The sequence below is a fragment of the Nicotiana attenuata genome, unplaced genomic scaffold (assembly GCF_001879085.1).
Source record: "Nicotiana attenuata strain UT unplaced genomic scaffold, NIATTr2, whole genome shotgun sequence".
Lineage (NCBI taxonomy): Eukaryota > Viridiplantae > Streptophyta > Magnoliopsida > Solanales > Solanaceae > Nicotiana > Nicotiana attenuata.
Genome location: NW_017670472.1, coordinates 497,720 through 569,808, shown reverse-complemented (window position 1 = coordinate 569,808; position 72,089 = coordinate 497,720). Strand labels below are relative to the sequence as shown.

The following is a 72,089-nucleotide window of genomic DNA, read 5'->3' as shown; positions in this document are numbered from 1 at the left end:
CTGCTCATCGCTCTGCTCCAACTCGGCCACCCTCCGTTTCAGCTGGGCCTCCGACTGCTCCAAACCCTCACGGAAAACCCGAAATCCCGGGTCCTGTTTGAGTAGGTCCGCCAGCGCCTGATGCTTGACACGACACCGCCGATATTTCTTAACCACCTTGTTAAAGGTAGCTGCCTTCCTTTGCGCTCGCCGCCCCCTCTCTATCTCCAATATGAGAGTCTAAAAAAAAGGAAAAGGAAGAAAGGCAAGTCAGTATGCATCAAAGTTTACTTTACGGCACATGAAGAAAATCGAAAAATACCTGCAAGGCCGCGCCGGCAACCCTCTGAGATAGTTCCCCGTCGCTAACCCCTTGTAACGTTTCACGCTCAGCGGCCGCACATAGCAGGGTCATATCCGTTGCGGCCTGCTCACTGTGTTGCAACAGGTTATACTCTCCTGGGATCAGAATTCGGCGGTTAGATCTACCTGCCGTCATCTCCACACGGGCCGGACCCCGCGTTAACGCATCTGCATCCGCCTGGGTGGCCTTAGGGCCCACCCTCTCGGCATCATCACCTGCTTCTCCAACGGCAGCCGACGAGCCGCTCTCTGGAATGCATGGTGGGATGGCGTCGAGAATCGCCCCCCCTTGGGGAGCCGACCTCCCGGAACGGATGGCATCCGCCATAAAAACTGGCCTTGACTCCCGATGGGGCTCGCTCGCCCCCTCGTCTTCTGAGGCTATCCCCTTGCCGGTTATCAACCGACGTCTTTTCCTTTCTGGCGGCTCCTCGCTCTCAGAATTCTCCTCCACAGCCCGTGGGGATGGCATTGAAGGAGTCGCTCCCCTCATGGACGCCACCACGGGCATCGGTTGAGGAACTCCCGCAGCGCCCTCACTGGGCGAACCACAGGGCATATACCCGTCTTCAGAATCAGTCCCCGCCCCAGGTAAGGTGACGACGTTCTTTTTCTTCTTCTTAGGAGCGCTCCGACCTGCCAACACGAATAAGTCAGGAAACGAGAACATAGGGAATTCCCAAATCGTAGCCAAAGAATTACCTGACGGGCCGTACTGTTGAAGAAATGCAGCCCAGGTACGGCATTCCTCCGCATAAGGTATTATTCTTTCCACCCACGATTTAATGTCATCAATGAGCTGGGGTGGAGAAGCCCTCGCTGCGAATAAAAAAGGGAGAAAAGCAAAGAAATCACAATGGCCGTATGGTCAAAACCGCAAGCAGTCCTGAATTCTACGAGTAGAAATACTTACGTTCTGGAATCCATCTTTCCGGGAACCCTTCGGGATTCGACACCAGGTGCTCCGTCCTGATGTAGAAATATTTATGCCAAAAGCGGCGGTTGGGCTTATCATCGCCTTTAACAACCAAGCCCCTTGTGCCACGACCTTTCAACTGCAGCATGGTACCCCTCAGGTAACCAGGGCTGAATAACTGTAAGAGGTGGTGGACCGAGACGCTGCACTCAGCCCTGGCCGCATAAGTGGTCATAATACGGCACACCTTTAAGGTGTGAGGAGTGAGCTGGGCCGGACACACATTATAAAAACGGCAAAGCTCCTCCATCAGAGGGTAGACTGGAAGATTGTAACCAATCAAGAACGGGTACTCGTAGAATGTGCAATACCCTGGCCGGTGCGCATTGGCATAGTCCGTCCCGGCCGGAACCATTTCCACGTGGTCCGGAATATGGTGCGTCTCTCGCAAATCATCTAAATGGGATTGTAATAAAACGCTGTGCTCCCAGGGAAGGTCCGGGCTTTTAGTTGGAAAATCCCTGCGGACATGCATCTCCTTCGGAAGAACGTTATCTACGCTGAGAGGAACAAGGGCCTTCTCCGCCTTTTCCCCTTCACCGCCGGAAGACGGCGGAACCCTAGACGGGGCATTATCTTTGGCCTTTTTACTACTGTGTCCACGTTTTGTCATGATTGTACTGCGTAAAAAACGAAGCACTGACGATAGGAAGTGTGGTTTCAACAGAAGTGGGAGAGTCCCTCACGAAATAATGGTTACAGGAAAGAAAGGCAAAGGAGTATATAAGAAAATGCTTTCCGAAGGCTTGAAAGTGGAATCAAATCGAACCTCTTTCCTACTTATAGGGATAAGTTGCGCAGGAATCGAAGAGTCATGATTCAAAGCGTACGCCGAAAACCAAAATGTCGCATCATCCTCTGAACCGCCTCGGGGGCAAATATAATAATGATGCATACAGGCGATGACGTCATTCCAAAAAGGAAGCCGCACGTCAGTGGCTCAACAACGTCATATATTTCACTTCATTCATATTTCCGCCCCGGGTCGAGGTTAAATTCTCCTAAGCCGAGGTTCACATTTCCGCCCATCGAAGACGCCCACCGAATGCGTCTCCAACGAGCGGAGGGACTAACTGTATAGGGTCAAATTTGACCTTCAGCATCTCTACGCCAGTGGGTACGCCAGTGATGGTACGCCAACTAACGTAGCGGGTACGACTCGGCCGTGGGGACAAAAGCGACATCGTTTAGGACTCAGTGTCTTCACTAGGGAGACGTTACCTGTCTTTGTAACTTTTTGATTCTTTCGAGGAGGGTCTCTTATTATATAAAGGAGACCCTCGCATTGTAAAAGGGATCATCTGATCTAATACAACTCTCTCATTTTTCTGGCTTTCTCTTTCTATCTCTACTTCAAACGAACGTATCTTCTACTTCAAACGAACGTATCTTATTGAGTTCATACTGTCTCTTTGCAATACTAGATCTACAACAATATTATCATCTTTGCATCTCTAGGATTATTATATTTGATTACGATTTATCCTTTTCCTATTTTTGATTGTTTTTTAGCTTACAAAGTATATTGTTAACTTTTGAGCAAAACATAAACTAAAGAGAATCAGAAACAAAGTCGGGCATTACCTGTTATGGGGCAGTGAACTCGGGGCGTTGATTTCGAATCTACTCTCTCGTCATGAACAGATCCGAACCTCGAGCCGAACGAGCTCGAATACCTCTGTTACGGCCAAAGTTCGCCGAGACAGAAAAGAAAAAGTTCTTTTGATAGAGACTCTTCCGAGTTTGAGAGACTATAATAGTAGTGAGAGTGACAAAGTAGTCGTGTTTTGCTGGTTCATGTGTCTAGTGTAGGCGGCTCCAAAATCTCGTCTAGGTGGCTCTAGCCTCTTCTCTTTGACAGAAAGTAAAAGAGAGTATATATAGAATAAAATTAGGGTTCAGAGAGATGATTTTTAGGCGGGATTTCTTGAGCAGAAATTTGAAATCAAGGGTTTGAATTTCAGTCAAAAGAACCGTTTGAATTCGGACGTTGCAATTCAGACGAGCCTCGTGTGATTCTTCAGATCTTTTATGATTTTGGGAAGAAAACAAATTTGACTTCCATGAGAGAGGTAAAAATGTTTGCCATCAGAGAAAAGAGTAAGCTTTTATCCTAAAAAGGAGGAACAAAGTGTCAGCCATGGTTGTGGCAGTCCAAGCTTTCGTTAAAATTGTAAAGGGGCACGTGATCGTCGCTGAAAAGAGAGGGGATGAAGCCAGGCATCACCCTAGCTGATTAGGGATTTTTGTTATGATGTAATTAGACTGGTTGGGCCATGCCTTGGGCTGAATTTGAAGACTATTTGGGTTAAGAGGGAATAATATTGTTGAGGAAAATTTGGGCCTTGTTTTGGCCGAATTTATGGCCTTTTTCTTTCTTCAAATCAATTTTCGTAGATATTAAAAAATATGTTTAAAATGCAGTAGTAGTAGCAATACTAAGGATGATAATAATAAGTTGATACCAATAGTAGTATTAGTAGTAGTAGTAGTAGTAGTAGTAGTAAAATAATAATAATAATAAGAATAATGACAATATATCGCGAATGAAAATTAGCATTGAAAAATAAAGAATTTGATGTATTAATAATTTAGAAGCTCAAGAATTGAAAGAAAGGAGGGACAAAATTGGATGTCAACACCACCGCCCTTCAAGTTGAAGTCTGCAAGTTCACCAAACTTGAAGTTGAACTATTCAATCCCTCCAAGTCTTCATGTCCGTCGGTCTTCAATTTGAAATTCTCAAATTCGCCGGTCTTCAAGTTGAATTATTTAAGTCCTACAAGTCTTAAAGCTGAAGTCTTCAAGTCTGCTAATTTTTCAAGTTGAAGTTTGAAAGTCTACTGCTCTTCAAGTTGAAGCAACAAAGTCCACCAAATTTTCAAGTCCGTCAAAACTTCAAATTTGTTGGTCTTCAAGTTGAAATCTGTAAAGTCCGCTAAGTCTTCAAGTTGAAGTTTTCTAATTTGCCAATCTTAAGATGGACATGTTAGTCCCTTTGCACCTTAAGTTGGTCTCTTCGCGGGTTTGTCCTTAAAAGGAACTATAATTTTTCAATCTTAAGGTGAAGTCCCTTTGCACCTTAAGTTGACCTCATCATAGGTTTGTCCTTAAAAGGAACTATAATTTTTCAATCTTAAGGTGGACATTGAAGTCCCTTTGCACCTTAAGTTGATATCATTTTCGGTTTGTCCTTAAAAGGAACTAAAATTTTTCAATCTTAAGGTAGACGTTCAAGTCCCTTTGCACCTTAAGTTGGCCCCTTCATGGATTTGATCCTTCTATATATTGTCATGGATTTGATACTTCTATATACTGTTGAGAATTTGTCCTTCTATTTTTTGCCACGAATTTTCCTTCTATGTGCGTCTAACCTTGTTGATGAAGATATCTCCATGGCCTACAACAACAAAAAAGAAGGCAGCAAAAAAAAGGAAGAAGGAAAAGGACGAGCATTACCTTTGAAGAGCCGTGTCAACACTTTGTAATATGGATTCAATAGACACCATGACATGGAATTAGGCATCAATTTGAAAGATAGTTACGTGGAATTGGATGTCTGAATAAGATGAGTTTAACTTCTGTTTCTTAGTCTTCTAGAAATTAAGTTAAAAAATAGCTAAAATCATGAGATATTTTCACGTGGGGCAAAATATGTATTGACTTTAATTGAGGCTTTGAATCTTGAAATAAGACAATTAATCCTTTGATTTTATAATCAATCAAACTCTCTGAGCGCAATTGCAAGAAGACAATTAAAATTCTTTTGTCTTACTTCAAGGCTAATCTTTGAGGATTAACAAGTTTTTTTTATACCCCGATAAGCCTTGAAGTAGGGGGCATTTGTAAGCATTTAAATTTTATCGGATTTAAATTCATAAAATAATTTGGACTACGTTAAATTCAAGACACTAGTCCAAACAAATATTGTGGCTAGTAAAGTGGGTTAATTATTAAATTCAATATATATGTGTTGGGCTAGTCGTCCATTCGATTCGACTACAAATTAAATGATAAGCCCACTTCAGTAGGCCCAATATGTCATCTTCCTAGAGGCCTAGTTGGGTGCTACGTGTCACATGACGTGGCACGCCAAGTCAAATAGAAGAGCTAATGGGATCATGCCACGTGTCAAAATGACAAGGCATGCCAAGTCACATTAAAAGGCAAATGAAATCGCGTCATGTGTGCAAGTGACATGTTCTGTCCAATCAACTACGGCCTTGTCACCCTTCGATTTGATTGGTCGGAAAGAGTTTGTTCTCATCACAATTCTTCCCTCCCACAACTATAAATAGAGGTCTTCATAACCCAGAAAAGGGACCAGAAGTTATAACAAGAAGCAAGAAAGAGCTCGTGGATCAAATGCTGCAAATTCCTCCATAAGTTTCAAGCTTCAAGCAATCAAGTTCAAGCTCAAGAACGAAGAACAAATCAAGTTCAAACTCAATAGCGAAGAACAAATCAAGTTCAAGCTCAAGAACGAAAAACAAATCAAGATTCAAGGAATACGAGTTCAAATCAAAGTTCGTGCTAGTTGAATTCAAGATCATCGTTCGTGACAACAACTACATATTTAAGATCAAGCTCAAAGTCCCTTGAATTTATTTACTATTGGAAAGAAGAATCAGAGGATTCATAGAGATTGTACACTCAAATAGTTGAAATAAAATACTACGATTGTCGCAATATTTTCGGTCTTTATTTTATTTTCAAATTTATTGGCTACACTATCGTGATGGGATGGATAAGATCCATCCACCCTTAATCAGAGGTCTTGGTTACGAGTTCTGAAAATGAAAAAGTTTCGGCATAGACGCTTCTCATTTAATAAGCCTTATGCTGCATAAACTCGGATTAATCGAGACTCCAATGCATGTTTTAGACACCGGGTGACAGGGACCGAACGAACCTTAAAGATACGGGTTCAGAGAAGTTTTATTTTGTGCCTCACACAGCTTACATTAGTCGTGCGAGTCTCCTTTTTCTCTCACAAATTTGTGGACCCCAAATCTTACACTTCTGGGTCTACAAAATCTGGGTCCACTAAATTGTGAGACAAAAAAGATGTTTCATACAACTAGTGTCAGTTGTATGAGACACAAAATAAAATTTTTCGGTTCGGCCGAATGCAGTAATTTTTGTTCAACCTCTGTACAAATTACCATTTAATCATATGCGGGTCCAGAATTTTTAATGGATTCCTAAACAATCTCAAATTAATATACAATAATATCATATTGCACAAGATCTGCCTCGCATTTAATAGGTATAGATTTTTATTTATAACCTAGTAACTTAAAAAGACCAAAATTCCGAACACAAAAACTTTAATCTCCTATTGCACTAGATCTGCCTCTGCATTTAATAGGTGCAAATTTTTATTTATAATTATAACTTAGTAACTTAAAACAAAACCATAGAGATAGGTTGAGGCGAGAGCGACATGACAAGCACGTGAGCGAAATAATACTAGCATGCGATGCTTCTACTTCAAGGCACCGTACTTTTTCCTGAGACAAAAGAAATAATTCTGTAGCAGAAATTAAAGAAGAAGAGTTTGAAACTTTGAATGAAAATGGAATAAAGAGTCTTTCAGTTCTCGTTCTTTATATCTGAAATTGTGCTGATTTGCGTTGTGGAGATTTTTGGATTATTTTTGACTTAGATGTGACTTCACTACCCATGCATCCACTTTAATTTGATCTACTCTCATTCCAAATGACATTTTCCACTACTCTTTGGTCCCTTGGCCTTTTTCATCTTAGGAGTTGGCAGAATTCAATAATTTTGATTCAGATTTTTATATTTGTCTTAAAAATATACTTAATATGTATAGATAATTTATCTAATACTTAATTAAAAAATTTAACTAAAATTTAGAGTCCATAAACTCAAAATGCCTCTTCTCTTTCACGTTCATTTTAATTTATCTAATACTTATCACACCTAATGTTCAGACGTATGGCATAAAGTAGTTTTTTAATGCCCAATAATTTGCGATTATACTAAAATCTTACATTAGCTCAAGGTGTAATGCAAAATAATTTTTCGGCATAGGATTCAATTAAACCCCTTGCCACAACCTAAGTCTGCTCCGAAAAATACCAACTTAGAAAAGGTTTTCTATTGAAAAAGAAAAACTTAAAATGTTTTTAATAAGAATAGATGATCACCAAAGCTTATAGTCTAGTGATACTAATTTATGTTGAAGTCTTCACACACTAAGTATTGGCTCGATTTTGAGCTCATATCATTTTGCCTATTTCCCTTCCCTATCCTTTATGTAATGTGAAAAAAAGAATTAGCAATGAATGCATTTATAGATCTAATTAATGTGATTTTTTAATACATTTAATCCCAATATTGGTCTGGACTTCTGAAATTGTACGAGTTTAGTTGACATTAACTATGTTTTTAGTTCATACAGGGCTGAGTAGAAACATATATAAAGCAAATCTTGTATTGTCTTCATTCATGTTGACCATCCAATTGAAGTATGAAATCATATTTGATCTATCCAACTCTCAAAATATAATAATATAACCTCGCTAATTAAAGTTAAAAACTTAGAAATCACGATAGTTCATTCGCAATAAAAAAAATGCAAAACAAGAATAGACGGATCCAAAGTTTAAATTTGACGGATTCAAATTTTAAAAGTTTTAGAACTTGTTTACTTATTCAGATAATGGGTGTAGAAGTTTTTAGTTATCTTTTATACAAATATTAAAATATTGAGTTCGGATGAATTTGCTATGAATAAGCGATCGAAGCCAGCATATGAATTTGGGTGACATCCCATCGCCTAAAAAAAACGAATAAATGATTTAAAAATCAAATACTATAAGAATATGATGTATCCATTGATGATTTACTGACAGAGAAAGGGGAAAGGGGAATGTAAATAATATAAGGAAATACATCTGGGCGTAATAAAAGAAAAAAAGAATAAGGTAAATTAATCAAGGAGAAGTGGCCAGCAGGGTAGAGAAGAAGAATGGCCCGTGAGAAGCGATGTAACGTTTTGTCTGATGATGATTCTTCAAATATGTTTGTTTTCTATTCTAGGTTCATTACGCGTTTTAACATTCGATTAATTTGAATTTGCATCATATAAAACTTAAAAATACTTTCTATTAAAATATAAATTAAGTATTTTCTCAAGAGAAAAGAACTTTCAATTATAAAATACAGTTTATATATTGAATTTGACTGCACCATCAATGAGTAATAACTTACCCGTACTCTATATTTATACCAAATCAATAAATATATACCGGACAAGCTATTTTAATAGAGACACGTTTCTCACTTAACCATAATTATGCTATACGCATTCTCGCTTTAATACTTAACAATTACGGTTAAACTGTTTGATTTAGTATAATCATCTCGTGCAGATACATATTTACCCATACATATTTTGGGGTTTGATTAATTTGAATTCCCATCACATAAAACTCATTAAATGGAAACCACTCTCTATTAGAACATAAATATTCAAGTGTTCTTTCAAGAGAAAAGAACTTTCAAATATAAAATATGGTTTAAGTTGAATATATATAATGAATTTGTTTGCACCATCAATAAGTAAAAACTTAGTCGCATTTGGTGTTTATACCAAATTAACGAATATATACAAGACAAGTGACTTTCATAGAGCACATTTCTCACTTAAACCATAATGATATGATATGCATTCTCGCTTTAATATCTAACGGTTAAGGTTAAACTGCTTGATTTAGTGTAATCATTTGGTGCGAATACATATTTACCCATAAAAAATATAGTCCGTCCTTAGAGTGGGATGAGAAGAATTGTGTTGTGGGGAAGGGGGGATCAGGGATGCGGAGCCAAAATTTAAAGTTTATGATTTCAGGATTCTAATTATTTTACTGGATTCTATATTAATAAACTACTTAAAATAAATATAATTACTAAGTTCTGCCGAACCCGTAAGCTATAGCTAAGGCGGGGGAGGAGTTTACATCACGGCTTCATGTGTATATGCATATTGTGTTGTGTCTGTTTCTCACGGGAATCCAGCCAGCTTCTTCCTTTCACGAGATCTCTCTTTCTTAGCTCTCTCTATCTGTCACTTAGCTCTTGTTTTACGGCGTCTACACGTTTATTTTCCAGCACATACTACAACTTATTTTGTATGCCACTCTGTTTCTTTTTATTTTGTGGCATACAATTATATGTCCATCTCTTCTCATGTTTAGTGTACTTCTTTTGGGCGGTAGTAGTGCCAAATCATATTTGTCACGCTTTACTTCAACTCCCCACCTCATCATTTCTTGCTTTCTTTAGTATATTGTAGCAATAAAACTATGGAAAAGTTTGGTGGTTGGGATCAAACTAGGACATTCCAAGATTGAAGGGTAAAAAGTTAATATCGATTTTAATTTGTTTTGTTAAGGTACGTATATAAAAATTATATGTTGTCATGAGTTGGAATATAAGTGATCTCTTTATGAGTTTGGAGGTCAAATTAGACTAATGCTACTAATATTGGAAAGAAAATATAGTAGTAATCGCGCTTGCTCAGATGGTCTGTTCAAGGCCGATTAACAAGGAGAATTATAGTAAATTGACAGCCAGTGTAAATCTAATCAATTTATGATGAATCTTGGTAATATTCATTACGTTAAAACATGCTCGATTGCCTCTTTGTATAATATATACATCCCAACTTAAAAATCATGCTCGATTACCTTTTTATATAATATATACATCCCAACTTGCTTTGAATGACCATCAAAGGATGTGGTGCAGTGAATGAGACTGCTCTTTCCTTACCATAGGTCTCGAGTTTGAGCCCTAGGTATGGAAAAATCGTTTGTAGGGAGCGCTCGGCGCGAATCGATCCACATATAGTCGGGCTCCAATATGAGTACCGATCACAAAACATGCCAATTAGAAGGCAACATATAAACATAAATGCCGGGGGAAAATAATGCGAAAAGGTACAAATACAAATAGTAAGTAGAGACAGTTGATAAAGGTAGAAGCTTGGTCGTATATTAACTTCTGTAGTCAATGAATCACAATCAGAAATTGCTAGCTACAGTTATCATTCGTTTTTCAAATGCATTAATTCAGTGACCGTACGTACATCTTGCCCATAACAAAAGAAAGGTACCATCAACTGTTCCTCTCTTTGTCCTTCTCTTGCCAAATAGTTGTTTTAGTAATAACAATAACAATATAAAGATCAACCATCGCGAGTCGATGAATAGTTAGGATCACACTATCCTTAATCAAAAGTCTCGGCCTCTTGAGTTCAACATCCCTTTAATAGGCCTTGTGTGCCGCATAAATTTAAAGGCTTATGAGGAGATTGAGGACTTTTGATTTTTCTTTTGTTAGAACTAATTAACCTTGAAAATTTTTGGCTTTTTTTTCAAATGTTGACTGTCGAGTAAATTATACTACGAATTCAAGCAGCGTAGCTAGTGATTTTAAAAGGAAATGAATAATAATTAAATTAGTTCCAATAAGTTGGTAATTCCATGGAATTTTTTATATTAAAAAGGTTACTTTTAAATAGTGATATCAAAAGCTATGTAAAGCTAGTTAGCGAACAAGTCTAGTCTTTCTAAATAATAGTACTATTTTCTATTTAAAAAAGAAAGTCACTCAATGCTATTTTTGTGGCATCACCTCAATATTATAGTTTCCTCCTAGTTAATATATCCTTCATTCTGTACTATCCTAAAATTAAGAATATTAAAGGAACTTCTTTTATTTTTATTTTTTTACATTATCTCTTATAAATTGGCAACTCCGAGACATATTCTTTCAAACTTTTCTTTTAATTCATAATTAACCAAAACAAATAAACGTTTTTAACTTGAGATTGGACATAAGCAAGCTCTCATAATTTTCTTAAACTTGTTTATGTAACTATAACATCTCCGACTTAAGAGTCAAATTTGATTAAAGAAACTTTGAGTTCATGTTTTCTTCGAAGGGGATAAACTATTGTACCTAATAAAAAGCTGTTAAACAGTATATATATACAGAGGCGGAGTTAGAAATTAAAATTTATGGGCTCCGAGTTCTAGCACTTTTAATTTTCTGAGTTCTAAATTAATAATTTGTACATATTAAATCAATTTTTGAAGACAAATACAGAGTTTGCACCAAAGCTACTGCTTTCGGCCGAAACATCACCTCGGTCTCTAGCTCTGCCCCTGCATATATATGCCTAGAATGTAGTACACTAAAAAAAGTTTCCTGGTTTTTCACCAGGTGTCCGATATTTACCTTGAGGTCCGACAAAATTCAAATTCGCACGAATCGCAATATCCCACATTAAAATTAAAACGGTTCATAACAAAGACGATTTCATACTCAGGTTCGAAACACGAGCTACTCATAATACATTACATTAATGAAATAGAGAATTAAATAGTGGTAGAGGGGGCCAGGGATGGGGTTGTAAAAGGTGTAAGCTTCTTAATATGTAGAAGCCTGCAAAAAAGGTGGGGTTAAATGAGAGTAAAAGGGACATTACATAAGAAGGAAGAGACAAGTCTGTTGTCCCTGCCACTCCTACACAGCAACTGTTTCCTCTTTTCTCACACTCATCACTCAAACCCCACCACTACTAGCACTGACCCTATACTCTCAGATCCTTCTCCTACTCTTTTTCTACTTTCTTCATGCTATATACTTTATCCGTCCATTCTAATTTATGTGACGGTATTTGATTGAACACAAAGTTAATTAATTAAGTAATTTTTTAAAAAAAGAAATTGTGGTATAAAATACTTTTTCCGTTCACTTTTACTTGTCAGGTTTCGCTTTTCGAAAGTCAAACTACAAAAACTTTGACCATCATTTTAACATGTATTTTTTTACCGTATTGATATGAGAAAAATTACAAATTATAATACTTTTCATATAGTTTTTGAATATTTAAATTATAATTTTAAAATATTAAGAAAATCTAATGCATTTAACTTCAAAAGTTAGTCAAAATGACTCTCGAAAAACGAAACGTGATAAGTAAAAGTGAACGGAGGGAGCGTGTCTTAAAATTATGTTATTAATAGAGTCTAGGAAAATATTATTTTTTAACCGACTAAAAAAGAAAATATATCAGGGACAATTGGAGTACTATTGTACTTAATTTCCACTTTGATACCTACATTCTCTCCTATCACATCCATTCAGTAATTCAATGCATTAGCATGAAAAAAAAATCCATTATTTATTGGAGACATCTTTCCACAATTCGATATAATGGTGTTGTTTGCATGCATGCATGCATTCAATTGGTGCTTGAATTAAAGCTATTATCTAAGTTTACTGCAGTCGAGCTTGTGCTGCAGTTGTCCTACTCATGAACTTTTGATAAGTACAAGTAAATTAGTTGTTCCTACATAGGAACAAATAACCATTTTATAAATGTCTTAGGAATGGATTTAATAAAACTTAGTCAGAGACTGTTACTCGCGATAACAAAAATAATTATGCTTCAATTTCAAGTAAGTTGAGGTAGTGTATATAAATTATCACTAACTATGCCGTTAAGTTTAAGCTCATCTCAGACAAATCTCAGACGATATATTATCGTATATATTACCAACCAGAGGCGGAGCTATACTATACTGGTAGGGGTCACCGCCACCCGTAAAGTTCGGCAAAAACTCCATGTATAATGTATTGTATTTTTAGAAAATAATGATATATTAGTAGTGGGCACCCTATATACAAAGCAGATTTTAATTGAATCCAAAAGTACACCTGCGATCTTCAAATTCCGGATCCGCCTCTGACTACCAACAATATAAAACCTATACATGATAAATAAATAAAACTTAATTTTCAAATTCTTTACTTAATTATCATTGGAAAGCTTTTTATTACAGTATAGTTAATTTAATCAACTACATCCAATATTTCATGTGAGTATTTGTTTTCAAATGAAGAATACATAGCCTAAGTCCTTTCTTTCTTTTCCAATTATTTATTGTTTTTAACCTCAGTTATTACTTTTTTAACTTTATTTGTTTTCACTTACATGTGGATCTCACCATTCTGCCTCATCTGTATCAGATCATCTACTCTCTTTTGTCTTTTTATATCCTTCTCTTTCTTAAACATCAGAATATATATACCTAGCCCTTTTTCTAGTGAGATCTCTAATTCTCTCTCCTATGTAACCTACTTTATTTATTCCATCACATCTCTATAATAATCAAACAACTCTATATTTTTTTCCTTTCTTTTCTCTTCACAACCCAAAACTAGAAAGAAAGAAAAAACCTTCTTGATGAAGTTCACAAGGAGCCATCAACATCCTCTATTAAATCCATGCATGAAACCATTGAAAGAAATCTTTGCCTCTTCCAAAGGAAACTAAAACACAACTAATTTCATCTATTCCTCCACCTCTCCTTTGTTTGCCATTTCCTATATATAATTTTTATATTCAATTTGTACACTATTCATTATTAGGGTTTCTTCCCTAGCTCTTCACACTTGACCCCAAAAAAAAAAAAAAACAGCTAGCTAGAAGCTAGCTATTTGGCCTACTGTAATCCTCCTCCTATGACGAGTCCAGATAACAAAGAGGAAAGCCAAAGCTCCGGTGGCGGTGGCCGGAAAACGTCGGCGGCAAGGCCACAAGAACCATCTTTGAATTGTCCAAGATGTGATTCTCCCAACACCAAGTTTTGTTATTACAACAACTATAGTCTTTCACAGCCAAGACATTTCTGCAAGACCTGCAGAAGGTACGTACTGTTGAATTGTGTGACCATCTTATTTGATAATATTTTTTTTTTTTTGTGTCGGTGAGATTTGAACTCATGAAATACAACAGTTTAAACTATTCTAGAGAGCATTTTTTTTTAATTACTTAATTATATTATGTGTCAACACAGATACTGGACTAAAGGGGGAGCGCTACGCAACGTTCCGATAGGCGGTGGTTGCCGGAAAAACAAGAAGATAAAGACTTCTTCTTCTTCAAGGCTTTCTGGTGATTCAAAAGATACTAGTGTTTCTTCAGATATTGGTGGGCTTAAGTTTTTTCATGGTCTTTCACCAGCTATGGATTTTCAGCTAGGAGGATTAAACTTTCCTAGACTAAGTAGCAATACTTCAACATCTGGAAGTATTTTCAATCAGTTTTCTTCATTTGGGGACATTTCAACTACTTCTGCTGCTGCAATTGGATCAAGTTCTTGTTTTAATCTTGATCCTTCAGGAAGCTGTTCTGGCTCTTTGTTGGGATTCAATAATTTCCCTTTCTCAAGTTCTATGCTAAAACAAGGTGAGAATAATAGTGGTGTACCAGATTTTGGTACTATTTAAGCGTATGACCATCTCATCAAAAAGTTTAGACGGCCAGAAAAAATACTTTTGATTATTTAATTATGTTACTATATCTCAATACTATCCTAACGTGCAGGTATGATTCTTTTTTATGGGCTAAAAAGTGAAATATTTAAATTTAAATTGGCTTTTTGGTGGCAATGAGATTTATGTTGAAGTGTATGGCCGTCTAATATAAGATTTTAAACGGTTCGAAAATGTACGTTTCTAATTACTTAATTATATTATGTCTCAACAGGTAATGCAGGAGTTCAAGAAATGGGGTCGATGGGCGTTCATCACGGCACTATGGCATCTTCAATAGAATCCTTGAGTTCAATAAACCAAGATTTACACTGGAAATTACAACAACAAAGATTGGCCATGCTTTTTGGTGGGGATCAAAATCAAAAAGAGAACATTGTTTCATCTCATGTTCCTCGTCTTGATCAAAACCAAATTCAAAAGCCACAGCCTATTTTGTTTCAAAACTTGGACATTTCATCAAAACAACAAGAAGAAGAAGCTGCAGTTTATGGAAATAATATTAATTCAAGAAAAGATCATGGTAGTGGAAGTGATCATGGGAATAATAATTTAGCTACTGAATGGTTCTTTGATAACTCATTTGGAACAGTAAATCCAACTTCAACAAATAGTAGCAGTGGAAATGCAAATGATCAGAACAACAACAACAATTGGAATAGTATTCAAGCTTGGAGCAATTTGAATCAGTATAGTACACTGCCTTAGTTCAATTTGATGAAACAAATGGTGAAAGAAATCATATTTTATACTAATCTATTTAGGCCTCTTTTAATTTCTTTGAGTTTGTTTATTTTGGTTAATGTGGAGATCAATATGGAAAAATAGCTAAGACAATTAGGAATTAGTTTTTTGTTTTCTCTTTTACTTTTTCTTGTTATTTAAATTCAGTAAGACACTAATCAAAAGTTTTTAGTATTCAACTTATTGTATAATTGTTTATGATTATGATGATGGTTTTTTATTGTTTATTTTGATCATGTCCTATGTTACTTAATAATTTTAGTTTTGAGGATTTAAGTCATATATACCGATATTACAATGAGTTATCGCATATTGCCAGTGTAATTTAATATGTTATAGCATGTTATTTACTATTTATTGTAGGTTACTAATCAACACTATTAAATTGTTTCCTCTAATATCTTTCAAGTGACCAACTGTATAAATATTCTGGTTGCATAAAAATGTGATTTTTTACACCATCTGTCCATAAAACATAAAACACTAATTTTTTTTTCCATTTTTTGTTTATACATATTGGTTTCTTGTTCTTACATATTCTAATTAACAAATTAATCTTTTTCTTTGCTCTATTGATAACACAAGACTTAATGCTAATCCCACTGTCTAATTGGTATTTTTCTTACTTCAATATAATCTTGGGATTGGTGATAGTCTGATAGATTTTTTGGTGGAGTCAGTCAATAAATTGGAAACTTAACGGCATATCTTTTGCTTTGTTATTATGTTATTGAGTCAGACTTCAATGTGTCAATATGTCTCCCTTTATCAGGTAAACCAATTGAATAACCAATTCTCAGATTTCTCAGACAAAATGTGTATATGTATTAATCATATGTCACGAGAAGAACCTTGGCGTAACTGATAAAATTGTTGTTATATGACTATGAGATTACGGCTTCAAATCGTGGAAACAGCCTCTTGCAGAAATATAGGATAAGGTTGCGTAAGATAGGTCCGGCACTTCTCCGAACCCCATGCATAGCGGAAGCTTAGTGCACCGGGCTACCCTTTTATTACTCATGTGTTAGAAATTATACAACAGTGACTGAGTTCTTTTTTGCAGTGCTATACCTGCAACTGTTTCATAGCTATATAATATATACACTGCTCTGCACATATATATATATACAGTCTTTGCTGCAGCATAATTCTCTCTCACATACACACACATTGCCTGGGGCTTTTCATAATAATTAGAGTTGCAGTGTAGTGTGATTTTGGTGGTGTCTGATAAAGTGGTGGCTTGAAACTGTAATGAATGCCAAGACTGTGTCAACATTTTGAGTGAAAGAATCTAAGTGAGCTTGGGGTTCTTATAAGTTTGTTTTTTTTATGTAGCTTTTTGATGTTCTTGGATAGAGTGCCTACCTCTATTCAAATTGCAAGTTTTGCGCATCTTTATATTTAGTGGGTGTTTGGACATAAAAATTGTACTCCGTTCGTCTAAATTTAGATAATGTAGTTTGATTCGGTATGAAATTTTTTTTTAAAAAAAAAAGAGAAGATTTTTAAAACTTATGGTCTTAAAAGTTTAAGGGGTAAAAACTTTGTGGTGCCATGATATTTGCGTGGTTATATAAGCTTTTTATTAAGGGTAAAAATAGGTAAAATAAAGAGTTTAAAGTTGAATTATTTCCAATTATAGAAATGTGTCATTCTTTTTGGAACGAACAAATAAGGAAAGTGTGTCATCTAAATTGAAACAGACGGAGTAATTTTTTTTTGAAAAATACTCCCTCCGGTCCACAATAAGTGACCATTTTACCTCTGGCACCCCCATTAAGGAAATATGAACTCCTAGAGAAAAAAAGATGTATTCACTAAATTAACCTTAATTCGTTGTTACCTTGACATTTTGGAATATGTAAATAAGGGTAAATTCTGGAAAAATAAAATTAATTCCTTCTTGATTATGTAAATGGATACTTATTTTGAACCAAAATAAAGGTAAAATGATCACTTATTGTGGACCGGAGGAAGTAGTATTTAAAGTTAAGTTGAAAAATGATATATGGAATTTGAAATTATATTTGGACATACATTTCATTTGTAAAAATATTGCAGTTCTGCGAGTGGGAATTTTTTTTTTTTTTTGAAAATTTTGAAAAAGTGATCAAAACCACCTTTTGGATTTTGAAAAACTCATTTACGAAAATTTTCAAAAACTTACAGAATATCATAGACAAACACATTTTTTAAAATAAGAAAATCAAAAAAAATTCATTTTTTTTATGGACAAACGGGTCCTTATTTATTGAATTTCTGCTTTCTTCTTTAAAAATAGATGTTAGATAATTTTGAGCATCAAAACTTAAACAAATAAAAAAAAATTACTATTTATTATTTTTTTTTCCGTTGTCATTTAATTCTTGACAATTTCTTATACACACATTTTATTAAAATTTAAGTCATAATATATTGAGTGAACTCCACTAGTTTGGATTTTGGAAAGTGCTTATGTGTAAAGAAAAGATTTGCTTTTTCTAACTACTTTTACCATGTTCATTCCTCACTTTAACCATTTAATTTTTTATTTTTTTTTATAATCGTGGTTTCCGGCCATCGCTTTGCGAACCCGACTAGCTGTACCCACTGGGTTCCGCTGTTTCAAGGCATGCACCACGGTTAGTTCCACGGGGCCCTGGAAACGCGGCCGGTTTGTAATGCCTCAAGTGGCTCGAACTGGCGACCTGAAGGACTTTTGTCCTCAGGCCTTTACCAACCGAGCTACCCCTCAGGGTTCTTTAACCATTTAATTCAAAAGGTATATTGCTCCCCTACCTAAGGTTTTCATTCAATTTAAAGTGTGTTATGATCATATATATATATATATATATATATATATATATTTTTTTATGTTCCATTAAGTAGCTATACTAATAACGGATGCATAGGGGAGAGCTTTTTTCAATTAATGCATAGGAAATACTTATTCTCACTATATACAACTTTCTTGAAAGTAAGACCTGCATTGCATCATTTCATTATATATCCCTTTGAATTTATAAGAATTAAGCTCATTGCAACTTTTTATAAATAATCTTTTTATGACACTTTTTTCCCTCGTTGAATTTGATATAAATTTGAGCAACTGTTGTCCGGAGAAGAAACTATACATAGAATTTGTTAAAATATCATGGTATAGCCAGTTTTTACACTGGTCAATGAAAAATAGCCAGCGTTTATCAAGTCAATGAAAAATAGCTACTATTTTGCTGCAACAGGGACCGGTCCAGTATAATATACGGGAGTTCTGGTGCATTTGTGTACGAACTCCAGCATATTATGCTGGACCGGTATACTTTGCTAACTCCTGTAAAATTTGCGGGAGACTGGAGCACCAGTGCTCCAAACTCCAGTATATTATACTGGACAATTATACTTGCTGGAACTCCCGTAAAATTTGCGGGAGTTCCAGCATAATTATGCTTGAACTCCCGTAAAATTTGCGGGAGTTCCAGCATAGTTATCCTGGAACTCCGGAAAAATTTACGGGAGTTCAAGCATACTTATGCTGGAACTCCCGTAAAATTTGCGGGCGTATTTTTCCGGATTTTGAACAGTGTTTTCGCTCAGATTTAAAGTGGCTAAATTTCGATGACTTTTGAAACTTGGCTATTTTTCAACGACCAGTGGTACATCTGGCTATTTTTGAATTTCTCCCATAGAATTTTGTAAAACAATTTAGCAACATGATTTATATTTCTTGATTATATTACCTCTTCGTGGCTCATAATGGGTCATATATTCAATGGCGGATCCACATGAGCACATGTGGGTGCTTAAGCACCCATTAACTTTGACCATATTTGGTAATTTGCATAAACTATTAAAAAAATATTAGATAACTGTTGAGCGAGCATCCACGATTAAACTTATTTTTTTTTTTTAATCTTTTTGGGAATTCTTTTTGCACCCATGACTTTAAATGCTTAATCGGCGACTACATATATTGAGGTATAATATGGTTAAAAAAACAATACTATCAATTTTCGATTTCTCTTGTCTTCTCAATCATCAAAATAGAATAGATATGAGTTAATATTGGTCCTTTTGTGAGTTTTCTGTTATGCTATAGTTTACTCAAGAAAACTAGAATATAAAGAAAAGTTTTATTATATTGTAAAGCATTAAAGGTGGCATAAATCAATTTTTGAGCTTCATGGGACAAGTTGAGACAAAATCTTAACCTCCTCAAAAAGCTTGACAAACTTACGTAAATCTAGTTTATATAACTGTATTTATGAACTTTAGTCTTTCAATTCTCCTTTTGTTGGTACGAATCTTTTCTTTTTCCCCATTGACTTGAAAAAGGCAAAGATCCCCATTTGCCTTTTCCTTAAAACCGAATAAAAATAAAGCAGTATACTTTCTAGCATTTTAATTTTTCCTATAAAATAATCACACAATTCATTAATGTGATATTAGAGCACGCAAAGGTCTTGAATTTAAGTTTCACCATCACTTATTATTAAAATAATTACATATTTGGCTCACAAAATTTTGGGTTTGCACGTGAGAATGGGTTGGAAATATAATTATGTAAATAAAACTACTTTTTTAATCCCTTAAACTTTTAAATAAATTGGTCACATAATTCAACAATGACAACATTTTTAAAGAAAGAAAAAGAGAATTTTTTTAGTGTCTCGGTTGAGAAAAAAAGAAAGCAAAATACAAAACCGACGGATATCGGCCGAAACTTATTGCATTTACTAGCTGAAAAGTATATAAAATATATATATTTTTTCTGTATAAAATACACATACATACAAAAAATATATACTTTGTCAGCTACTATTATTTTTGGAAGCGGCTAACAACAACAACAACAACAACAACAATAACAACATACCCAATAATATCCCACACTGTGGGGTTTGGGGAGGGTAGTGTGTACGCAGACCTTACGCCTACCTTGTGAGGATAGAGAGGCTGTTTCCAATAGACCCTCGGCTCAAGACGTCTAATAACATACATTTTTAAAAAATACAAAGGTAAAAATTTACCCGCACTCGATATATTGGATTTGGGGGGGGGGGGGGGGGGGGGTCATGAATAACGTGAAAGACACTCTGGAAGAGAACTTGGGATAGACAGCAACGGCAAAATATGTGTCTGAATAGTGAAGTACTTCAACTGTCATTTTAGAAAACCTGCGAGAAATTCATGAGTATTATGTAATGACTCATTGGACATGATAGGGAAACTCATACCTGTTTTTTAACCTCACGATAAATGGTTGGTCTTTTCTTCTTTTTCCTTTTTTTCCCATATATAAGCTGAAATAAATACAGAAAATGATTTTTCATACTTCATATCCACCGTGATGATTAAATTCTTGAATATTGAAATATTACTTTAGAATTTTTAAAGGGCATCCATAAAATAGGGAAAGAAAAAGTGTTTTTATCGCTATTATTCATGCGTGCTTTAGCAATTTTTTAAGAAGAGAAACTTTGATATCTTAATTTTTTTTTAAAGAGGGAATGAAGCCTTCGTTTCAGAATAAAAGAAGGTTGCAGATATAAATGGGGACATTCTACTTTACTATACACAATTAATTTGATTTTCTCTTTTACATTTTAATTATTAATGTGAGTTACGGTTGTCAAATGAGCTGGTATATATACAAGATATAATTTGGACATGTTAAAATTAAATGTCATTAGTCAATATATATATACTAGTCATATATAATTTAACTTCCCTACTAAAGTATCTAACTTGAGCCAAAATGGCTTAAGCAATGAGCCATAACTCAATATTCAAGATGGTAGGTTGCTTGAGTTAAACATAAGAGTTAGTAAATAAAAAGGATTGTCGTAGGGTGAATTGGCTCAAGATTTTAATGGGAAAAGTAAGTTTTGTGGATAAACGAGTCATGACCCTATCCATCCGAAGGGACGTAGTTATAGGGGCGGAAGGGGTTTATCCGAAGTTCCGAACCAAGGGAGGGGCTAGGTAGGCGGTAGTGGTTCGGTCGAACTCCCTTCGTCCGTAAATTACACTATATATATAAGGTTAAATATTTTTAATGTACATATATTAAATGTTGAATCTCCTTAAATTCGTTAGGTGTTTACTTTTTTTATTTTTTGAATCACTTTAGTAAAAATTTTGCTTTCGTCACTTATCCGAACCCCTTTCACCATAAATCAGTGTATATATAAAGTCCAAAAAGTGTTTATGTAATACAGTCAAATCTCTTTATAACGGTATCTTTTGTTCTGAGTTTTTGACCGCTAAAGTGAAGTGCTATTATAAAGAATATATATTATAAGAAAAATCAGTTTAAAAAAAAAATACTTAACCATTATAATGAAGTAATGTTATAAAGGATAACTGTTATAGAGAAGTCTGACGATCGTAGATGCCGAACTTCCTTGGTGAAGATCCTGTTTTTGTTACTAAATTCCATCCAAAACATTTTCTTCACATATATATAACGTACCAAACTGAAATCCATAACAACACTAACTTAGACGAGAAGAACTGGCAGTTAGTTATTTGTACAGAAGAATCTTTTCTGGTCTATTTGTCCATTTGTTGATCAAATTTCTTGTCATATTCATTTATAATCATCATATACATAAACTTCTGCTCAATCAAACGTTTTCTACGATATGGGTTTGGTACTATTGCTACTCATCATTTTATTTTGTTTTTTTCCATCTGTTTAATTGCTGAGAGGAGGTGACGAAGTAGGGCTAAGTGAAGAAAATGGTTAGTTTCTAAAACGAGAAAAATGCATTCAATATCGTCATTTACTTTGGACATTTGTGGTATTTTTGGTTAGTTTTGAAAAAAACACAATCAAGAGTCTTTGATTTTTCGAAACCCCACACTATCCATCCCCAAATGCATTAACTATCATCATTACAGTTTTGGCCTTTCTAACATGGAAACAAACTGAAAAAATGTTGTTTGGATTTGGGTTACTTCATAAAGATCTATATCAACACTCAAACGTACATGTGACTTAGCGATTAATGAAGTTTAATAAAAATATTATAGGAGACCATAGTTCAAGTTTAATGTAATAGAGATAATAAGACAAGCTATTTTTTTTTTACCTGCCTAAATTTTAGTGTAAAGTTACCTAATACTCGTGCATTGGCGTAGCTCACACGAAAATCTGGGAATCATGCGGAGTTTCAGTTTTTATGGTCCTAAAACGCCAAAAACGAGTAATGGTCATGGCGAGGCGGTGACAATTGTTCCTTAGGTTGTTTTTGATGGTCCGGCAAAATTTTAGGCGATCGGGGTCCGGTGGACCAAACACCAAAAAACGAGTAATGGTCATGGCGAGGCGGTGACTATTGTTCCTTAGATCGTTTTTTATGGTCCAGCAAAATTTTAGGAAGAGGGCTCCCCTCGCCAAAAAATTACATGTGTACAGAAGCGGATACATCCTTATATAGCATTGGGTTCATTTGAACCCAACACTTTTGAAGCGGAGTATAATTTTATGTACAATTTTACTAAAATTATAACAAATAATAGGTCTGCACCCATAATTTTAAAATTATAATAGGCTCAATGCCAAAAATCTTAAAGGTTGAACCCATAGAGTTCAAATTTTGGATCCGCCTCTAATATAAGGTAAAATTTTATTTTATGAGTATATATTAGATGTTGAATCACCTTAGGCTTCTTCACGTCTTTAACTTTTTAATTTTTTGAATATTCCTTTTGATGAAATCCTGCTTTCACTCACTATATTCATGTTGAGGAAATAGCAGATATCCGGTAAAATAATTATTATGCGTGAAAATTAGTTCGGATACCGCCGTTTCGAAAAAAAAAAAATTATTCCATTTTTTTGTTATGTATGATAATGAGAACAAAAAAACCTACTTGTGTTCGAGCATGCCTTAGGTGTGTGTTTTTTAGAACCATCTAATGCGTGGATTTTTGTCAAACTATATTTGGATCTTTTCTTCTTGTTAGCAACAAAATTTCATGATTTGTATCATTTTGTTCTTTGCTGATCTTTGACCACAGCACTATGAAGAAAGTTGTTGTAAATCTTTGGGATTTTACTTCGAGTAAATTCAAGTTAATCAACTTAGTTAAAATAACACGTTTTTATGTTACCTCAATAATCTAGTTAGAGTCATTACCGTCATTATTATGTCTTGTAATTCACAATTTAAAAACATGCTTAGGAGGGTCTATAGGCTACGAGTTTGAAAAAATAAAAATCACTTCCTTCGGTCCATAATAAGTGACCATTTTACCTTTTTATTTTGTTCCAAAATAAGTTTCCATTTACATAATCAAGAAGGAAATTTATTTTATTTTTCAAAATTTGCCTTTATTTACATATTCCAATGTCTCAAGGTATCAATTAATTAAGGTTAATTTTGGTGAATATATTTTTTTTCTAGGAGTTCGTATTTTCTTAATGATTGTGCCAAAGATAAAATAGTCACTTATTGCGAATCGGAGGAAGTAATTGCCTTATCACTATGTAGGATGGAAATTGGAAGGGCATTAGAATTTGAAGAAAGTATTCAAAAGGTGAGTAAGCAAAAATAAGGATATCACATGAAATTGTACTACTATCATTGGAAAAGCATAACGAGTTCGAAATAAGACTCTCAAATTGTCTAATTTTCAGTTTTAATTCGAATACTTGCCCAAAAAATGGACTAATGGGGACAGAACTTAAATAGTGACCTAAAATAGGTCATTTGTGCAAATGTCCCTTAAATCAGCGGGGCATTTGCATCTATACCCGCTTTTTGTGCCACATTTTAACTTGTGCCCGTTTTGTAAAAAAAATTACAAGCGTACCCCCTTTTTAACATAACTTCAGCACACGGGGCTGAAATAGCAAAGGCAATCACACAAAACTTCAGTATTTTAGTAGTCGGGCCTGAAGTTCAACTCTAGAGCTGAAGTTTTATTTTATAAGTTTTTATTTAGTAACCGGAAAACTTCAGCTCTAGAGCTGAAGTTTGCCAGTTATAAAATAAAAACTTCAGCTCTAGAGCTTATTTTATAAGTTTTTGTTTAGTAACCGGGAAACTTCAGCTCTAGAGCTGAAGTTTGCCATTTATAAAATATAAACTTCAGCTCTAGAGCTGAAATTATTTGCACATAGGGATTTGCCTTCCTTTTTTTGGTTTTTCTTTTTCCCTCACCTTTACGTATGCCCTGCAATATCTAGTCTAGTACGCAAACACTGTAAAGTTCCTCCCCAGTTCACATTTCGAAAAAATAAGCTACATACTCTTTATATTAATGTATGAAAATGTACTGTATTTCCGTGCTTAAGATAATCCATTGATAATTTAAATAAATGTGCAGTTGAAACAACACGTAAATTCAAGTGGTCATAAAATAACAGAGGCTTTGATGAGTTTAAGAAGTAAAAACCGTTACAGGTATGGATTCGATGGAATCAGATTNTAGCTTCCCCTATCTCGCATGATAAAGCAAAGAGAAAAGAAAGATAAAGAAGAAAAAAGAAAATGAAGGAGGAGAAGGGGAGGAGAAAGGCAGCTGAAGTTTTTTAACAGGTGGGTACAAGTTAAAAGTTTTAAAAACAATGGGTATAGGTTAAATGGGGGCGACCAAATAGGGCGCCCCGTGCAATTTTTACTAAATCAGCTCGATACACAGATTGTCCAAATCGCGCTATCGTCTCTGAATTTGTGGTACACCGGTCTGAACCTTTTAAATGCAGTTTTGGGCTTTTTCTGGTCTATCTTCGACTTTGAAGCCCAAATTCATGTTGAGCCATGTGATCGATTGGGAAAATAATATTGTATAGCTGCTCGCAAAATAATAGTCGAAAAAATATATTTTTTGTATATATATACATTCTGTATGTTATAAAAAAAAAGTTATACAATTTTCAGAAAATCACTATGTTTTAGTGATTATTAGCTTGCTATAGCTACCATTTACTAAATTACTTCCTATAGCTATATTTTCAGTTGTTATAGACTGTATTCGATGTATTTTTGCTACTGTATTCATGAATACAGTAGCAAAACTCGACGGAAACAGGGGAATCTCAGCTAAGCAGAGAATGTATTCGACTGTATTCGCGAGCTGTATTCGTGAATACAGTAACGGTATTTGCGGGGAAAAAAAGGTCTTTAGTAGTTTAAAAACGGTAAGTGAATCAATTAACGCGATAGACTCCTAATATAATTCAACAAACTCAATTATAACACACAAAATTTGTATTTCCAGTTATAGAAAAAATTCTCAACCGAAAAACACCCCAAAAATAGAGCAATCTTCAGAGATTCAATCCATCATTTCGTTTTTTAGTGGTATCTTTACTAAAATATTTTTTAGTGTTATCTTTACAAATAGATTGTATATTGAAATTATATAAAGGAAAAAGGCCAGATTTGTACCTCTACTTTAGTAAAATATCCACGTTTATACCTAGTTCTACTATCGGTCCAAATATGTCCCTACCGTTAAGAAAGTAGATAAAAATATCCCCAACCCTAACGGCTGTCCACTGTGGCAAGGGACCACCTCAATAAAAAAATGTCACATAATTAAATAATCCACATAATTAACTCTAACTCTATTCTTTTTATTTTACTACTTTTTCTCTTTTTCTTTTCCCTACCATCTGATTCCCTTTCCCTCCCTTAATTATATTATTGAAGACAGAATTAGCAAATCATACTCAAAACTCAGAATAGTCATGCTTGGATCCATATTTTAAGAAGATACACGTAAAACAGAAAATGAAGAAACAAAGCCCTCTTACAAGCACATTAATTTTAATAACTTTATTACATTAGTTGAAAAAGAAGAAAAAATTTCTAGTCTAAGATCACTCTGCAATATTCTGCACAATCTCCATCAGGAACCAACACAATCTGCTTAGCAACGCTTTTTGTCCTGTATGCAACAATAGCTTATTACAATTTATAATAGGCTAAAAAAACAAAGAAATGATAAGGGAAAACATAAGTTTCATTATAATTATTGATCTGATTTTCTCACAAGAACTTCAAGTAAACCACAACAGTTCATCCATGAAGTCTTAGTCTGAGGGGTCACTCCAACAAGTGGCTGCAAAAGTGACAGTAAAAGGAAAAATTGTAAATTCGTTAGTATGCCGTATTATATCAGGAAACAATTAACGAGATTACAGTAGCATAGTAAAGAAGTGCCCCATATAGTTTCCTCCAACAGAGATATAACAAGGAAGAGATTAGTGCTGATTTTTGCCGTGGTTAGTCGACCAGTTGATCTCGTCGGCGCCGGCTACTGCTAATGGAGAGAAAGACCCCTTTTTTGGCGAAATTTTATTACCCACTTAATGGTTGCTTGGTTAATTAATTGTGTAATTTCCGGTAGATTGCAGGCGGATATAGTAGGAGGGAGAGAGAGATAGGTAAGGGGAGAGCAATGGAGAAGAGGGGTTCTGATGGTAGGGAAAAAGAGAGAGAAAAAAGAATAAAAATTTAGAATGAATACAAAATATTAAGAAAGAAAGGTAAGGGGTGGGTTATTTAATTATGTGGCATTTTTTTTATTGAGGTGGTCCCTTGTCACAGTGGACAACCGTTAGGGTTGGGGATATTTTTATCTACTTTCTTAACGGTAGGGACGTATTTGGACCGATAGTAGAACTAGGTATAAACGTGGATATTTTACTAAAGTAGAGGGACAAATCTGGCCTTTTTTCCATTATTTATTTACATTGAATACAGTTAAATACATAAAAATACATCGAATACATGAAGTATAAGAGGTCATCTATAGTGCAAAAATATATGAATACATACTGTAAATACATTTGAATACATATATACATCTGAATACAAAAATTATATTAATTTAAAAAACATTTGAATACATTCATGGAATACATCGAGACAGTGAATACAATGAAATACATGGAATACAACGAGATACATTGAAATACAATGGAAAAAAAGATAGTGAATATAATGAAATACATGGAACACAGCGATATACATTGAAATACAAAGAAAAAAAAGGTAACAGACTCTTCAAGTTCCTCAGCCTCAAACTCCGCCCTCAATCCACCGATATCCATGCCGCCGCCGATTAAATGAAGACAGTTGTTGAAGAAGCACCAATTTAAAGGATCAAACGGAAACTAGAGACTAAACTTCTTCAAATCTCACAAGGCAAACGTGAACAATCAATGCAAAGTCTAAGAAAAATTTAGAATGTGCAACACAACTGTGTGAAAGAAATCGTAGGCCGGCGACACAACATGGAAGGGGGGAAGTGGTCCCCGGCCGGATCTGTCGTTGGCGGAACACAGCCCCTGCTAGGGTTTCTAAAAGCAGGGGAGGTAAAAACCGGGGAAAAAAGAGAAGAAAGAGGAAAGAGAAAGGAGGAGAGAGGGAACAGACAAGGAGAGAGAAAAATATAATACACAACGTATTTAGTGGCTTAAAGATAGGAAGTGACCATATATAGATATTTTGCTATAAAAATTAAAAGGTAGCTATAGGAGATATTTTTTTAAAAGGACATTTATTTACAATAAATAAGGTATCAACCTTGGCTATAGGAGGTAAAATTTCCAATATTATATAATTTTGGGCTATCGAATGTAAATAGTTCTTGACACGTGCTAAAAGTGAAAAAAGCCCAATTCGATTCGTCTTTTTGTATCATCATTTCAGGCCCAGCTTTTGAGCTTTCTGGATTGTGGCCTACATATTATTGTATGGGCTTTTCCAAAACGTTCAGATTCTTGGCCTAAAAGCGCAATCTGCTTAAATTTTGGGCAAAATACGAAATTGACCGGCCGGTCAAAACTAATTGTATTCGCTAACAAAAAAGATATATATATATATATATATATATATATATATATATATATATATATATATATATATATATATATATATATATATATATATATATATATAGTTCTTAATGGGCATTGTAGCCGTAGGCGGGAACTCTTCTTTTTATCTTAGTCTTTGGCCTATAAAATGCAATATAGCCAAACGTAGATTAATCCACTTTTCTCCACATCTAACCTTTATTCAAAATCACCACACAATTACCATATTGCAGCTTTGCAGAGAATTCCTTAAAACCAAAGCAAAAACTTCCCCTGATAACTCATTTGCGTGTTAATTGTGTGTGAAAATAAAATGCACGGAAGACCACGTAAAGCTCCAACAACAGAAGAGCAACAAGCTTCTGCTATCAAAGCTTCCAAATTACGTTCTCTCCAATCCCAATTTCTCCAATTCCATCAGAGATTCGCCGCTGATGGTGGTGGCGGCGGAGAAGCTTTCTAGGAAGAAGAACGATCGACGGAGGAACTGATGAGAGAGAATCCATGAGTTTGTATTCATGGAAAAAACTAGCGTTTGGAAAGAGGGTGGAGAAAAATATGAAAGAATGAGAGAGAAAAATAATACAAAGCTTATTTTATGGCTTAAGGGTAGGAGGTAACCATAAATAGATATTTGGCTATAAAAAATCAAAAGGTAGCTATGGAATATAATTTTTTAAAAGGGTATTTATTTAAAATAAATAAGGTATCAACCTTTGCCATAGGAGGTAACTAATCCATCTTTTTAAATGAAGTTTTGGGCTTTTCTTGTCTATCTTCGACTTTGAAGCCCAAATTCATGTTGAGCCATGTAATATATTGGGAAAATCATATTGTATAGCCGCTCTCAAAATAATAGCGGAAAAAATATATTTTTTGTATATATACATTCTTTATATTATGTAAAAAAATTATACAAATTTTATACAATTTTGGGCTATTGAATGTAAATAGTTCTTGGCACGGGCTAAAAATGAAAAAAGCCCTACTCGATTCTTCTTTTTGTGCATCATCATTTCAGGCCCAAGTTTTGAGCTTTCTGGATTGTCGCCCACATATTATTGTATGGGCTTTTCCAAAACGTTCAGATTCTTGGCCTTAAATCACAATATTCTTCAAATTTCGGGTGAAATACGAAATTGATCGGTCGGTCAAAACTAATTGCTCGCTAGCAAAAAAGGATATATATATATATATATATATATATATATATATATATATATATATATATATATATATACACTTATTTTATCGACTATTATTTATAGAAGGATATAAAATTATAAATATCTCAAAATTTTCACCTCAAGATGCAGTTAGCTCGACTCCAGGTATAGTTCTTAATGGGCATTGTAGCCGCAGGCGAGAACTATTCTTTTTATCTTAGCTTCGGCCTATAAAATGCAATATAGCAAAACGCAGATTAATCCACTTTTCTCCACTTTTCTGCTGGCAAATACATAGAGCCTGTTTGGATTAGCTTAAAAAAAGTAGCTTTCAAGTAAAGTGCTTAAAAATACTTTTTAAGTGCTGGAGCTGGTTTTATAAATAAGCAGTTACGTGTTTGGATAAAAGTGCTGGAGCTGAAAAAAAGCTATTGAAGTGTTTGGTAAACAAGTGTTAGTAAGCATTTTTTCTATTAAAATTACTGAAATATCCTTAAAGTTGTTAAACTTATAAAGAAGCTTATTACTATAATATTTTATTTTAAATAATATAAATACATAATAATTAATATTTTAATTCACTTTTAATTTAAAAAACTAAAAGTAGTATGAAGAAAGCAAACGAAAACTAACCCAATTTCGGTATGAAGAAATCAAACGAAAACAATAATTAATATTTCAAAGAAAATTAGTAAAAAACAAAAAATAGAAAGCAAACAAACGTTACCATCTGAAGAAATATGAAAAGAAAAAGAGTAAAATGAGAAAATAGATGCTACAATTTTGGGAGGAAGAAGACAGCAGCAATTTCAAGTTTGGTACTGAGGGTAATTTTGAGTTTAAGAAAAATTATAAGGGATAAGAATGTAATATCCTTGGTCAAAGCAATATGGCTTTTAAGCCAATCTAAAAAAAGTTGGGTTTACCCTACTTGTTGGTTTTGGCTTTTTTAAAGCAAATTTTAGCTTTTCTTAAGCCATTTTTCTAGTTTCCAAACACTTCAAAAGTTAAAAAGGGCTTAAAAGCTGGTCAAACCAGCTTTTAAGCCCATCCAAACAGGCTCATAGTAATATATACTATTAAGTATGGTCAAACCTTTCTATAATAGCATTACTTTTTCCGAATTTTTTTGGCTGTTATAGCGAAATGCTGTTATAGAGAACATATATTATAACATAGCATAAAAATTAGTTCCATAAAAACTTGATTTTTAGAATAAATAATTACTATACAATGATGTTGTTATAGAGAGATCTGACTATATTAATATTAATATTGACAACATCAATTTAACTGATCACAGCAGGGTTCTTTATAATACAAAGTTTAGTCACAGTGCCAAAATTACAGAGTGGGAGCAAATAATTACACCCTATATATTAAGGTAATTTACAAGCCAAATACTGCCTCTACAATATCTTCATTGTTAATAAACAAAATTAGGCAATCTCTAATGTGGCACTTCATCTGTCACTCTTTAGTATTCAGTAAGCCTCATGCTCTCCCTGTTCCAGAGAATATAGATTTTTATCATTAATTAACCTTATAAACTTGAGTAAGGTAACAAGGTAATGCAAAAAATAAGAATTGGTTAGCTTTTTACTCTAGCATTTTTAAATGTCTCGAAAATACATATTTTTCTTGAGCCGAGAGTCTATCTCATACAACATAGGAGTAAGATTTACATACACCCCACCCTTTGCTGACCCTATTTGTGGGATCATATTGGATATGATATTGCTGTTATTTTGTTTTGATTTCTATATAAAGTAAAATATTTTTGTTGTAGATCAATATGAATACCTTCAAAATCAAACTTCTCCGAGATCAGTTGTATAATGGTCAATACAGTGGATACAAACTTTGAGACCAATGTTTAAATCTTAGCTTAAACAAAAACATTAAATAATTTCGTCCCGTTTGAGCATTAATAGATATAATTATCAAAGCAGGTGGAATATCGAGACCAATGTTTACATCTTAGTTGAAATAAAAACACTAAATAATTTCGTGCCGTTTGAGCATTGATAGATAGAGTTACCAAATACTTGTGCAGGTGGAATATTGAGACCAATGTTTAAATCTTAGCTGAAACAAAAACGCTAAATAATTTTGTCCCGTTTAAGCATTGATAGATAGAATTACCAAATACTTGTGCATGTGAAATATTCCGTGTGTTGGCTCGAACATAACCGTTAAAGAAAAGGAGAAAAAGAAACTTTCTTTGAATAAACTTTAAAGGGATGATTAATCTTCTTGAAAATAATAGGTTCCTACTTTTAAACCCCCACCCCCAAAGAGGCGGAACCAAAATTTCTAACTTATGAATTTTGAATTTCAGAACGACAATCAAGTGCTAATAATTGGGTTCTAAAATTAATTTTTTTATACATATTTAATGAATTTCTTAATACATATACACCATTTATACAAAAGCTACTAGATTCAGGTGAACCCGTATTTGCACTTCTAGCTCCGCTCCACCCCCACCCCCACCCCCACCCCCACCCCACCCCACCCCACCAAGGCAGTAAGATAGTATGAGGTAATTTTAATTTTCTTCAATAAACAACACTGTAATGTAGGACTTGTGAATTGAAGCGTGTGTATATTGATTTGTATATGAAATATTAATTACCACTTACTCCATACCATTAATCAAATCAATCAAGGAGAATTAACCCAAATAATCGCTCACCCAACCGTTTAAACTAAAAATAGCCGATGGAAGTATAATATATGTATAATTTATGTATTAAATGTATATAGTTATGTATAATCATTGGATATGGTTAGAAAAAGTAAACAATAAATATGACCGGCTATTTGTGTAAAGATCCAAACTGACCTTTTTGGAAGCGATGAAATCCACAAATTTCGTCTTGGACTTGCCTTTAGGAGACTTGTTATGGTGCTGTGATTCTCTATATCTCTTGATTATCCTTTCCCTAACAAACTTATCATATATAAAAGCTGCTCCTCTGAACTGTGGTAGAACTAACCATCCCACAAATATCAATTTCACATCATACCATATTGGTATCCTATTATTCCAAATAAATAATAAATCAGTTTTCTCCCCAATAAAAAAAAAAAAATCTCCATATTAACTAGTCTTTCAATTTTTAATTACTTTCTCAATAATTTTAAAAGGGAAGCCTCATAGCAACGGATAAAGTCTCCGTATGATCTAAATGTCACGTGTTCAAATCATGGAATCAGCCACTGATACTTGCATTAGGAAAGACTGGCTACATCACACCCACTTAGGGTGCAGTCTTTTCCCGAATACTGCGTGAACGCGAGATATTTCGCACACAGGCTGCCTTTTTTTTTCCTCAATAATTTTGGAAAAGCTAACTTACCATTCAAGAACTGGTTGAAGGACCATTTCCATGAGTGTAAGAAAAGAATAAAAAATCCAATAAGCAAGCCATTGTTCATCATCTAACTTATCAGTAGTCTCAATTGCTACTACTGATGCATACCTATATAATAAATCACCCAAGAAAGTTAAAAAAAAAATTATCCTGAAAAATGATTCTATAAGAAAAAAGAGGATTTTTTTAACATAAATAATACAATTTAAAATACTTACAAAGGATAGAGCAACATCGTCACTGGCCTGCAATATATAGTTCAAAAACAAAATTTATTAGAAGCAATTTAACTTTATAATTTTCTTTTTGATATACTTTTAATGACATACTTATATAAATACAGAATTATATCATAACTTAGTTTAGGATCATAAATTTCAAAAATCATGCTCAGCCTAACACTACCATATAAAATAAAAGATGAAAGTAATAAAATAGCAAATTAAAGAATCCTATAAATAAATAAACTGTAAAATTTACCCGGCAAGAGTATGAAGATGACACATCAAAGTCCAGAAATAACCCATAATTCCTCTTGAAATTGAGAAGCTTCTGATGAAATGAAAACTTAAAAAAGAAAAGAAAGAAGATTGGAAAGCTTCTTATTTATCAAACCTTAATAAGAAGAAGAAAGACAAAATTAGAATTAGAGTATGATAATTAAAAGAGGACAATATATGTGTACAGCAAGTTAATATAGGAAAATGACAGAAAGACACGTGTCAGTATCTAAGATGGTAGGTCGGTAATAGGTTATTAATTTAACGTAGTGTTCTAGGTTGAGCACCGGCCATAAGACCAAGGTTTAAAAAATAAACAATATTTAATTGATTAATTAAATGTTTAATTGTGTTAAAAGTAGAAACGTTTATATTATCTAGAACTAGTAAATTTGTTCGCGCTTCGCGCGATCATAAAAAATCCTATCAAATATATGAAATAAGTCTTTCTATAATATTCAAATATAAGAATAAAATATTTTCCTTTCAGTTTCAAAGATTAAATTTCAAGTTTTATCCATTTTGCTATTCTAATTTAGTTAAAATAAGTTTCTAATTATTTCACTAAAGAGTTTTTACTCTTCTAGGGAAACTTGATTTTTCTTTATCTATGTGAATGATACTATTTTTTTTTTTCCTTAAAAGACTGATAAACAAAAGAGAAAAAATTCAAGAAATTTGATCTCTTTATGTGTATGTGTAATAAACTTAAAAACATGATTTCTTGTTTTGGATGTTTATGTAGATGTATATAAATATGGAATATCTAATGAATAACGAAAGAAAAATAAAGATAAAACCAGAACCATATCACCATATTAGTGGAATCTGAACCATATGGTCTTTTTTCTCCCTCTTCCTTCTTAATTTCTCCTCCTTTTTCCTCTTCTTTTCTCCCCTATTCTTCCTTTTCACCTTTTCTTGAGCCGAGGGTCTATCGAAAATAGCCTCTTTACCTCTCCAGGTAGGGGTAAGGTCTGCGTACACACTACCCTTCCCAGACCCCACTCATGAGATTATATTGCGTATGTTGTTGTTGTTGTTGAATTCGTTTATCAAATATCAGGATCTCTTCTCTAATTTTTGCCATTGTGTATTCATTTCCTTCACCTTTTAATTCTTGTATTTCATTCATTTTTTCTTTCTTACTCTTTAGTCCTTACGTGTTCGTTTTCAAAATAATAATAGTAACAATGATAATAATCAAATTGTTACAAAATATTTAGTAAATGTGGATGTCCACTACTTCCACTATTTTCACCCATGATGTAAATTACCTCCCACTACTCATCACCATTATGATTGTAACTCCCACACCTCCATAACCCCTCCCCATGATCTTCCCCCATGATCTCAATTGTTAATGCCATGTTTAAGACAATGATTTTATTTTGTAACCTTCATATGTAATAGTATAAATAGAGGCATGAAATGTGAGATGGAATACACTTGAACACTTGATGAAATAAGAAATTTATCTCTTCTTCTCTTATTCTACTTATCTTCTTGTTTTATATTGTTACTTTGAGCTACATTTTTTAACACGTTATCAGCACGAAGTTGAGCTCTTTTCGTTGTTCAGGTATATTTGTTCATTTTTTTTTTCGTTGTATATTTTGATTTCATGATTAGTGTCTTTAATATGCCGTTTTATAATTTCTCACATCTCTAGATATATGTAAAAATTAAAGAATTTTATGTTTCTTTATTTTAAGTTATTTGCATGATTGTCATGTGAAAGTTGCTAATTTTTATGTTAATAGAATTAATTGAGAGAAGATATTTTGTTCTAGTTAACATCAAAGATATACTAATAATTTGAAGAAGAAAAAATAGTATTCTTTTCTATGGAATTATCACTTTAGTGTATATATAGATCACAAATTTGATATTATGTCAATTTTTAAGATTCTTTATGCTATTATCTTAATGATTTATAATTAGTTATCTTCTTTGATAGTTTTTACTATGTCGAATTTGTCAAAGCTTGAGTTTGTGGCACTTGACATTTCTGGAAAGAATTACCTATCATGGGTTCTCGATGCTGAGATTCACTTAGCCGCTAAAGGCCTTGGTAACACCATTACTCAGGGTAATGAGGCATCAAGCCAGGACTAAGCGAAGGCCATGATTTTCCTTCGTCATCATTTGGATGAAGGTTTGAAGGTTGAATATTTAACAGTGAAAGATCCACTTGAATTGTGGACTGGCCTGAAGAAAAGGTATAATCACCTTAAGGCTACGGTATTGCCAAGGGCTCGATATGAGTGGATGCACTTACGGTTGCAAGATTTTAAGACCGTAAGTGAGTATAACTCTGCTGTATTTCGAATAACTTCCCAATTGAAATTATGTGGGGAAGTTATGAATGATCGGGATTTGCTGGAAAAGACTCTTACGACTTTTCATGCCTCAAATATGGTATTACAGCAGCAATACCGTGAAAGGGGTTTTAAAAAGTATTCTGAATTGATCTCATGCCTTCTGGTGGCTGAGCAACATAATACCCTTTTGCTGAAAAATCATGAAGCCCGTCCCACAGGGTCAGCTCCGCTTCCTGAAGTGAATATGGCAGCTAAACGTGATAAGTCTGGAAAAAGACAGAATAATAATCATGGCCATATGAATGTACGTGGGCATGGCAATGGTAAGAGACGATATAATAGTCGTCATCATGGTGGTCATGGCAAACGAGAGAACAATATGGGTTCTCAAAATAATCCTTCAAGAGGCAAAAGCAGTAACTGCCACCGCTGTGGCATGAAAGGTCATTGGAAAACTGAATGCCGTGCACCTAAGCATTTTGTCAGGCTTTATCAAAACTCCATCAAAAGTAAGGCAAATAATGTTGGAGCATCTTCTGCTAATGCCCCAGTGGAGTCACACTTGACCTTTAAAAATAATTTTGAGCCAGGGCCTTCAAACAAAAATGATGACCATGCCGAGGCAAATCTTGCTTTGAATGATGATGATTTTCAAGGCCTCGATGATCTTACTCATTTGGAAGTTGAAGACTTCTTTGGAGATCAAAACTAAAGTTTGATCATTTTACTGGGGAATGCAATTATGTTATTTTTATTTTCAGTGGTTCTTTTTTTGTCTCGTTCTAAAGTTATTTTTTATTTTCAAGTAGTACTTAAGTTGTCTTATGTTGTCGTTAGTGATGTTAGTTTTTTCCGTATTTCTCATTATGTACTTTTTTTTTTTATGAAGAATATAAAATTCCCCAGTCTTCAATTGGATGCAAGATGAGTAATGAAGATTTATGCCTTTTGGATAGTGCTACAACTCACACAATATTAAGAGAAAAGAAATTTTTCTCTTATTTGGTTATGAAAAAGGCTTATGTTAATACAGTATCTGGCAGTACAAAGTTAATTGAGGGCTCTGGAAGAGCGGCCTTATTACTACCTGGAGGAATGATATTAACTATTAATAATGCATTGTATTGTAGTAAGTCTCAAAGAAACTTGTTGAGTTTCAAAGCTATTCGCCAAAATGGCTACCATGTTGAGACCTCTAACGAAGGAAAGGTTGAATACCTTTATATTACTACAATAAAAGCGTGAAAAAAATGTGTGCACGAAAAATTACCCGCATTTTCTTCTGGGTTGTACCACACAAATATTGGTGTGGTTGAATCACATGCCATAATAAACAAAAGGTTTACTACTTCTAACGATTTTATCATTTGGCATGATCGGTTGTGCCATCCCGGTTCTAACATGATGCACAGAATAATAGAGAATTAAAATGGGCACACATTGAAGAATAAGAAGATTCTTCAATTTAAGGAATTTTCTTGTGTTGCTTGTTCTCAAAGAAAATTGGTTATTAAACCATCAGCAGCTAAAGTTGGGATTGAATCCCCTGCATTTCTGGAACGTATACAGGGTGATATATGTGGGCCTATACACCCTCCATGTGGACCATTGAAGTATTTTATGATCTTGATAGACACATATACAAGATGGTCACATGTGTGCTTATTGTCAACTCGTAATATGGCATTTGTGAGATTGTTGGCCCAAATAATAAGGTTAAGAGCACAATTTTCAGATTATGCAATTAAGACAATTCGTCTTGATAATGCTGGTGAATTTACATCTCAAGCCTTTATAGATTATTGTACGGCCACTGGAATAAAAGTTGAGCATCCGGTTGCTCATGTTCATACTCAAAATGGTCTAGCAGAATCATTGATTAAACGACTTCAACTAATAGCTAGACCATTGCTAATGAGGACAAAACTCCCCCTTTCAGTGTGGGGACATGCTATTTTGCATGCAACAACACTTGTGCGCATAAGGCCAACCAGTTATCATAAAGTCTCCCCATTACAGTTGGCTTTTGGTCAGGAGCCAAATATTTTCCATCTATGAATTTTTGGATGTGCAGTATATGTTCCAATTGCTCCACCACAACGCACAAAGATGGGTCCCCAAAGAAGGTTGGGAGTATATGTTGGTTATGAATCTCCTTCTATTATTAAATATTTGGAGCCTATGACAGGAGATTTGTTTACAGCCAGATTTGCTGATTGTCATTTTGATGAATCAGTTTTTCCAACATTAGGGGGAGAAAATAAACAGCTAGAAAATGAGATAGATTGGAACATATTATCTCTATCTCATTTGGATCCTCGTACAAATCAATGTGAACAAGAATTTCAAAAGATTATTTATATGCAAAATGTTGCAAATCAATTGCCAGATGCATTTACTAACCTTCCACGGGTTACTAAATCGCATATTCCAGCTGTAAATGCTCCAATTCGAGTTGATGTACCAGCTGGACAGTATGATGATGCAAATGAGTCTAGGCCACGCCTTAAACGTGGTAGACTAATTGGTTCCAAGAATAAGAATCCCCGAAAAAGGAAAGGAGCAAATGATCAAGTTGATCATAACATAGAGGCAATTGCTCAAGAGGAACATAAGGACATAGCAACTGATAAGACCTCACAGGAGGTTCTAGTACCTGGAAATGATGAAAATGAAGAGATCTCAATAAGTTATGTCTCTACAGGAAAAAGGTGGAACCGAAATAACGTTGTGGTTAATAACAATTTTGCATATAATGTTGCAATTGAAATAATGCAACAAGATGAGGATCTTGAGCCAAAATCTGTCGATGAATGTAGACAGAGAAATGATTGGCCAAAATGGAAAAATGCAATTCAAGCGGAATTGGCTTCACTCGAAAAAGTGAAGTTCGGACCAATAGTCCGAACGCCTGAAGGTGTCAAGCCAGTGGGGTACAAATGGATTTTTGTGCGAAAACGAAATGAGAAAGGTGAAGTCGTAAGATATAAAGCACGACTTGTGGCACAAGGGTTTTCGCAAAGGCCTGGCATTGATTATATGGAGACATATTCTCTTGTGGTAGATGCAATTACCTTCAGGTATCTAATAAATCTAGCAGTCCATGAAAAGCTTGATATGCGATTGATGGACGTTGTCACAGCCTACTTATATGGCTCACTGGATAATGAAATTTTTATGAAAATCCCCGAAGGATTTAAAGTTCCTGAAGCACATAAAAGTTCAAGAGAAACTTGTTCAATAAAGCTTCAGAAATCCTTATACGGATTGAAGCAATCAGGGAGGATGTGGTACAATCGCCTTAGCGAGTATTTGCTAAAGGAAGGGTACAAAAATGATCCTATTTGCCCTTGTGTCTTTATTAAGAGGTCTGGATCTGAATTTGTCATCATAGCTGTGTATGTTGATGACTTGAATATCATTGGCACTTCTAAAGAGCTTCCAAAGGCTATAGAGTGTTTGAAGGAAGAGTTTGAAATGAAAGATCTCGGTAAGACAAAATTTTGTCTTGGCCTACAAATTGAGCATGTACCAAATGGAATTTTTGTCCATCAATCAACATATACTGAAAAGGTTTTAAAGCGATTTTACATGGATAATGCACATCCATTGAGTACCCCAAAGGTTGTGAGATCGCTTGATATAAATAAAGATCCATTTCGGCCTCAAGAAAATGATGAAGAGCTCGTTGGTGATGAAACTCCATATCTTAGTGCAATTGGGGCACTGATGTATCTTGCCAACAATACTCGACCAGATATTGCTTTTGTAGTGAGCTTATTAGCAAGATTCAGCTCCTCCCCAACAAGAAGACATTGGAATGGTGTTAAGCATATATTTAGATATCTTCGGGGAACCATAGATATGGGATTGTTTTATTCTAATGAATTCAAGTCAGAAATGATTGGCTATGCCGATGCAGGTTATTTGTCTGATCCACATAAAGCCCGATCTCAAACAGGCTATTTGTTTACATATGGAGGTACTCATGGCGTTCAATGAAACAAACAATAGCTGCCACATCTTCAAATCATGCTGAGATAATAGCCATTCATGAAGCTAGTCGGGAATGTGTTTGGTTAAGATCAATGACTCAGCATATTCAGGAAATGTGTGGTTTTCTTATGAAAAAGGATAATCCAACAATACTATATGAAGATAATGCTGCTTGTATTGCTCAACTGAAAGGAGGATACATCAAAGGAGACAGAACAAAGCATATTTCACCAAAGTTCTTTTTCACGCATGATCTTCAACAAAATGGTGAAATTAATGTTCAACAGATTCGTTCATGTGAAAATTTGGCTGATCTGTTCACTAAGGCTTTACCAAGCTCAACATTTGAGAAGTTGAGACAGAAGATTGGAATGCGACGTCTTCGAGAAATAAAGTGATATTTTCATGAGGGGGAGTAAGATACGTGCTGTACTTTTTTTTCCTTAGCCTAGGTTTTGTCCCACTGGGTTTTACTGGTAAGGTTTTTAATGAGGCAGCAAATAAAGCGTATTAGAGATATGTGTACTCTTTTTCCTTCACTAAGATTTTTTCCCACAGGGTTTTTTCTTAGTAAGGTTTTAACGAGGCATATTATCTATTTTTTTGGACATCCAAGGGGGAGTGTTACAAAATATTTAGTAAATGTGGATGTCCACTACTCCCATTACTTTCACCCATGATGTAAATTACCTCCCACTACTCATCACCATTATGATTGTAACTCCCACACCTCCATAACCCCTCCCCATGATCTTCCCCCATGATCTCAATTGTTAATGCCATGTTTAAGACAATGATTTTATTTTGTAACCTTCATATGTAATAGTATAAATAGAGGCATGAAATGTGAGATGGAATACACTTGAACACTTGATGAAATAAGAAAGTTATCTCTTCTTCTCTTATTCTACTTATTTTCTTGTTTTATATTGTTACTTTGAGCTACATTTTTTAACACAAATCGACTTTTTACTTTTTGCTTCTCTGGCTAACAAAAATAAAGGGAGGCAATCGAAGAGACGCGAGACATTATAAAGTTAGATAACCTAAGAGATGACACAATAAAGATATGTAACAAAAGAGCCTCAAATTAATGAATTGATTTTTTAAATAAAACTAAAAATAAGAATAAAAGAGCAAGAAAAATAAGAATCTTGGTGAAAGCATTTGTACTTTTGCCAACCCATAATAAACTGGACTTCCTTCCACATTCAAGAAAGTTTTCGGCTCTTTGCATCTGCAGATTTGGATAGCATAACCCAGAAAATTCATTCAAATAGAGGGATATGGAATAACTCAACCAAAATATGTAAAAATTATGGTTAAATTTTTTTACATTATTATAGATTTTTAAACCTTTTGTACTTACATAAGATTATTGAAACGATAATCAGCACATAATTAAAAAAAATTAATTTTTGCTGTTTATTTTTAAAAAAATAGTGAGATACTCGCCCACGACTTAAAACTATTTAACTATGTGGGATTAATAAATCTTTCACAAAATATATAGAAAATCATTTCTTACTATAGTTTCTCAAACCACGCTTCTGTTCCCTTGAACACACAAATGACATCAAGCTCTGACAACTCAAATTTTAAAATAACAAATAAACATGGAAAATGCCAAAAGAATTAGAATTAGTTAACGAACTATAATTGATATGTTATCTAATATCTTCTTAAGTTTCACTTTTATCACGTTAGGGAAAATAAACAATGGAGATCAATTTAATAATCTATGAAGAAAGGCTGAAAAGACTTGAGGAAGAATCCTACTTGCTCATCATGCAATCACAGAAGTTAACATGATTTTTATATTAAAAATTAAAAAGTGCAATTACAGAAGCGAATGAAATATAAATGGAGTCATCATAGCACTTTAAATTTCATACAAGTGTTATAGATGAAAGTCTGAATATCCAATTTCAATGCTACTTTGTCTAAGAAAGGCTTCTACATGAAGTCGTATAAATTGAAATGCTTAACTGCCCAAATTTTCGTTTCTAATTTTTATTCCACTTCAACATCCGTAACTAATCTAGGCTCTCCCTTTCAACTATGCAAAAGAAACAGAAAAGCACAAAGAATTGAATGTATCAACACAAAAGAGTTACAATATTGCTAGAGCGTTGAAGTAGACTCACCGGAATCATTAGAAGTTTAAGAAGTTGAAACTAACCTCTCACCGGAATCATATACAACCCATTCCACTTGGCTCTATTTTTCATTTTGGCACTTTATCTCAACCTTGTTCCATTTTGGCCCTCCAACTCTATTTTATATATTTCATTTTGGCCCTCCAACTCTATTTCTTATGTTCCACTTTAACACAAAAATTGAAACCAGTATAGCGCGTGTGTATACACAAATCTGAGGTGTAATAAATATCCAATTAAATGTTGCCACATGATTTTTTCATCCATGTCAAACGGGTCAATACAAAAATACCTAAACCCGACCGTATTTGGGTAAAATTAAGTCCCTTCTTATTTACACAAGAAAATGACAACACTGAAAATGAAATCCGAAAATGGTTCACTTACTTTGTTAAATTTACACCCATAAAAGCGTCGATCTGGATTTCTTGGTATCCATGATACTTTCAGTTCAACTTGAAATCCACAAGAACAAATATTCATTCCATTATGAAAAAATAATTTTCTTTGAGACATGGATTCACTTCAACTTCAAGCTTAGAAGAAATAAACCCACAAAAAAGATCAGAATAAATAAACGAACAATAAAATTGTAAAAGTTCGAAATTTTCTGGATGGCCAGGTATGAAATCGGTAGATGAAAACTTTGAAACTTTGAGAATGAAGATGGGGCAACAGTGGATGAAAAAATACAGTCGGATTCAGATATTTTAGTATTGACCCGTTTGACATGGATGAAAAAATCAGGTGGCAACATTTAATTGGATATTTATTACACGTCAAATTGTGTATACACACGCGCTATTTTTTTTGCACTGGTTTCAACTTTTGTGTTAAAGTGAAACATAAAAAATAGAGTTGGAGGGCCAAAATGGAACAAGGTTGAGATAGAGTGCCAAAATGAAAAATGGGGCCAAGTTGAATGGGTTGTATATGTATTTGGTCTAAATTATATATGTTTCAGTCTCATATTGATTTAATGACACATAATTTGGATTAGTCAGACCAGTGAATTTTGGATACCGGATGATTAAACTATAGACTTAAAAAATACGTCAACAAAATAACCTCACAGATTCTTGGCTTCATAAAACTCCATTTATGGCATCAAAAACAAAATCACACAGCCCTTCCCACCTGTAGAAAAATACTATATAGAGTCCTTTTTTCTTTGTTTTAAAAAAATAAAATGTGTGGTACAACTTAAAAAATTAAGAATAAAAACTTACCGGACATCGTCTACGATGATTTTCAATTTCTTTCTAGAACACCACTGAGAAGACCTACCTCTATATACCTACGTGACAAATTTCATTTATGATTCTTCAATGTGTTCATTATTTTAATTTATTACCATTCTTTATTGCCATTACAACTCTTCATTATGCTATGCAGTTACTATAATTCTTTAATACATATTAACGTAGCCTCTTAATTGAAATGGTTGAATTGTATTTAGTGGTTTTTACAGACTATGAAATAAAAAATATGAGAAATTAGAAAATAAGAAGGAAAAGGCAAAAAAAGGAGAAAATAGATAAATGTGATTCTTGGCCTAAGAAAGGTGTCAAGCCATCTCTTCCATTCCCTCTTTTATATATATACTAGTAAATATGTTCGCGCTTCGCGCGGTTAAATTAACAACATTATATTTATTCATTATGAATTAATTCATAATTACAAAAATAGCAAATCATAATTCAAAATTCATTATTGGTACTTCGCGCGGTTTTCTGGAAGAACACAAATGACATTGCAAAAATAATTTTTTTGTGTGAATTTTGTTGAGAAAAATGAAGAATCGTGATAAATGGTGAATTACATTCTTATTTATATAAATCAGGCTATTAATACCATACCAATAATAATTTAGCCAAGTAAAACAATGAAAGCAAAGGCACAAATATATTTACTTCTAAATCTTTTTGAATGAGAATTTACAATATAATTCGAATAAAAACTATTTCATGTCATACTATATCACCATTCAGTATTTCAAAATTACCATCAAATGCGCTTGAAAGTGACGCTCTTCGGAAGTCTTAATTTCACATTAAGTTCTTGAATATAACAACAACGAAAAAAGTAAAAATCTATTGATTGAAAAGAAAATAAAGAAAAAGGGTTAGTTACCCCAAAAAGGGTTATCACGTATAAGGGAAAAATCAAAAGTTTAAGTGAGCGGAAAGAAAAGTAAAGNTCATTTAATAGTGAATTTATTTTGAATATTTTCCTCATAATTTGTTCTGAAAATATTTCTCAAGTAAAAGGGATTAGGTTTCGATTAATATTTTACTTTAGTTCTTCTAGGACAATAGAAGGCAAAGTTAATTTTTTTCTACTAATTTTAGAAATGCATTAACCGTTTCTAGTAACTTTATAAATAGTTTAGTAATATTTTTATTATATTACACTATAGCAGATATATTTGGTTAAATTTTCTCAAATAGTAATTCCGATGTATAAATTAATTTATATGCTTTTGAGTAAATGATTTTTTAATAGACATCTTGTTATTTGATTTTCTTCTTTTTATTTGAAGTCCAATTTTTACGCATACAATATAAGATGTATAAAAGAAAAACGAAACTAATCGAAGTGCAAAAACGAATTAATCAAAGGAGGAAAAAAATATAAGAACAAACCATACCAACTTTTCGTGTTTAAAGACAAAATTGAACTAAAAAATTCATGTTGTACTTTTGAATTTCTTCCTTTTATTTGAAATCTAATTTTTATACACGTGATATAAGATGTGATTTCGTTATTTCAAGTTTTCAATTTTTGTAAGGAAAACAGAATTCAAAGTAAAAAGAATAAAAGAACAAACAATGCCAAGTTTCCATGTTAAGACTGGATCAAATTAAAAAAAAAATTCATGTTGTTGTTTTTAGTTTCACTCTTGTGCTGTTTTTTATTTCCATTTTTTCACCTCCCCACCCCCATAGTTGTTATTACACTCCAAAAATTTAAAATTCTACCACAATATTGTGATAACAATTAAACTTTTTCTGCCTTAGTGTATGATAAATATATTTTAAATTCTTCACATCCCATTCATTATAATATTACTGCATGAACCTGCAAAGGTTTTACTATAAATTATGCATTACTCGAATTTATTTTGTAGAGACAAAAACTTCATTTACTAACAGAAAAATCAAGCAAGAAAAGAGATGGGGAAGGGAGGAAAATAATAAACTATTTAATATTCTTTTCTATTTCTTGTGAATTTAAACTTGTATGCGAAGCGTGTTTTTATCTTCTCACAAGCAACTTCAGCATAGCCAAAACTCTGCTCAAAATCCCAATTTCAAAACAGTTCTAACAACATCTTCAAAATCAAAATAATCCAAATGCAACAAAATTAACCTTCAAAGTCAACCAAACCTAAAATATCAAACAATGAATTTACAATAAATATAACACCAGAGACTAACATGCTAACCACAATAGATATTTTAATTTTCAACAATTCAAGGAGAAAAAGTCTTCAAACATAAAGCGCAATACTTCCAACTAACCTAAATAACTCAAAAAGGGGTTTACAGTATATGTGTGGTTATAAAAGCTTCTCACTAAGGATAGAATTGGGAATTTAAGCTAAATTATTTCTAAATTTAGAAAGGGGTCTTTTTGAAACGGACCAAAAAGGAAATAGGTTCACATAAATTGAAACGGAGGGAGTAATGTCAAAAGCCAAATAAAAAAAAAAGAAGTAAAATAAGGGGAGAAGGCAAAAAGCTGATGGCAACACCAAAAAATAATCTTTGAGATGCATCTTCACAGCCTTCGGCTTCTTCTCCGCCATAGTTTTATCATCGAAGGATTTCTCCAACACTGGCTTCTTCTCAGTCTTATGCCTGCCCTTAGGGCTTTGGATTTTATAGAGAGAAATAAAAAAATATTCTAAGAAAACGAATACAGAGGGATTTGAGGAAAAAAAAAAAATAGAGTAATAATGAGGGAGAAATAACGGAAGAGATGTAAAGAAGAAAGATGAATTTGAAGAAAAGGAGCAAATAGAGTAATAATGAGCATAAAGAAAAAGGAAGAAAGAGAGATGAAATGGATTTGATGAATAGCAATAAAAGGAGTAATAATGACAAAGAGATTTTATTTTTTTGACAGAAAATAAGAAAAAAGTTCAAAAATCCGAAAAAAAAAGATAAACTATCATACTGATTAAAGAAGCAGTGGTGCCTCTCTCAGCCTAACATTGACATTTTTCTTTATTGTCATTTTTTTGATATTTTTCCTTTTAACACCGATGAAAAAAAGTCTTCCAATAAAGAAAATTGAAAAGCTGAACCGTCGTTTATTTTCCCTGCAAAAGAAATGGTCGCTTCTTTTACTGCTCTTCTCTTCATCCTTTTTGCAAATCTTCTCTTCCTTTATAGTCAGTGGCGGAGCCAGGATCTTCACGAAGGGGGTTCAAAAAAATTTTTTGTAGCTAGTGGGAATTGAACCCATGATCTTATGTAAATTTTAAACACCCTTGACCACTAAACTGCACTTTTGGATTGTGTTAAGGGTGTTCAAAACTTAATATATAGAGGTAAAAAATAGATTTTGCCTTATATATACAGTGTAATTTTTCGGCAAAGGGTGTTCGGGTGAACACCCTTGCGCCCCCCTAAATCCGCCCCTGTTTATAGTGTCTACTTCTTTTCCTCTTCTTCCTCCCCTCGCCAATTCTCGTTTGTTGCTCAATATTTTAATTTTTGGAATCTAGCAACCCAAAGAAAAAATAGAAATTTTAATAAGGTATTCTCTTATAAAATTATGGCATTGTTATTCAATCGTAGTTTAAAATATTTTTTTCCACCAAGGAAATGGAATTTTACAATATAGATACACAAAAAGTAGAATTAACTTGTTAATAAGCATAAACAATTTTTTTTTTCAAAGTTGTGTTTGGCCAAGTTTTTAGAGTAAAAAAACTATTTTTGTATAGAAGCAGAAGCAATTCTAGAGAAGCTAGAAAAAAATAATTTCTCTCCAAAAGTACTCTTTTGGAAAGCACTTTAAAGAAAAATACACTTAGAATCACTTTTTAAAAACTTGTTCAAACACTAATTACTGATCAGAAGTGTTTTTTAAATTAATTAGCCAAGCACAAACCATTTCTTACAAAAAAATATTTTTGAGAAAAAGCATTTCTCAATATAAACTGATTTTAAAAGCTTGGCCAAACAGACTATTAGACTTGCTAAAAAGCAAAAAAAAAAAAATATGGAGAAAAATTGGAAAAAGAACATAACACATAGTATTTGCTAACCTCGAGTCCATCTCTGAGAGCATCTAGTTGACAAAAAAAAAAAAGAAACAAAGAAAATCAAAATTCAAAAGAATAACACAAAAGCACAAAATAAAGAAATTTAAGAAAAATAATCAAAATTACCTGCCAATTAACAAAACAAAAGGAAAATATAAACGCACACTATAAAATCGTCATACTCTCACTAATGACCAAAACAATAATTTTAAAGCCTGTCAAAAATTATTACTCCTCTTTTCCACTGAACATCTTTAATATCAACATATGGAAACAAAAAAAATCACAAAAAGGTAATAAGCACAACGTAATAATGAATGAAAATTACCTTCTGATTAACAACAAAAAAAAAAGAAAAATAGGCAGAGTGTAAGTTTACCAATGCAAGCAAATCTTTTATTGGTAGTTCAGCATTAGAGTGTAAGAAGGATAAAGAAACTTCTGCTTTGAAATCTTTTATTAGTCGCTAGAATTACCACCTAAAAAACGTGATTCTGCTTTGCAATTTTTTTTAATCTCACCCTAAGAAAAAATCGAAAAAGCACAAACCCTCTCTTTCATATTACTGCCTTCTGCAGTAACATAGTGGTAGAGATTTGGCGTTGCTTTACTCTCTCATTAAATAGGTGGAAAGAAGAGGAAAAGACGTTACTATTTTTCAATGGAAAAGACGTAATTCATGAAAGAACAAAAGAAGAGGAAGAGGCGTAGGTATAATTAAAGAGTATTTATAAGACGTCACTTTTGGTTTTTTTAAATAAGCACATAAAAATTAAAAGAATATATGAGAAAAAAAGGCAAAAAAAGGAGAAAAAAGATAAATAGAATCCTTGGCCAAAGAGAGGTGCCAACTCATCTTCTATTGTCCCAACTTTATATATATATATATATATATAGATATATATAGATTCTACTTTATCTTTCTTCAAGGAAGATGTATAATCATACATGAAAAACAGTTGAAGGAGTTGATAGAATATGGTATGGCCTGATTTGGGATTATTTAAACAAATCTTTTTTTTTAAAAAATTCATATCACTTATTGAATTTAATTGATAAGCATCAAGAGGTGAAGATCACTTTTAAATGCTGAATTTGATTTTATAAACAAATACTTACGTTTTGAAGCGAATTGTGTCACCTAAAAAAAAATTATTCGTAAGAATTTTTTATTTATTTAATGTTTATATTAGGCTAGGCTCTGTAAACCTAACACAAGCATTTTTAATAATCAATTTTCCTTTGGGGTGCCGCTCTTTTACAGATCATGCATGAACGCGGAATGCCTTGTGCATCAGGCTGCCTTTTTTTTATCGTATTTTTTGCTAGGAGAAGAATGAACGGCTAAAATGAATAGAGAGAGAGAGAGACAAGGATTTTGTTTAGGGAAGGATATTAGGAAATAATTATCAAAAATATTGATAAATCATGTAGGGGCCAAGCAAATATTTTATTTTAGAACAAGTTGATAGGAGTTGGCTGATTTTGTATGATTGTCAATTTAATATTATCAAAACAGACGACTCAACTCATGCAAACTTAGTCAAATCGAATTATTGAGTTATAGCTTAATACTTTTGGATCTAAGTAAATCTTAAACAAATTCAATTATAGTTTGTCTAAACTCAACTTATTTAATTCGTTTAAACCTAATCAATCTCACTTATTTGACACGTTAGGGTGCCTATTTGGACGCATAAAAAGTATAATATGCTAACCATCAAAATTTTTGGTTAGAATCTTTGAGATTTAAATCATTTCTCAACTCATTCTAACCTAAGTAAAATTTGAATGAGTTGACTTTACTTACTCAACTTTAAAGTTGGGATCTTTACACATAGCTGGTCATATTTGTTGTTTACATTTTCTAGCCATATACATAGATCATACATTATTTACACAATTATACACATGTAATACATAAATTATGCATATATTATACCTCCACCAGCTTTTTTTAAATTTACACGGTTGGGTGGGCTGCTATTTGGGGTAATTATTCTTTAAAGTTCAACTCAAAATTTAGAACATAAGAATCTGATTATTTTGAAGCCCTTTAGACTCATCATCATCATAAAATGATACAGTAGATTAATAGAACATACAGTAATCTACCAAGTTGCATTTGTTGTATAGACAACAGAATCCAGTTTCTAAAATGAATATACAAAATGCAGCACAATTAAAAAAAATGCACCACAAACCAATCAAACATACACTAAAATATCGAAAGAGGAATTAATTGTGAAGACAACAGAATCAAGTTGGCTTCTTTGCTATCTCTAGACTATCTATCTTGACCACATCCTTTTTTTGGCGTCCCTCTCTTTAGCTCCCTGAACAACGGGCTCTCTGCTTGTTTTATTACGAATCAGTGGCCTCTGAGCATTGGTGGTAGTTGTAGTTGTTGGCTTCATTCCTCTTGGAACACCACTAGCAAATGGTTTAGGTGGATCAGATTGCCTGCCCCTTCTATCACTTGCTGATACGGCAGCAGCATTGTTCTCTGCTTCGCCATTTCTAGACAACCGCTTCCTTCTGGACTCTTGGAGGAAATCCTGTTCTGTCCTGTTATGTACTGAGGAAGTTGGCAAAATACCATTGTTCTCTGTTTCACTATTTGTTGACAACCGCTTTCGTCTAACTTGTTGGACAGAGTCCTTTCCCTTCAGGAAGTTAGGCTGCTGGCTTGCCTGGCGATTCAGAGAATTTGAGCTCCTCAAAATACGTTGCTCAATTTCACTTGTTAAATTTTCTTCTTTGCTTTCAAGTGGGATTGATCTTAAAGAGTTGGCCTCAGAATCTATAACAGGCACGCATGCCAATTGTTGTTCTATAACAGGCACGCATGCCAACTGTTGTTCTTTCTCCTTGATCTTGTCTTCAAGTTCCTTAATCTGGAAGTGTAAGACATTGTCATATCATGACGGTTTGGCCAAATCAAGTCCATAATAACATTGTTATGTTTCACTCTTGTCAATATCATAGAATAAAAGCAACATACCTTCTGACGGAGTAGAATGCATTCCTCTGCATTTTGTTCTTTTGCTTTCAGTTTTTCCTCGAGCTCCTCAACCTGAAAAACCAGGAAATACTGCGTCACTTTTAGGTTCTTGCTAAATTTTATGGGAAACTTCAATCTGGTAATATGCTTGAGAATGAGAACTTTATGTTGAAGGATTGTTATGTTTCACTCTTGTCATGTTTCACTCTTGTCAATATCATAGAATAACAGCAATATACCTTCTGACGGAGTAGAATGCATTCCTCTGCATTTTGTTCTTTTGCTTTCAGTTTTTCCTCGAGCTCCTCAACCTGAAAAACCAGGAAATACTGCGTTACTTTTAGGTTCTTGCTAAATTTTATGGGAAACTTCAATCTGGTAATATGCTTGAGAATGAGAACCTTATGTTGAAGGATATTAGACTGAGACGCGAACTCTTGCTCCCGCTCTTTCAGCTTGATCTCGAGATCCTTGACCTGCTTTTATTAGCATTAAACAAATGGACTTATGAATATCAAATGTGTGTCCTATATAATAAGACTTCTGCAAATAAAATTGCTATTAGCCAATTGAAAGAACCTTATTGTTGAGGCTTTCAGACTCAAATTGATGTTGCTGCCTCATCTTGTTCTCTAGCTCTGAAACCTGTATCAGAAGATACAAAAAGTAAAATCAGAATGATATGCAAAGCATTACCATATTAATCCATATTGAAATCACAATGATATGCAAAGCATTTCCTTCGATAGTGTTGGTTAGTTTTCTTTAAAGTTTAAGAGAAGCCAAACAAAGATTTTGAGCGCTTATTGATGAGAATCATAGCAATACATCTTCAGTTTTTGTGACTATATTTTTCCTATGGTGTCTATTAAGAAATGATCTCTTTAATGATTTTGAAAAGAAATAAATAGCTAAGGGGCTTGGCAAACCGTAAAAGTTAAAAGGACATGGTGCAGAAGAAAAAGACATACACCAAGTATGTAATAGCAGCAAGTTCCTCCAAATTCACAAAAAAAATATGAAGGAAATGCATTCCCTAGCATAACTGGTAAAAGACTTCGCCACTTTATTAGCAAGCTTATCTGTGATAAAGGAAGATGTATCAGTTTGATCCCCTTGAATATTACAGTCCTTTTATTATTTTGAAGAGAGAAAGACAATTTGTCTCGACCTTCTGTTCACTAAATTGTACAAGTCTCCTCCTATTTGGATTTTTATCAGAGAGACGAATTAGATCTTACTTAGGAAGACAATTAATCATCTTACACCAAGTCAGCTTCAAGATCACAAAAGAAAGATAAATTAGCTCAAGGAACTCATTTATAAAAACTACCAAAGGGATGCTCATAAGGTTTTGCCAAATATGCAAATCACCCAAAATCTGAATCATATGCTATCCTGCCTCTTATCCCTTGAGGTCTTGCCAAATTGGACATGATTCAATTTTCTTTAAGTCAAATTCAGATATAGGACACTATACCTAAATATGAAGGCACTAACTTAGCCAGAGGGCACATATTATTTTTCACTCTTTTCCCAAATCACTCTTTGGTCCTTTAAAAGAAGTTGGCCGAAGTGGCTTTAAACCTTTCCCAACTACTGCTAGTAATTAACTGTTTGCTAGTATTTGAGAGCTTTAAGACTGGATGCTGCTGTTAAAAATTTGACTTATTATGAATGTATATCTCCTAGTTAAACACTGACACACTGTTTATTGTAAAGGCTAGTTGTTCTAGAATGCTGCTATGTATGTTAACTCTGAAATTATACTATTCTGATGAGACTAATGTCATCTTTTGAGGGACAGAGAATGCAACGATCACTCTAATTAGATATACGGACAACAAAAGACAGGAAACCTAATTAGATATAGAACAAAGCTTAATCATCATTTGTAAGTAAGCAGAATATGATTCGATTAAAGGATACCTTCTGTTGCAGAGCAGCACAAGTTTCTTCCCGTCCCTTTAATCTCTCTGAAAGCTGTGAAAGTTGTTTCTCTGATTGACCATGTAATGATGTCTTTAAATTGAGCTGGCTTTCCAGTTCCTTAATCTTATCCTGTTGATTTTTGTTAACGTGTTCTTTCCCTTTAGCCTTACTCTCTAAGTTCTGTAGGCTTTCCTCAAGTTTCTTCAGGGACTCATCTTTGGATTTAGCTTCCTGCCTTGCTTTGTCAAGCTGCCAACAAAAAAGAACAACAACGAAAAAGAAGAGAGGATTACAATAAGTGGTTGAGTAGCATTTTGTACCTAAGAATTCTTATAGGCAGATGAACGGAAAACTACACTTGGAAAACATTCTACAAACCATCATTTTCAACTTTTGGAGCTCGCTGGTATCAACTTGTTTCCTTACAGGACCCAACTCAATTCCTCTAACTCTTGTCGCAAAGTTCAATGAACTTATAGTTTCACTTAAATCCTTATCAGAAGGGCTGATTTGCACAAACATCAAGGCTTTTGAATCTCCGCCTATAGGAAAGAGCCAAGTAAGTACAAACTTAGAAGAAAAGGTGAACTTTGAAGATCGGAATCTTACAGCTTTGAACACTATGGATATTTGGAAACCAAATTTCACTATGCCCTAGAGGTTAAAGAACTATTTAATTACCTAATGAATCTTGCAGAAGATGTGTCAGCTTGGAGTTCCTATTGACAAAGGTAGAACGTCAGCATGAATATTCAATGACCCAACTGTAACCTTCAGGCAATAAAGATCGCATATTACCTGTATGGAATATGGTTGCTTCTATTTGCTAAAGCAGATATTACGTCTCCTAGAGCTGAAAGTGACCTATTGATATTTTGAGCTTCCTTCAGCCTATCGCCTTGGGCATCAGTCTTTGCAAGCCTCTCACTACCAGCTAAATCCACAAGCCAAAGCTTGCTCTTTGTGCACTCACCATTAATCAAATTATTGGCTGTTACCATAATACAAAGCATGCTGGAAAAAAGTGGAAAAGATTGGCCAAAAAATAGTTAGTTAGTGAAACTAGATCAGTGAAATGAGCTACAAGAAGACAGTTAGAAACTCAATCTATTTTACCAGTGAGAACGGCTACTGTGCTCATTCACGTTGTTAGATCCAACAGCCCGTGCACTACTTCCAGTCTGTAGCACATTCCAGACTTCTTCTATGTTCTCTACTTTGGCTTCCACAACTCCTGGAATGTGATGAAGCCCTTCCGTAGCTTGTTTTATTTCCAACCTAAAACAATTTCATCAAGTTAACAGTCAATCAGAAACCTTATTGCGCCAAAGTAACAAGATTTCACTTGTGGCACATGACAAAATAGAGAATATAAGAGAAGAAGAACTATACTTTTTTGATGTTGTAGGTGGAGACAATAGGTCCCTGATCTGTTCATTGTAAACTTCAAGCACGCTAACTGATATGTCATAGGTGAAAGTTTCACTCCTCTCCTTCGCAATTTTGAACAACTCTTCGAGAGTCCGATAGTTGACTCCCCTGTTCCCTTTAGTACCTTCCATGGTGAATGTTTTGCCTGTTCCCGTTTGTCCATAGGCAAAGATACATACGTTGTAACCGTCTAAAACTGAAATAACCATAGGTGAAGCATCGGCATAGACAACACCTGTTAAAAGACAAGATAAAACTATTAGTGGGAGAAAACCTTTTCTATTATTTGTTTTTCTCAAGCTTGTATTCACTAAGTTGTGCTGAGGGAACACCTTGGTCATCCCTGGGTGTATATACACGGTCAAATTTGAATGTTTTTTTCATGGAGCTGCTATTTAAGATTCCAAGTTCTCCATCGTTGGCTGCATCAAAGTCCACAACCGTTGAGCACCCATTTGAGACTTCAATTTTGCTTAATGGACGGCAACGGCAAAATACTCTAATATTCCCTGGAAAAGATGGCTTGTCGTGAATAAGTAAAAAGAAAAAAAGAAGAAGAAAGGAAATCATAATTTTATTAACTTCCATCAACGATTTAATGATTATTCGAAGGAAAAGCATTGCAACCTTTCGCCTCCTGAACTTCATTGAAGAGCTTTCTCCTCTTTGCTTGCTCTTCGTTATACTTCATCTTAAGATCTTCATATTGTTCAACTGCAGATTATACAGAGAGACTATTCAGTCCATGATTCAATGCTAGGTTATGGTGATTTGAGAATAATACAAACTAACCCAATGACTGAACTGCGAACACCATTTTATTCAGATCCGGGATTGAATCTGCACACTCATGTGCCTCACGAGAGAGCTGGGAGTGCTCCTGTTTCATTTTCTGCATTGTTTTTTTCCAGAATGTCACACATGCAATAACTTTCAGACTACATTGATAACCTCTAAGAAATTACAAGGCTGTCATTGTCTAGGAATTTCCGAAGTACCTTTACTTTCATGTCTAAATCATTGATTGCCATGTGCCAATAGTACTTGTCACGCTCGTACTTGGTTGACATCTCTGTCAAATTCTTAGCTTGTTTCTCCAATTTCTGATCTGTTAAAGGTTGACGTTGCTTCAAATTATTGTATAAAAACTAAAGATAATGTCATAGACTCATCAATAAACTAAAGAGATAGCCCAATCTAACCACCTATAACTGGACTCTGTGCACTAAAAGCAGACAGAAAACTCTGTCAGTAGTCATCCAATATTCAGTCTATGGAAATTGGCATGCAAATAGCCTTTCCTTTTTTTAGAAGAGAAAAATTTCTATCATCATTAATTCACCTTGAAGGTAGGAATGATTCTTCCAGATAGTATAACAAACCAAATAGGAAATCTAATTAAGAGAAGTATCAATACAAGATTTATGTAAAAAGGAAAAACGATCTTAATGTGAGAAGCTGAAGTGGTTTGACAAACCACCCTTTCTGGAAGTCTATATAGGCTTTCAAGAAATGAACACCTATTAGCAAAAGTGACATTTAAAGCAAATGTTTTTATTCAACCACTTCAAATGCCAGCATACATATTTCTGATAATACTATCAAGATCTACAAGAGAAAGCCCTGAATTGATTTTCGGAGTCATATATGATCCTAGTTCCCACTAATGAAACCTGAACAAAATAAAAATTAGTATAGGTTTTATATTCATATCCCTTACCAAGTGAATACGTATCAAATGTCTTATTGTCCAGCTCCATCCGAACCTTCTCTAGTTGCTGGTTAGCTGCAGTATAAGACATCCAAGATTGATAACATTCATCCGTCTTGCGCTCCAATAATTCACCAAGCTCTTGTATTTTCTTCTCGTACTTGGCTGTTGCCTGCAATCTTGCCACTTTTTTCTGCATTCATCCAAGTGGTCAAGCCTAAGCCATGGAAATTTCAACAGTCTTACAGGTAACATTTTCTGGATCTGTTATGACATACCTGCGCGGATGGAATATCTATCTCCGCTGCGCAGTTTCTGCATGTAAGGCGGTCATGTTCTGCTTGAGAAGCTGCAGTTCAGTCAAAGATAGCTCCAGAAATTAGCTCCCCCTCAACTCTTTTAACTCCATTCAACAAATTAATCAAATAGTTAGAGGCGACTGGAGAAATACCTGACACTTCTGGTGCTTTCCTTATGCAAATCCCACTAACCACAGGACTGCCAATAATGCCTTCAAATTTTATCAAAAGTACCCCATTGTCTTTGATGGAAACTCTTGAGTCAACTAATTGCAGAGGTTTATTGGCTCCAACAACAGAGAAGATGTCAAAATCAGACACAACCTGCATATTGTTACAACTTCTTAATTCTAAATCAAAACAAAAGGCACCAACAAGTAACGTTCCATGCCAAATTAAACTTGCCTTTTCATCTTGTAGAAAGACGTTGAACACTCTCATCCCTTTAGGCCCATTAACATTTATAATCTCGACAAAATGAAGATCAACAAAGTAATTTCCTGGTGTAAGATTGTCAATCCGATAACAGAAGTTTCCTAATCGTGCTGACTGGTAAATAAAAGCATGTTCACCACCCTCCGTTATGAACTCCTCCGTTTGAAATGTATCTCCACCTTGGTAAAAGTTATCAGCCAGAAAGCTCAGACTGGAATCCAACTCTACTGAAGTCTCCGATCCAGCATTAAGAAAAAGCACAAGGTCCTCTAATTTCAACAAACCATGTAAAAATGTCAGTCTATAGTTTACTAAACATAGTAGCCTCAAAAGGTAAAGCACGAAGAGAAGAGAAAGACTAAGAAAAAGAAAATGTGTGTAACACATAGAACTGTTTCATAACAACTTATAATCAGAGGCGGATTCAGGATTTAAACTTTACGGGTTCAGATTCGCAATTCTATCGCATCTCATCAAATTTAATGGCTTCAAATTTATTATTTGTACATATTTATTGATTTTTTGGGCAAAAATATAGGGTATGAGCGAAAGCTATGGGTTCAGTTGAACCCATAGCTTCTACACTAAATACGCCTCTGCTTATAATATTCCCTTTAATTGACTTTCTGAAGATGAGAAGAGCTTTTTTTATGTAGTTAAGCTAAGTTCTATATTAAGTTCATGTTCTTTTCACCAAGTGCTCAAACTCATGTCACAAACTGTTAAAAAAAGATACGACAACAACTACACCTAAGTCCCAAACAAGTTGTGGTCGGCTATTTAAAAAATTAATCAGTGTATTTAACATAGATATTAAATTACAAGTCTATTTAACATCAATTGAAATAAAAATCCCCACTTCCCCGCGAACCATGTACTTTGCATTTAGCAAGATCCCATTTTTGCTAATCTTAGACTAAACCCTAACTTAAGCACAAGAAAATCAAATCGAAGAGATTAATGATTTTGTCAAACCTGTACAGCTAGGTCTTGTAAACCCACTTGGGATTAGTTTTGAACCGGAGTCACAGACCATCGAATCGGCTAAAAACTGAAATGTTTCATCTTGATCTAAGGGTTTTTCCCATTCAAAATTCTTGGGTAAATCTTGAAAAGGGGTTTCTGGGTTTTGCTCAAAAGGGTTAAATTGAATACTGTCCATGATCAATTTTGTAATGGGTGTCTGAAAATCTGAGAATCCTGAAAAGCAAAGAGTGGAAAAAGCTTAAAGATTAAGTCTTTAATGGAGGTGTTTTTTGGGTATTTCTTGTGGCGGAAATGTTTCATTCAAATTTCAATCTTCTGACCGTTCAAAAGGAAAAAGATGATTACCGTTACTTTTGAAGTCTGGGTCAACTTTGGGCCTAGCTGAATTGGGCCGAGGAAGTCCAAGAGATTAATTTTGGGCTTGAATGTACGCAGGATTAAAATGGGGCATTTGCATATATACCCATTTTTGGGTCCACCGTTGAATTTATACCCATATTGCACAAAACTTTAGTTCAATCTCTTTAATGCAATTTTAGAAATCAAATCTTAAATTCTCATATCTTTCAACTGCAACTTCAGAAATTCAAATCTTAAGTAGTTCTATTTTTTAGTACAACTTTAGATTCAAGTTCTTCTATCTTTCAATTGCAATTTTAGAAAATTCAAATCTAAAGTAGTTCAATTTTTCAGTACAAGTTTACACAACTTCATATTCAAATCAGATTTAAAATCTGACTCTTAAGTAGTTCAATTTTCAATACAACTTCAGACAACTTCATATTCAAAATCTAAAGTTCTGAAACATAAACTCTTTCTTCGAATTTCAACAATCAAACATATGATTCAACACACAAATCTTTTCCAAATGAGCTCAGATTTGAAACATAACTTTCAAATATCATAAAGAACAAATCTCAATTATCAAATTGTTAAAACAACAACAAATTTAACAAACCCATTTTGCAACTAAGAAGAAGAAGAAGAAGAAGAAGAAGAAGAAGAAGAAGAAGAAGAAGAAAGCATCAGCGAAGAAAAAGAGAAAAATATATGTTATATGAAGTTATTAAAAAATTGGGTATCAGTTAAACATTTTTTTAAAAGTTGGTACAAATTCAATCGATGGTGCAAAACTGGGAACCACATGAAAATTTTACGGATTAGATTCTTTGATCACAAAAAAAGTGGAATTTATGGGTAAAACTTACTTGCACGATGTATTTTACACCAAATCAATTAGTGCAAGATTTATTATATTCTTACTTTAATTTTTAACTAGTACAGTTAAATCACTGTGACGTACAAATTGTATTTGAAGCTGTATTTTGAATATTGAATGAGTTACTAACTCATTTTCTGCAATTGCGGCTTACAAATTACATTCAGTAATTAAGTTTTATATATCTCATTTGTTGAATGCTATTTATTTTTATTATATACCTCCTTATCCTTTTGTTCGAGCCACGTGCTCCATTTTTTTTTTTGGAAATTCATAGCCGTTACTCTTCGAGTGCGTATTAGGTAACCTGCTCACCAGACAATAGTTCACAAATGAGTTGCATTAGGCAATTTTCAGTGTGACAGCTCTGAGTAAGGAGGGAGAATATTGTTTATATTTTACCAATGCGATTGGCACATTTATGAGAATTCCCACAATAACAACATAGTAATGAAATTGATCGGCCAAAAGTGCATTTAAATATGCGCAACACTTAACTTTTTATTTTCGTTTTCCAGTCACAGCTCACAACATTTATATATGCATAGTGTATACGGTGGAAATCAGGGCTACCCAATTTCATCCTTTGATAAAAAAAGAGATACCACGTCGAAAGGTCAGGACGTCGAGTCCAGGGTCGGAGTTTCTTTCCAAGATCGGGGTCGATATTGGGCGAGATATCCGCAACAGATCGAAGATCGTGGCGTGAATTTCGGAATGGATTGATCTTCGGCGGTTAATCAGTTATCAAATATGATTTTCTACTATAATTAAAAGTGTACCTTGTTTAGAACTCCTCTATTATATAAAGAGGGATCCCATTCATTTGTAGGCATCATTGTTCAGTGATAAGAAGATATACGTTCATTACTTCCTTGCTATTTCGCTTACGGTTCGTCAAAGTTGCTTTATCATTTGCTATTCCTATTATGACACCTCGAGACTATCACAAGTCGAGGTCGAAATTTGGCTAGCATACTGGTTTGATTTATTTTATTCTCTAATTTATCTATTTAATTCCTTGTTTATCAATTGGTATTGGATTGAATCACATATCCTTAAAACCAATAAGTTTAATTGTTACTCAAAATTCTGGGTAAACAGTTTGGCGCCCACCGTGGGGCTAAGGATAATAGTGATTGTCCGGTGCTGATTCTGATGACACACGTTATTTCACGTTTGTTCTTGTCAAGTATTTTTGCTCTCAGGTTAAAACATGTCAAACTCACAAAACGCACCCATACATGGTGATGATGGTCTAGACTTTCACGGGGAAAAAGACAATGTAATTGCTCCAGGAGTCGGGGTGCTACCGGCTAATCTCGGGGGAGCACCGGTTGCAGATCCAGTCGATGTCAGTTCGCACGTTGCTCTAAATGTAGACCTAGGCGCGGACCCCGAAGGGAGTGTATGCAGGAAAGGCCGATCTGGTGGTCAAGGTACATAGGGCAAAAGAGACGGAGGAATTAGTCTCTAAGTGATATTCGAGATGCTACAGGCTCAACAGGCCGCTATTTCTCAGTTGCAAAGTCAACATGAAACTCCAAGTGGGGTCGAGCCAGAAATCACTCGTCGTACCGAGCCAGTGCCAGAAAGGTCGAATGGTAATGAATCGAGGACTGATCCTGCAATAATAAAAATGCTCGAGGAGCTCACCAAAAAAATTGAGTTAGGAGAGAAGAAAATCGAAGCTAATGATAAAAAAGTGGAAACATATAACTCCCGAGTTGATCAGATACCGGGGGCACCCCCGATCCTAAAGGATTTGGATTCCAAAAAGTTCGTGCAGAAGCCTTTTCCTCAACGTGCGGCTCCGAATCCCATTCCTAAGAAGTTCCGTATGCTGGACATACCTAAGTACAACGGGACCACCGATCCAAATGGACACATCACTTCGTACACGCGCGGAATAAAGGGAAATGACTTAGAAGATGATGAATTTGAATCTGTGCTATTGAAAAAGTCCAGAGAAACCCTTTCGAAGGGAGAAATGGTTTGGTATCACAACCTGCCACCAAATTCCATTGACTCATTTTCCATGTTAGCAGATTCTTTCGTAAAGGCACACGCGGGGTCCATAAAGGCCGCAATAAGAAAATCGGACCTTTCCAAGATAAGACAAAGGGATAACGAAATGCTGAGGTAGTTCATATCCCGATTTCAAATGAAACGCATGGAGTTTCTACCGATCATAGATGATTGGCCCGTTCAAGCTTTCACCCAAGGGTTGAACGAGCGGAGTTCGATAGCGTCACGTCAGTTGACACAAAATTTGATCGAGTATCCAGCTGTAACTTGGGCAGATGTGCACAATCATATCAATCGAAAATCAGGTTCGAGGACGACCAATTAGGAGCCCCTTCCGATTCAGTACACCCAAATAGGTCGGCAGTTAAAACCTAGAGGGGCATCGACAAGGAGCCAAGGTCGAAAAGAGAACGATATCAACCATATACCGTAGATCGAAGGAACAATGGTTCAGGATGTAATTTCGCCCAGAATGATCGAAGAAGTGATCGAGGACAGAGTTCTCGGGGACTTATGAGCAAAAGTGGTTTTGATAAGCAGGCCGATCGCATAGAGGCACCTCGATTGTTGAAATGTAACTTCAACATCGACGCAACGGGCATTTTATCGGCAATCGGAAGGATCGATGATACTAGGTGGCCCAGACCCATACAAACCGATCCTTCCCAAAGAAACCTAGATTTGATGTGCAAGTATCATGGCACGCATGGTCACAAGACCGAGGATTACAAGCAATTAAGGGAGGAGGTAGCCCGTCTATTCAATGAGGCCCACCTTCGAGAGTTCCTCAGCGATCGAGCCAAGAATCATTTCAGAGAGAGGGACTCCAACAGGAAAAATGAACAGGAGGAACCCCAGCATGTCATTCATATGATCATCGGTGGGGTCGACATTCCACATGGACCCATATTCAAACGCACTAAGGTATCAATCACTAGGGAAAAACGAACCCGAGATTATGTGCCCGAAGGCTCCTTATCATTCAATGATGAAGAAGCAAAAGGCATTTCTCAGCCACACAACGACGCTCTGGTAATTCATATCTTGTTAAATAAAGTTCAAGTTAAGCGTGTTTTAGTGGATCCAGGTAGCTCGACAAATATCATTCGATCGAGGGTCGTGGAGCAGCTCGGCCAATAAGATCAAATCGTGGTCGTAGCTCGGGTCTTAAACGGCTTCAATATGGCCAGTGAAACAACTAAAGGGGAGATTATTCTACCGGTGAACGTGGCTGGAACCATTCAAGATACCAAGTTCCACGTGATCGAGGGAGACATGAGGTACAATGCCCTACTCAAAAGACCTTGGATCCACAATACGAGGGCGGTCCCTTCGGCTCTCCACCAAATAATGAAATTCCCGATGTCGGAAGGTGTAAAGACAATATACGGGGAGTAGCATGCTGCAAAGGAAATGTTTGCGGTTGACGAGGTAACGTCGATATCGAAGTTATCAACCTCGGAAAGGTCGAGCATCAAAGGTAAACAGGAAGCCAAATGCAATCACAACCACCAGCCTCGACCGAATCGGGGAAACATGAGATAGAAGAAGAAGAGAAGGATTTCTAACCCCTCGAACTTTTATTTTTCCCGAAGATTCTGACGCCACCAAATCAACGGCCGAAGAGCTGGAATAGGTTATATTGATCTAGTACCTGCCCGAACGAAAGGTATACCTGGGAACGGGATTAACCCCCAAACTCAGGAAAAAGCTTTATTCAATTTCTTATTGATAACATAGATTGTTTTGCTTGGTCCCATTTAGACATGACAGGGATCCCACCGGAGATAACGATGCATCGGCTAAGCCTTGACCCTAGGTTCAAACCGGTAAACCAAAATAGAAGACCCCAGTCCGAGGTAAAGCACGCATTCATAAAGGACGAGGTAACTAAACTTCTCAAAATAGGGTCCATTCGGGAGGTGAAATATCTTGAATGGTTAGCCAATATAGTCGTAGTCCCTAAAAAAGGGAATAGACTTAGAATGTGTGTAGATTATAAAGATTTAAACAAGGCATGCCCCAAAGATTCTTTTCCACTGCCTAACATCGATCGCATGATCGAAGCCACGGGTGGCCACGAGATCCTTACCTTTCTCGATGCCTATTCCGGGTATAACCAAATTCAAATGAACCCGGAAGACCAGGAAAAGACTTCATTTATCACCAAGTATGGAACATATTGTTATAATGTAATGCCTTTCGGGTTAAAAAATGCAGGAGCTACCTACCAACGCCTCGTAAATAAAATGTTTGAAGGACAGATATGTAAGTCAATGGAAGTTTATATCGATGGCATGCTAGTTAAGTCCCTGCGCGCAGAGGACCATTTGGCTCATTTGCAGGAAACGTTCGAGATTTTGAGGAAATATAACATGAAGCTCAACCCCGAGAAATGTGCTCTCGGGGTCGGTACGGGCAAATTCCTGGGCTTTATGGTGTCGAATCAGGGAATTGAGATTAACCACGATAAAATCAAGGCCATCGAAGACATCACCGTCGTGGATAGTGTAAAAGCCGTGCAGAGGCTGACTGGAAGGATAGCTGCTTTAGGCCGATTCATCTCGAGGTCGTCGGATCGAAGCCATAGATTTTTCTCTCTACTCAAAAAGAAGAACGATTTCACCTGGACCACGGAATGCCAACAGGTATTAGAGGAATTAAAGCGATACTTATCGAGCCCACCACTACTTCACACTCCAAAGGCATATGAGAAACTTTACTTGTACTTGGCAGTATCGGAAATCGCGGTAAGTGGTGTCCTAGTTCGAGAAGAGCAAGGTACGCAATTTCCCGTTTATTATGTAAGTCTAACCTTAGGAGAAACAGAAACTAGATATCCACACTTAGAGAAATTGGCACTTGCGCTGATAAGCGCATCTAGAAAGTTAAAACCATACTTTCAATGTCACCCCATATGCGTGTTAACCACTTACCCACTTCGTAATATTTTGCACAAGCCCGAACTATTGGGCCGATTGGCCAAATGGGCCGTCGAACTCAGTGGGTACGATATCGAGTATCAACCCCGAACGACCATTAAGTCTCAAATTTTGGCGGATTTCGTGGCCGATTTCACGCAACCCTCGTACCCGAAGTTGAAAAACAACTCTTGTTAAAATTAGGCACATCATCGAAAGTATGGACCCTTTTCATAGACGGTGCTTCGAATGTGAAGGGGTCCGGGCTAGGCATCATTTTGAAGCCGCCCATGGGTAGCACTATTAGGCAGTCTATCAAAACTTCTAGGTTGACTAACAATAAGGCCGAGTACATGGCCATGATTGCAGGTCTCGAGCTAGATAAAAGCTTGGGAGCAGAAGTAATTGAAGCCAAGTGTGACTCTTTACTGGTGGTGAACCAAGTAAACAAAACCTTCGAAGTTCGAGAGGATAGAATGCAATGGTGTTTGGACAAGCTGGAGGTAACTTTGCACCGTTTCAAAGAATGGACTTTAAAGCATGTACCTCGAGAACAAACCAGTAAGGCCGATGCACTTGCAAATCTGGGGTCATCGGTCGAGGAAGATGAGATCAGCTCGGGGACTGTCGTTCAACTCTCAAGATCTGTGATCGAGGAAGGTCATGCCGAGATATACTCTACAAGATTAACCTAGGATTGGAGGAATAAGTATATTGAATACTTGAAGAACAGAAAGCTACTATCGGACCCAAAAGAGTCGAGGGCCCTACGAACCAAAGCTGCTCGATTCACAATGGATGAAGATGAAACATTATACAGAAGGACATTCGATGGACCATTGGCAGTATGGTTAGGACCAGGAGACACCGATTATGTTTTAAGAGAGGCCTATGAAGGCACTTGTGGGAACCATTCCGGCGCCGAATCACTGATTCACAAAATCGTTAGAGCAGGATACTACTAGGATAGCATGGAAAAAGACACTAAAGAGTTTATTCGAAAATGTGATAAATGTCAAAGGTTTGCATCGATGATCCATCAGCCCGGAGAACAACTTCATTCAGTCCTATCCCCGTGGCCATTCATGAAATGGGGATGGACATCGTCGGCCCTCTACCATCGGCCCTAGGTAAAGCAAAGTTCATTTTATTTATGAATGAATATTTGTCTAAATGGGTTGAAGCACATGCGTTCGAGAAAGTGAGAGAGAAAGAGGTTATAGACTTCATCTGGGATCACATCGTGTGTCGATTTGGGATACTTGCCGAAATAGTGTGTGACAATGGAAAACAATTTATCGGCAGCAAAGTAACAAAATTCCTCGAAGACCACAAAATAAAATGGATATTATCAATGCCGTATCATCCTAGTGGGAACGGACAGGCCGAATCGACGAGCAAGACTATCATTCAAAATCTAAAGAAAAGGTTGAACGATGCTAAGGGGAAGAGGAGAGAAAGTTTACCCGAAGTCCTCTAGGCATATCGAACAACATCAAAGTCTAGTACAGGGGCAACCCCGTTCTCCTTAGTATATGGCTCCGAGGCCTTGATTCCGGTCGAAGTCGGGGAACCTAGCGCCAGATTTCGACATGCAACAGAAGAATCACATCACGAGGCTATGAATACTAGCCTCAAACTATTAGATGAAAAATGAGAAGAAACACTTGTTCGGATGGCTGCGCAAAAGCAAAGAATCGAGAGATATTACAATAGAAGAACCAACCTTTGCCACTTCAGAATCAGGGACTTAGTTCTAAGAAAAGTCACCCTCAATACTCGAGACCCGAACGAAGGGAAACTAGGCCCAAATTGGGAAGGACCATATCGGGTCCTCGGAAAGGGATCTTACAAACTTGACACACTGGAGGGCAAACAATTGCCAAACAATTGGAAGATATCACTCCTCAAACGGTATTATTGCTAAGGTATGACTTTCCCCCTTTCTATTTGTATTTGATACTAACTTATTGCAGGTGTTCGATCGAAGATGTCAAGACAATCTTCAACACTAGGACCTTAGGTTTTAAAGCACGCTTGCACTCTTTTTCCCTTAGATCGGTTTTTATCCCAAATGGGTTTTTTCGGCGAGGGTTTTAACGAGGCAACAATTATATGCTACCTGAGGAAAATTCAACAGTATCCAAGTCTTCTTCACAATCAACCTCGAATACTGGGGGGCATCGCCCTTGGATGTTATATTTTCGAGGAAAGTACTTCGTCAAAGGGTCTCGATAGGGAAACTTTGTAATGGGACAAGCGGCCGAATGAACCGTGTCCATATAGATTAGTCGAGCCCCAATGGCACAACATGTACGCATGCATAAATTATTCAAAGAAGCGTTCTTTCTATATCAAACGTCTTGTATCTCAAAGAAAATTTTCTACTATACGAGCTCCATACTTATGATTTTGTGAGAAATGGATCAAGATCCAGGCGCAAATATGCCTCGAACACTCGGGGACTGTCGTCGACGATCGATATATTCAAGTTATCTAAACTCGAATTCATAAGACGTTAAAGAGGCACCCCTCAATCTATAAGCCAATGCCATCATTCTCGGGGACTAACACTTCGAACAAGTTCGAAGTGTTATTGGGGAATAAGCCTAAGAGGCATACCCAAAGGCTACGACCAAATTAATGCGGCTCGGAGACTTCCGAATCCCGCAATAAAAATAAGCCTTCGAATTCTTTGAAAAACCGATTAAAAAAGGCTACCCTCGGCAAACAATCAAAAGGGCTTCGATAAAATCAGCCCTCGAAAAACCTTAAGAGGTATCAAATTATCTTAACACAAACATGCTAAGGCACAAAAAGCAGAGGGGTTTTAATCGACATCTAACCCTAAAAAAACCCAATGGGTAAGAAATACATGCTAAGGCATAATTTTTTTTTAATTTTAAGCCGAAAGAGGGGAATAATAGCCATCTTTTAGAGGCCATATTGGCCTAATCTAAAGAGCCTAAGGGCCAATACACTTAGAGTTCGAGATCTTGTTCTCGCTCCATCCGAACCTAAGGGTTCGACTATTCCGAGCCCAAATAAAAGCTGACTTGACTATGGCTCGGGGACTCATCATTATTCGACACAAACCCTAAAGGGCCTATGCTTCAAGTTCGAACCTTATTCGAACTCGATTGTGGTGACTTCGAGGAAGCCACCCAAAACCAAAATCTCGAACGCACCGTTCAAAGCATATGTGCTAAAGTTTTACAAGGCAAAAAACGTGTTTGTAGATAAAAATTGAGAAGACGTTCAAAAGGTAAAATTTCTTTATATATATGGGCAAAAATATGAACAAGGGACCAGGGTCTTACAAAAAAGAAAAGAAAAAATAAAATCCTAATTATGCCCGGGGCTGGTTTCTCCCTCAGGGGTATCTTCTCCTTCGGGGCCCTCATCGTTATCAGAGCTTCCTTCGCTGCCTTCATCATCGTCGTCAGCATCGGAGGAGACATGCAACCTGGCATCAGCTTCAAGCACCTTAGCTTGAGCTATCTCTTTGGAGAGGTAAAAATCTCGAGCATGGATTTCCTCGAGGGTCTTCCTCCGGGATTGGCACTTCGCCAAGTCATTGCTCCATCATTCTCGATCAGAAGCCTCCCTTAGCTGCGTTTGAGCAGCCTCATCATCGGCCAGGTACATGGCTATGGACTTGTCAGCCATGATCTTCATCTTCCCGACCTCCGCCTTGGCCTCAACAAGCTCGGCTTCAAGCTCCTCGATCCCTTTGGCCTAGGCTGAGCTTTTCTCTTTAATTCTCCGAAGTTGGACCTCGGCCGATGAAAGTTTGGCCAAGGTAGCCTCTTTCTCCGTAGCAAGGCGGTCCATGTTCTCCTTCCACCGATCATAGTCAGCTTTAATTTGATCGACTTCCCCCTGGAGAAGCTTGATACTTTCTATCTTTTGCTGCAAACTGAGATATAGAAGTATTAGCCTCCATAGTTGGGTCGAGTTCGTACTCTTTCAAAAGGATAGTTGTCACACCTCCTTTTTCTACCCCGAAAGGGATATAAGGGAGTTTTTCCGATTAAAGTGACAATCAAAACGGGATTATTTATATTAAGTTCAGAGTCGCCACTTGGAATAATTCTTGGTGTCCCAAGTCACCGGTTTAAAATCCTGAGTCGAGGAAGTTTGACTCTGTTATACAGTCCGCGAAACACAGAAATCTGGGTAAGGAATTCTGTTAACCCGGGAAAAGGTGTTAGGCATTTCCGGGTTCCGTGGTTTTAGCACGGTCGCTTTGATTATACTTGGCTTAGTTAGATTGTCTGATTACTTATTTTAGAACCCATGTGTATTCACCCCTTTTAATTAGAAATTATCTTAAAACAGGTCACGCGTACGTGTAACCATTTGTTTGGCGTGTCAAAATCATGTCTCGCATACGTGTCCACGATTAATAACGCTTTATTATTATTAAGAAAGTTTAGTCGAAGTTGTGCGAACGCATACTCCGATTTTTTTTAAGATCGTAGTTACGTCACGCGAATGTGTACGCAACTCCGATAATGTATTAAATCGCGCCTAAAGCAAACTACGATGTCCATGTTTTAAACTAAGTTAAAGTTCAATCTAAAACTACTGATTGTAAGTATGTTTTGGAAAATACCCTAGGCTTTTAATTATTTTGGGAGGACTGGGCCAGCGGTAGGCCCAATACTATCTGAAGTCTTAAAGAGGCAAAGAGGGACTGAGCTCGAAATTGAGCCCAGAAATGAGAACAAAAGGCAAACGGCCTCGGCAATTTGATTGGGCCAATAACAGGCCAAGTTTTATTACACTAAACAGAAAACTCAACGAATAAAGTTGTTAAAGGTAATTGGGCTCGAAGTTGAGCCTAAAGAGGGAAAGCTAACAATGATCAAATACCCCAAGTCTGAATTCGACCAGGCTGCCTCGTCTGGGCCATTGTCAAGCCCAATTGAGACTAAAATTCTTCTGAATCAAATGTGATCCAACAACACTTAAAAAATTCAACAAAATCAAGAGCTAACCAAACACATCATGAGTTTAATAGTAAACAGGCTGCAAACACTAACAATAAGCAACTACACCTTAAACCCACTCATGAATCACCCTAAACTTAATACATCATTGTTTTAACAAGGCTGGAATCTAGGATAGTTTAACGCTGCCCCATACAATACACATCTAGCTTTCCATAATAGAGATTAAATGAACTACCAGGGCATTTAAGCATTTTAAAACTGTCAAAAGTAGTATCGAAAGCAAATAAACTGTCTCGTCTACTCATATATATAACTAAACCATGGAATAGAATATTAGATTTAAAATACCTAAACAAACTAAAACAGAAATATTAAACCAAGCAACAATCTATATAAAGCAATCTAGAACTTGACATCCGGATAATCAATTTCTTATTACAACAAACAGCTAACTACATGCTTCAAACTTCAATTGCCATTCAAGGGTTCATAGAAGTACCTGGATATCAAGAACAAAGCAAAAAATGAAGTAAGAATTTCAGCAAGGTATCAGTGAAGACAGTCTCAAATCAACAGCAATGCACAGCTTCGACTCAGTCCATGCTTGACTCAAAAAATCAGAAAATCCCAAAGAAAGTTCTAAGTTTTTTTTTTGAAAATTGAAAGAAAATAGAAGCAGCTACTAACAGTTGAACTTTTTGGAGTTTTTTTTAAGGGTGGAAAAATCTCTTAGTCCAAAAATGAGTGAAGAGAGACTCTATTTATAGGCATTCAAGATGCCATGTGCTGAAAAAGAATCAGGGAATTATTCCTTTCAGCCACAAGGCATCTTTTAACAACTTGGACAGCTGGCTATCCCTCATTGGCTTTAGCATTTTGTGCTAACCAAATGAGGTTAGCTGCCGCCCTATTCTAGAACCTTCCAGCAGGGTCTTTATTCTATTTACATTTACCCACCCTTTAAACAAATCCCTTATGTTTTCCTTTTGTTCAATTAACCCCTACAAATTCTTAATGACTTACAAACTGTGGCAAACAGAATCAAACAGGCAAATATCAATAGACGAATCAAACAGCAAACGACAAAGCTAAAATGTGAACATCTGAAAACTTAAGACAAACCTAACCTCTAAAATGAACCAAATTCATAATGAAACTCCACAATGCTTTTTCAGACTAACAGTTTGATGATGATAACACAAGATGGCTGAAATAAAATTAAACCTAGGCTAATTAGGCATTAATTAAACTAAATTATTTAAAAGTTAAACTAATTAATCAATTTAAGCATACTAACAAATCAAAACAGCAAAGGCACCTAAAACTACAGTAATAAACTAAATAAACTAAACTTCTTTAAGAGTTAAACTAATTAAACATGAACTAAGCCAAAACAAAAAACCTAACAACAGAACTGGTTGAACACGATTACAAACAAAACAAGCAAACTAACTAAAAAAAAATTATTGACTCGACCTAAAGAGAAGAAAATTGAAGGGACAGTGGTGATATTGCCCCTTTGAGTGGAAGAAAATGTGATGTTAATTTGACAACCTGCTCCGCTCCGATTGACCATTCAAAGGTCTTTTCCTTCAAGGGATCCGGCCTTGCATAGGTTTTGACCGGATCTCCTTGAAAGAAAAAGACTCATGAGACGGCCCAAGCATAGGTGACCCCTCTGGCTATTTATAGATCTAGATTTCCGGGGTCTTTGGGGGTAATTTAGAGCGACCACTAAGGGATTTGAGTTTAGGGGGGTGTGGATTTGAGTGGGTTTAGGAGGGATTTGGGTGAATTATGGTTTGGTTTCAGATCTGGAATTGGTGAGTTTGGATGGTGATTTAGAGAAAACTGTTTATGGGTTTGAAAAGAGGGGGAAAGGGTGATTGTGTGGTGACAATTTGGGGCAGTTTGGGGTGTCGCCGCCGCCGTGGGGCGATTTTCGGCGGCGGAGACGGCGGGGTTAGGGGGCGGCTAGGGTTTACAGGTTAGAGGATGGGGGGGGGGGGGGGGGGGGGGATGAAGGGCTCTCTAGAGTATGGGGAGGGGGGAATAGGAAAGCTTTATAGGATAGGGGCGTTGAGTTCCCAGCCATTTGATCAAGGGAGATCAACGGCTGGGATCAAAACCCAAGAAACAACATCGTTTGGGGTAATGGTTGGGGCTGGACCGGGTAGAAGGGTTGGGCCAAGGGCTGGTCAGTTTGAGAAGAAATAGATTTGGGCTCAGCAATTTCTAGAGCCCAAATTCGATTTTTAAGACCAAATTTCCCCTTATCATTACTTGACTTAATTTTAAACTAATTATTACTAATATTAATTAATACTAATAAATTTAATTGACCCTAAATTAAATCCTAAACAAGACCTAATTTGAAATTGACTTAATTAGCTGATCCTAACACTAAAATAATTAATTGATTTTAGAAAAATACTAAAACTAAAACTAAAAAATGGAACAATATTATGTATATATTTTTTGATTTTGTTTCGTTGATGCGATTAATTAAAAATTACACTAAAATGCAACTACCAAACTAAGAATGCAATGCATGAAACTCGAATATAATTTTTTGGGTATGTTCTATGCTTTTAATGTATGCAAAAATGCACCTAAAATGCATATAATTAAATAAATAGTCCTAAAAATTCTATAAAATGAAAATAAACTACAAAAAATCTATTTTCTGATGTATAGGAGTATTTTGGATTGGGCAAAAATCACGTGCTCACAGCTGCCCCTCTTTGCTTGGAAACACGAAGAGTTTTCGGGCAAAGATAAAGTGAGCAAATACGAGCGATTTTTGCCCGTTTAGATACTCCATGGGAAGCAAAAGTCTGACCGAACCCTGCTTCCGAGGTTGCCTATATATCCTTGGCTATAAAGGAATCAAGTCAGTGTAGTTCTGGAAGCTTTGGTAGCTGGGACTACTGGGAAGCTGTCATTCCACTGCTGCTGCCGCTGCTACTGCTTGCTGAACTCCTTATTACACCGAAACCAAAACGAGAAGAAGCTAGGCAAATCTATGATCTACGAATTACAAGATTCCTATCTATATGTCTTCAATCTTGCTCTTGGAACTTCTGTAGTTCTGCCGCGCATCTTGAACTGTTGATTCGCGTTCTCGAGGCGAGCTTATGTTACTTCTAACTTGCATTGACCCCATTCTTCAGGCGGGTTCCTGCTGTTATCTTGGACTTAACTCTGAAATGCGTTCCCTCGTTTCCCCAGGTGGGCGCCGTAAAATTTGAAACCAATTCCCTTGTTCTCCAGGTGGGTGCCTGATGCTGAAACTTGAAATGAATTCCCTTGTTCTCCAGGTGGGCGTCTGATGCCTGAACTTGATGTGAATTCCCTTGTTCTCCAGGTGGGCGCCTGATGCTTGAACTTGAAATGAATTCCCTTATTCTCCAGGTGGGCGCCTGCTGCCGAATTTTGAAATGAATTCCCTTGTTCTCCAGGTGGGGCGCTTGCTGCTGAAACTTGAAATGAATTCCCTTGTTCTCCAGGTGGGCGCCTGCTGCTGAAACTTGAAATGAATTCCCTTGTTCTCCATTCTCCAGGTGGGCGCCTGCTGCCGAAACTTGAAATAAATTCCCTTGTTCTCCAGGTGGGCGCTTGCTGCTTGAACTTGAAATGAATTCCTTTGTTCTCCAGGTGGGCGCCTGCTGCCGAAACTTGAAATGAATTCCCCTGTTCAGGTGGGTGCCTGCTGCCGAAACGTGAAATGAATTTCCTTGTTCTCCAGGTGGGCGCCTACCATCACAACAAAACAGATAAAACAAACGAAACTTTTCTGCCCCAGTTTGGTACCGGAACATCTGTGAGTGTTAATCGAATCCTATTATCTAAAAACTCAAAGAATTTAAAGTTTAATCCCATTATCCAGGAGGGCCCTGAAAACTAAAGTTGAATATCATCTTAAGAGTGAAAACTTGAAAGCTAAATTATATTTCCTAAAGGTAAAACTTACGCTAAATCTCATTATCTAATGAAGGTCTTTAAAAACTTAAAACTAAATTCCATTATCCAGGACAGTCCCGACAACTTTAAAACTACATCCCATTATCCAAGAGGGTCCTAAAAACTTAGAATT

General features: G+C 35.5%; 4 protein-coding genes and 1 long non-coding RNA gene across 8 annotated transcripts; 2 read left to right on the top strand and 3 right to left on the bottom strand.

Annotated features, from left to right (window-relative positions):
• The first annotated feature begins 13,487 nt into the window (after positions 1-13,487).
• On the top strand, positions 13,488-15,669 carry LOC109239926 (dof zinc finger protein DOF5.7). The gene is made up of 3 exons (XM_019406530.1): positions 13,488-14,070; positions 14,221-14,612; positions 14,913-15,669. The coding sequence occupies exons 1-3, from the start codon at positions 13,886-13,888 to the stop codon at positions 15,404-15,406; spliced, it is 1,071 nt and encodes a 356-aa protein (XP_019262075.1). The 5' UTR covers positions 13,488-13,885; the 3' UTR covers positions 15,407-15,669.
• Positions 15,670-26,189: 10,520 nt separating this feature from the next.
• On the bottom strand, positions 26,190-26,913 carry LOC109239909. Its single transcript, XR_002069980.1, has 2 exons — positions 26,435-26,913; positions 26,190-26,329 (listed from the first exon to the last, which is right to left on the bottom strand). It is a non-coding gene; the product is annotated as an uncharacterized LOC109239909 (long non-coding RNA).
• Positions 26,914-30,694: 3,781 nt separating this feature from the next.
• LOC109239925 (HVA22-like protein e) lies at positions 30,695-33,471 on the bottom strand. The gene is made up of 5 exons (XM_019406529.1): positions 33,292-33,471; positions 33,030-33,056; positions 32,797-32,919; positions 32,280-32,475; positions 30,695-30,936 (listed from the first exon to the last, which is right to left on the bottom strand). The coding sequence occupies exons 1-5, from the start codon at positions 33,336-33,338 to the stop codon at positions 30,916-30,918; spliced, it is 414 nt and encodes a 137-aa protein (XP_019262074.1). The 5' UTR covers positions 33,339-33,471; the 3' UTR covers positions 30,695-30,915.
• A 1,808-nt stretch (positions 33,472-35,279) lies between these two features.
• Positions 35,280-36,347, top strand: LOC109239906. The gene is made up of 2 exons (XM_019406499.1): positions 35,280-35,403; positions 35,494-36,347. The coding sequence occupies exons 1-2, from the start codon at positions 35,280-35,282 to the stop codon at positions 36,345-36,347; spliced, it is 978 nt and encodes a 325-aa protein (XP_019262044.1).
• Positions 36,348-49,139: 12,792 nt separating this feature from the next.
• Positions 49,140-57,179, bottom strand: LOC109239923 (kinesin-like protein KIN-14R). Of its 4 annotated transcripts, none has more exons than XM_019406525.1 (20): positions 56,856-57,179; positions 55,851-56,149; positions 55,598-55,769; positions 55,425-55,495; positions 55,156-55,339; positions 54,434-54,543; positions 54,228-54,327; positions 54,063-54,149; positions 53,768-53,944; positions 53,397-53,670; positions 53,121-53,282; positions 52,803-53,018; positions 52,686-52,723; positions 52,383-52,546; positions 52,002-52,253; positions 50,652-50,717; positions 50,474-50,551; positions 50,312-50,383; positions 50,073-50,144; positions 49,140-49,965 (listed from the first exon to the last, which is right to left on the bottom strand). In XM_019406525.1, exons 1-20 carry the CDS (start codon positions 57,040-57,042, stop codon positions 49,360-49,362), a joined length of 3,387 nt encoding a protein of 1,128 aa, XP_019262070.1. In that variant the 5' UTR covers positions 57,043-57,179; the 3' UTR covers positions 49,140-49,359. The 4 variants fall into 4 exon arrangements, with proteins under 4 accessions (XP_019262070.1, XP_019262071.1, XP_019262072.1 ...); XM_019406526.1 differs by having other exon boundaries at positions 50,474-50,548; XM_019406527.1 differs by lacking the exon at positions 50,073-50,144.
• Between the last annotated feature and the right edge of the window lie 14,910 nt (positions 57,180-72,089).

Coding starts and splice junctions, on each gene's coding strand:
- LOC109239925 (XM_019406529.1), bottom strand. CDS start 33,338: ATGGGTTATTTCTGGACTTTGATGTGTCATCTTCATACTCTTGCCGG. Junction 32,920..33,029: donor ACGATGTTGCTCTATCCTTT/GTAAGTATTTTA, acceptor TTTATTATATAG/GTATGCATCAGTAGTAGCAA. Junction 30,937..32,279: donor ATTTCATCGCTTCCAAAAAG/GTCAGTTTGGAT, acceptor TCTCTGGAACAG/GGAGAGCATGAGGCTTACTG.
- LOC109239906 (XM_019406499.1), top strand. CDS start 35,280: ATGTCGAATTTGTCAAAGCTTGAGTTTGTGGCACTTGACATTTCTGGA. Junction 35,404..35,493: donor TGGTAACACCATTACTCAGG/GTAATGAGGCAT, acceptor AATATTTAACAG/TGAAAGATCCACTTGAATTG.
- LOC109239923 (XM_019406525.1), bottom strand. CDS start 57,042: ATGGACAGTATTCAATTTAACCCTTTTGAGCAAAACCCAGAAACCCCT. Junction 56,150..56,855: donor TACAAGACCTAGCTGTACAG/GTTTGACAAAAT, acceptor TGTTGAAATTAG/AGGACCTTGTGCTTTTTCTT. Junction 50,552..50,651: donor CTGAAAGCCTCAACAATAAG/GTTCTTTCAATT, acceptor TGCTAATAAAAG/CAGGTCAAGGATCTCGAGAT.
- LOC109239926 (XM_019406530.1), top strand. CDS start 13,886: ATGACGAGTCCAGATAACAAAGAGGAAAGCCAAAGCTCCGGTGGCGGT. Junction 14,071..14,220: donor TTCTGCAAGACCTGCAGAAG/GTACGTACTGTT, acceptor GTGTCAACACAG/ATACTGGACTAAAGGGGGAG. Junction 14,613..14,912: donor AAGTTCTATGCTAAAACAAG/GTGAGAATAATA, acceptor ATGTCTCAACAG/GTAATGCAGGAGTTCAAGAA.